The 72,089-nt window shown below is 45.6% G+C and overlaps 1 protein-coding gene and 1 long non-coding RNA gene across 3 annotated transcripts in view; both read left to right on the forward strand.

Moving 5' to 3' along the window:
• The first annotated feature begins 11,948 nt into the window (after positions 1–11,948).
• LOC148506785 (uncharacterized) lies at positions 11,949–34,934 on the forward strand. Of its 2 annotated transcripts, none has more exons than XR_015869744.1 (3): positions 11,949–12,254; positions 23,727–23,809; positions 34,408–34,934. It is a non-coding gene; the product is annotated as an uncharacterized LOC148506785 (long non-coding RNA). The 2 variants fall into 2 exon arrangements; XR_015869743.1 differs by having other exon boundaries at positions 11,949–12,226.
• Positions 34,935–66,935: 32,001 nt separating this feature from the next.
• Positions 66,936–72,089, forward strand: part of LOC148506786 (serine/threonine-protein kinase 38) — a 101,627-nt gene continuing 96,473 nt past the window's right edge. Inside the window, exon 1 of the mRNA XM_088446299.1 lies at positions 66,936–67,146. The gene's annotated coding sequence lies outside the window, so the exon portion shown is untranslated. The remainder of the gene's footprint in view (positions 67,147–72,089) is intronic.

The raw sequence follows: 72,089 nt of genomic DNA on the forward strand, positions 1-72,089 counted from the left end.
GAACAATAAAGCATATTGTGTAACATTGTTTGAAGGGGGTGCTATTATAGACAACAGTAGTAAAAATCAATGATGGGTAGAAAGGGAAAGAGTTGTCTGTAATTGATGCACATAATTAAAATATCTTTAAAATATGTATATCAATGATACAGTCCGTGAAATATTAAAACAAATAAATTAAAGTGTGATATAAGTTAGAAAAAGTGTAATTAAAATAGATTCTCGGTACCAATACAGGTCTGTTTTTAATATTTTTCTGAAAATATATGGTAGTATCTTGGATATTTATATATTATTATTTATTTAAGTTATTGCAATAAATAATTACACAGGTCTGCAAAATTTAAGGTATTGAAAGCTTTTTTAATAATGCCTTTTTTAAGAAAAAATTATTTTTATTGAAGCACAAACATCACAATTAAGTAAGATATCATACAAAACATGTTGAGATAAGTACTGTACAAAAGTCAAGATGAAACAGTGATACAGGTTGAATCTCCCATATCCAAAATGCTTGGGGTATTTTGGATATCGGAATATTCTGTATTTTAGAATATTTTTGTATATCATAATGAAATATCTTGGTAATGGGACCCAAATCTAAACACAGAATGCTTTTATGTTTTATATATACAAACAGCCTGCAGGTCATTTTATACAATATTTTTAATAATTTTGTGCATCAAAAAAAGTTTGTGTACATACATGAAATAATTTAGGTTTCATATACACCTTATACACACAGCCTGAAGGTTATTTTATACTATATTTTTAATAATTTTGTGCTTTAAACCATTTAACCATTAGAAAGCAAAGGTTTCATTATCTCAGTCATGCTTAAATATTCTGTATTTCGGAATATTCCGTATTTCGGAATATTTGGATATGGGAGACTCAACCTGTATTAGAGACAATTTCAAGAAGCAATAAAATACATTGCATATGACATGTAATCGATATGAATTGTAACATGCAAAGCATACAGTATAAAGCGTAATGTGATGCTACAGTATCGAGTAGCAAAAAGAGACATTGCATATGACATAATGGAAATCCACAATAAAATCATAGTAATATGTAAAGCATGCAATATAATGCGCAATGTGATGCTAAGCTTCCTCCACTAACATTTTCTAATTTTCCCTACTAAGAAAAAAAGTGGAAGCCACGGTTTTCACGGCAGACTCCTCCCAAGAGAAATTAAACAATTCACAATATTGTATATTAAAAAGCATTAAGTGATCACAACTCAGAAACAAGAGTCGCAGAGAGTGAAACCAGGAGGTTATGAGAGTATACAAACAAAGAACGGAGATAGACAAATAAACATATAACTCCTTCTTTAACTTATCAGCAAAACCACTTAAGTAACCTAACCTAATAGATGAAATTGGAGTCTACGGATAATTTGAAGAACACTTATGGTGCACAAAAGTGAAGATATGAAAGTGTCGGCTAGCTAATATAAATGGGAGACTATTGGGGTATTGGTCAACTTAACTAGGTGAATGCCCAGGGACAAAGAATATAGTGTAATAATAACATAGGATGCAAATAAACAAAAATGTACTGTGATATATAATATTATGGAAGAAAAGCAATAAGGTACACATTAAGATTACCTCATCTAAATAACTCGGAAAGCATCTTAAAATAAAGAAGATATACACCCAGTAATACTAGCCAATAAAAATAGATGAAATTTCAATGGAAAATAGAGTGTAGGCACATGACACATTAATTAAAGTATTATACTTAGTAAGCTTTGTAAACTAATATAAACAAAGAAATAACTCAGTATTTAAGTAACAGTGTCTCGGTAGTGAGCATATGTCTCGATAGTGAGCATATGTCTAATACTAGCTGGGCAATAGAGTATAACCAAAGAATGGTTTATTCACGTGACAGCATCAGGGGGCCCCTGGAGCATATAAAGTGCTGGTACCTTCAAGGGCAAAAATTGTATAACAGGCCAGTGTCAATGAGCTAATATTGATCAAAATATGAGTTGGCCTAAACCCAGGAGTATCTACAGTTCCCAAGCCATCAAAGCTTATGCGTGTTACGCTTTCAAATCGGGGAGCTTGTCTATCAAATACTGCTTCCAGAGCACTAGCCAAATCCACTACCAACATCTGAGGAAATACTGACTCTACAGGAGAACCTAGGATCTTTATGGGGTGAAAAGAGCTCTGGTTATGTTGGTAGTGGAGATTATCAACCTTACCAATTGTGGGAAATAAAATCTTGGTCTGCTGAGTAGAAATAACCTGGTCTTCCAGCCCATGCGGGTCATCAGCAACTGTAAATGCACAATTTGCCAGTGGCCCTTCTTTAGGAAGAGTGGCATCTAATTTCAGTATGATTTTCTCTATCCATCTGTCAATTTGGGGCAGAAGAATCTGGGCAATGGCTTCCTCCAGCTCAGTAGTAAAAGAAGAGTGTACAATAAACATTTTCATATCTTAGTTAATTAAAGCATATGTTATAATATACTATTACACAGGTATAAATATTAGAGAGAGGAGATCAATTGCAATATGTTAAATACAATAATGAAGTTGCAATTTCAGATCTCACCACAAGGTGGTAGTGTAAGATCACAATTAGTATATCCAAGTTAAAACACCAGAAATACTGCAGCTTATACAAACAAAGTAAGACAGGTGCAGTATATTGTGATACAAACACCTGATTAAAGGAGATGAATGGCACTGAAGTCCTGGAGCAGTAGAACCAGCCTCCCAGTTCACTGTACGATATGATGCAGCCTCAGCTTGTCCCCCTCAGGAGAAAGCAACAGCCAGTCCCAAGCCATCGATGCAAAGTTCATAGAACACCAGGGCAAAGGAGACTATAGCAGGAGAAAGAACCAGCAAGACACAGAATGCAGAAATTTCACTCAAGAACAATGGCAGTGCAGATTCAGCATTTTTCCAGGGTCCACTAGGCTGGATGAGAGGCAGCAGCCAGCACTAATCAAAGGTGCAAGCCCTCCAGAGCAAGGGAAGTGAAGGTAGGCACTTCAGCAGCAGATGAAACTCAGGGAGCACCTCCAGGACACCCAGTCAGTCGGCTAGACAGAAGCAGGGAGCATCCAGTGCAAGGCAGCTCAGCAGACAGCCGAATTCAGCACCTCTACAGCACTATGATAGTCCAGGAGCAGGAGTACACCGGCCACCTCAGCAGGTAAACAGTGTCCCGATTGGTGCAGCATCAGCAGGTTCCTCTCTGCACTGGAGCAGGTCAGACAGGCAAAGGGGAAATAAGTCAGATGACCAGGAAGCCAGGGGTCTGCTTCAACCAGGGTGTTCACTTGGGTAACGTGCTGCAAGGTCAGGCTCAGTCATGTACCCGAGGAAGTAAGTCCCGACGATCCTCTACAATACAGAGCAATAGACTCAAGTAAACTTGCGTCCTATCCCAGGGAAAGGTGCAGGCTGAACCAAGCTAATACCTATACAGATTTGCGCCAAAAGCTTGGTGGTCATGTAGGCCACTATATTAGATGGCCAGACTCCGGGGTGAAAATAGCTGCCCAAAAAGATAATGGCACTAAATTACTCCTCGCACCCAGGGCTTGCAGATAGGGTGTTTGATGGTGTAATAGAGGAGCCCTGCAATGAAGATTAAAGCAGATAGTAACAGCCACCATCAGGAGCTTAACTGAAAAGCGGCCATACTTGATGCCTTGCCCACCGGAAGTCCTTAATACTTTTACATTATTAATTATACTCCTGTGTACATCAAGAAATAGTATATTAAAAAAAATTACCACATCACATTTACCTATAAGGGGGTTACATAAATTTTTAAGAAAAAACAAGAAGTTTAATTGATTTTGACATATTTATTGAAATACGAAGAAGTGTAGATGATATCACTTTGTTTTTTTTCTTAATTACATAATAAAATAACAATAAGATCAAACAATAATAGAAACAAAAACATAATTATTGAAAAAATCATTATCTACTTTTTTTTGTCTCCAAACTTCGTTTTGTCGCTTTTCACTTATAAGCTTTTCTGTGTCATCTCTGTGTATCATCCAGCAGTAGTCAGCCATCATGCTGGTGTCCCAACGACCCTGGTATCTTCTTTCTACATCTTTAACATCTTGGTGGAACCTGAACCCTGTTCTTCACTGTAGTGTAGTGTGTGTGTGTGTGTGTAGTGTGTACTGTGTGTGTATGTGGTGGTAGTCAGGGATTACAATGAGCCGGCACAGGGCAAAACTGTGTTGCATCTGTTGTATTTGGTTCCACTTTCGCCAGCTAACTTTGTAGTTGTAGTTGTAGTGTGCGTGTGTGCAATGTTCTTTTAGACAGTATGGGGATTAGCCTCATTGTAAATTTCAACTCTAGGCCCATGTGTACCTTAATCTGGCACTAGGCGGGGGAAAGTTTTATGACGAGAACTGAATTGCAACATTATATACTACCGACTGAATTTATTTAAGACAATGGGGTCTAGCTACTAAGCAGTGTTAGGAGGCAGAGTGAAAAGTGTTAAGAAAGTGATAAGGTGCCAGCCAATCAGCTCCCAACTGTCATATTTCAAACACAGCCTGTGAGATAACAGTTGGGAGCTGATTGGCTGGCACTTATCACAGACTTATCACTTTTCACTCTGTCTCCTAACACTGCTTAGTAACTAGACCCCAATGTTTTATAATAAATATAGGCAGAATACATTTGTTACTTTAAAGAATATGAAAAAAATGACATTCATAAATACACGTTTTGTCATTATAAAGTAACAGAAATCATGCTCTGCAGGGAGTCTGACAACTCTCCTGCTTGTCATGAGGCTGCTGTTCTTAACTAGTATCAGAACACAACCATCAGTATTTGCCTACAAATCCTAGTATGAATGTATTTCTATATTATATATAGCTACAAAGGCATGCATTGATATTACTTACATGTTAGCAGGATGACATGTCACTTATTTCAAATATAATTCAGTGTGTTTAAGATACTATATCATACATATACATAGGTCTGCCAGTAATATAATGGCCAAATAACATTCTGCATACATCCATGCAGTGGGGATAAAGATTGATCAGCAACAAATGAGGTGTGTTTAGAAACAAAAATGATCCTATACTTCTATCTGACTGTATATTATAAACCCATGAAGGGAGCTGTATAAATACTAAGAGAATTTTAGCAAGTCCATTCGCATTTTATTTTGTCACTTTACTACTGGCAGACCTATATATATATATGTATATATATATATATATATATACATATGTATTAAATAGTATTTTAAACACACTGAACTTATCATTTTTATCATATTATTTTATCCCCACCTGCAAGAATATTTGCTACATTTGCTACATTTAATTAGTAACATAATCCGCCTACCATCTGATTTAACCCATGAAATTGACCGTATACCCATCAGGGGTCATTATGAACTGAGGAATATTCTCCATTTATTATATACTGTATGGAGTGTATTTGGTACTGTAACAATTGATTTGTCTACCAACACTTATACATACACATGATAATATCCGTATATTTGGAATAAGTGACATGTCATCTTGTTAACATTTAGGCAATACCAATTCATGCCTTTGTATCTATATATATTATATGGAAATATATTCATACCATGATTTTCAGGCTAATACTAATGGGTGTATTCTGATATCCATTACAGCAGCTTCATGAGAAGCAGGAGAGTTGTCAGACTCCCTGGAGATCATGTTTTCTGTTCCTTTGTAATTATTTCTTACTATGAGAACTAAATGTACAAATATCTGACCAACCTATCAGACTACATTACTCACGGCCTCTGTACATATCTACTTATGTTATGCTATGTGAACATTTACATACTCCATTCAACGCAGTGCTATAGTCAATGTTTGAAATAATACTAACAGTGGCATTTGGTATAAATAATTATTTATTGCAATATATTAAATAATAATATATACATATCCAGGATACTACCATATATTTCAGAAAAATATTAAAAACACACCTGTATTCAGTACCGAGAATCTATTTTAATTACACTTTTTCTTACTTATATCAAACTTTATTTATTTTCTTTTAATATTTCACAGACTGTATCATTGTTATACATATTTTAAAGACTAATAAAAGTTAAATTTGAATTCTGTGCATCAATTACAGACAACTCTTTCCCTCTGTACCCATCATTAACAATAAGTTTCCCCTGGGAGTGCCTACACCTAACCCTCCCTTCCCTGGGGGAAAGCACATACTTACCCGGCCAAGTAGGTTAGGGACTCCGGTGGTTCGGGATGCCGACGCCGGGATCCCGATCTCTTTCGGGATATCGGCATTGACACTATGCTGGGCAGCGGGATTCCGGCATCTGGCATCCCATCCCCCGGCAATATCACTACATCCCCTGCTGCACATTGTTGCAGCGATTCATCTAATTTACCTGACTTGGACTATCAGCAGCAATAATTACAATTGCATGTCATCTGATTACAAATTGGTGCAGTAGCAATCAGCTATGGATGCTTACCATACTGCCAGATTGTGTACTTTACATTGAGGGGCTGTATCTATTATAGCTTCTTCCTGTCACCATATGTTTTATACCTGCTAAATCAGATCTGGACTGGTGGATTAACCTCTTCCACCTGAGGACCCCTGGAAAATACTTTGGCTCCTATTTAGCAAATATCTGGATTAACTGGCACAGTGTTCCCTTAAAATCTGAATACCATTATATGTAATGTTGGACTCACACTTTCAGCTATTTGAACTCCCTCCGATTTCGGAGGATAATAGGATGTGAGCAAATTGACAGCTTTAATAAGGAGAGACACATTGTTATAAAATTGGAACATTGGTGTTTGTATTATTGGCTGTATCCTTCGCTGGTCTCAGTATATTACTGACTGGCCTTAACATTTTATTCATTGACATCTGTTGTCTTTTATTCTTAATAAAACACTTTTATTGTTTAGACAGACAATTGTGGTACCTGGTTTAACATTAGTATGTGCACCCATTAGGTGAAGAGATTTTTACATTCCATTTTACCCCTCTTTTTCAAATATTTTTTTTAAAACATGCAAAAGTAGGCAGACGCTATCTGTCTACTTCTGTGACATTACAAGTTGGAGAGACGTTGGCTGGTCTTTGGCAGGTTGGATGGTCTGGTGAAATAGTTGGTTAGGTGTGTGGGGCAGCATTTTATTTGGACAGACAAGTTGGTCAGTTGTTTGGTTGGTCTGATGTATGGCCAGCTTTATGCTGCAATTAGGGTTAGGCTGCAATTAAGGTTAGTTTTAGGCAAAAATATTACTGTCGGCATTCTGGCCTTCTTCATTTGACAAACTGAAATGTTGACAGTATTTCAGTGTCGACATGTCATATGTTGACATTCTGAACATGTAGACCTGGTGAATGTCAACATCCTGAACATATATATGAGGGTGGTTCAATAAGTAAAGTAACAAGACCTCTCACCTGTGTAATGTTTTCTATTTCATTCTAATTTCCCGCCAGGCCAGAGCTGGTAGACCATTAGACTGCACATTGTCCATTAGACTGCATATTATACCAGTCATACTGTCCCAACATCAGTTGTAAGATGGCAGGGCTGGCGTAAACATGGTCAAACATTGAGGTGCATAGTGTGATCAGATTTCTGCATCAGCAGCTAAAAGTAATCAAAAACCTTTCAAAGTCATGTAATGGGAACAGGTTTTGGTTTGGGGCACTGCCTTTGATAACGACAGTGTCAGGAACAGTATGGGAAGGAAGTTACTTGGGAGAAGACAAAATCCAGGGGGTTAGGGGGGCTAGGGAACGACCAGGTAAGTGACAGTACTAGGTCTCCCTAAAGCGACCAAACTCAGGTTTTGGCTAGACCTGTCTAGAGGAGCGAAGTCTAACTCACTTGGTGGTCTTCACCAGTGACCCCTCAAGTTGGGATATGGGTTTCGCTGTACCAAGTGAGCATGTCGCAGCACTCTGGACAGGTACCTGGAGAGGCAGGAAGACCGGAACTATATTAGAATGAATTAGTACTGGTAACCCTAGGAATGTAATAACACTAGAGGCCAGCGTAAGAACTAAATAGCTAGGACACAAGGGATTAGCTAGAACTGAATACTTGAACATAGGAGTCCGGCATATGAACTGAATACTTGAACACAGAAGATCAGCGTGTGAGCTGAATATTTGAACACAGGAGATCAGCATGTGAACTGAATACTTGAACACAGGTGATCACCATGTTATCTGTATACTTGAACACAGATGATCAGCATGTGAGCTGAACACTTGAACACAGGTGATCAGCGTGTGAACTGAATACTTGAACACAGGAGATCAGCATATGAACTGAATATTTGAACACAGGAGATCAGTGTATGAACTGAATACTTGAACACAGGAAATTGGCATATGAACTGTATACTTGAACACAGGAGATCAGTGTATGATCTGAATACTTGAACACAGAAGATCAGCATATGAACTGAATATTTGAACACAGAAGGTCAGCGTATGAACTGAGTACGTGAACACAAGAGATCAGCATATGAACTGAATACTTGAGCACAGGAGGTCAGCGTATGAACTGAATACTTGAACACAGGAGACCAGCGTATGAACTGAATACTTGAACACAGGAATGCACTGAGAATTGTAAAGGATCTAGTCGCTGACTTGAACTGAGAACACAGGGAAATGTACTGTGAATTGCTAGAGATCCAGCTGAGAGCTAACTAGTATTTAGCATGAAAGCTGACACCAGTAACACAGGGAGGCAGCTGGGGAACTGAACAGCCCAATAATAACAACAACACAAAAGCTGTTTTGTAAAGAACTGGAGTTCAGTGAGAAAACTGAAATTACATACTGGGAGTCAGCATGGGAGCTGATATAAATAACACTGGAGGACAGCGAGAAGGCTGAAGCAACACACTGAGGACATTACATGAAGAAACACTGGTAAGTATCAAAGTCACTGGAACAGCAAAGTTGAACAGCTTCCTGTTCCTGGAGTCAGACTTACATACCCTTAGGTAGCTGGTCATTGGATGAGAGGATCAGCTGAGTGACCACAGGGCTACCATTGGGAGAGACTAGTCAGGTGATATGGACCAACATGGCTACGCCCATGCCCGGCACCCCGGAAACCAGGATGCACGCCCGGAAGCCATAGCAGACCCTGGTTAGAATACTCAGTCTCCACTCACCTCCACTCCCAGTGACTGAACATCTAAGCCCAAGGATGCAGGCATGGAGGTGAGTAGCGGCTGATCCCTGACAAACAGGACAGATGTTAAAGATGAGCAGCGATCTGACCATCCAGGCACATCCACCACAGATGACAATTTCTGCTGCACTGAAGGTCTGATTCAGGAGGAGAGATGCATTTGAGTTAGTGATAATGCTGACAAACTGAACATCTCAGTGGGTACTGTGCACAACATCATTCATGAGCAACTGGGGTACAGAAAAAAGTGTTAACATTGAGTACCAAAGCAACTCGCAGAAGTTCACAAAACAAATAGGATGGGATTGTCTCTCGTCAACTTGACATGGTACCATGAGAAGGGATCCCTGCAGCATATTATTACAGGCTATGAAACATGGGTGCATCATGTGGCACCGGAGATGAAGCAATCATCCATGACATAGAAATACACAATGTCCCCACCATCAAATAATTTCAAAACAACTCAATCAGAAGAAGAAGATGATCATGGCGATCTTGTCTTGGGGCCACAAGGGCGTGCTTCTTGGTGAATCCTCATCAAGGGAAATACTCTTGAATGCTGTCCACTATTGTGACACATTGAGCCATTTGTGGAGGGCAATTCTTCAAAAACTACCTAGGTTGCTGCGAACAGGTGTCGTATTGCTGCACAATAATGCCAGGCCACACTCTGCCACCTGCATACTTGAGTTATGACACTGCCATTGGGAGGTACTGGACCATCCTCACTACAGCCCTGACCTGGCACCAAGTAATTTCCATCTCTTTGGACCATTGCAGGATGTTCAGAAAGCCATCATGTCCTGGCTACAGGGGATTGGCACTAATTTCTTCTATGCTGGGATAGATGCCTTAATGTACCATTGGAACAAATGCTTAGACAAATATGTGGACTATATGTAAAAATAATTGATTGTTTGATACATTTACGCAATGAGAAGTCTTGTTACCTTATTTATGAACCATCCTCGTACATATATCTGCATAATGAATATTGACATTTTGCCTGTCAACATATCATACACAAACCATTTAAAGAACACTATATAAGGTTGTAGGAAAATGTTGTAGAATATCTTGAATGTGCTAGACAGGTTAAGGACTATGGGGGCCCCTAGGCTGAAAAGCTGTGGGGGCTTTCTAGATTGGGTTCAAAGAGAGTAAACTGGTCCCATAAATAGGAATGTTACTCTTGTATAGGCCATCTCATTACACATTGGGAATATATGTACTTTGGCACTCAGACAAAATTGACAAAAGGTGAAATTATTTCTTTTGATCTTTATGCTTCCTTTTAATTTTCACTAATGTGTTGGAATTGCTCATTTGTGTGATATGTATGTACAATATATTATATATGTGGTGCATGCCAAATTTCAGGGCAGAAAAATAAAAAATAAGGATTTGGAAGTAATCTAATGTTCCAACTGTCAGTTTTTTTGGCCACTTTCAATTAGGACCACTCTTCTGCTGTAGTCTATGGGGGATTTTTGGGAATGCATAAGTCAGGGTAGGGGACGAATTTAGACTTGGGGTTTGTTTTATAAGGTAGGTGTTGTTCTAGGGTAGGGCCTTTTGGGGTTTAGGTAATTGAGAAAGTTACAGTTTTTAAACTATTCACAAATGCCCTATTATAGAGATAGGGAATGTAAACTAGCTGAGCAATGTCAGTTGGTGGCCACCCGCAGGGGCTTCACTTGGGTGCACAAACATGGCTGTTTTTATTAGGTGAACTGGAGGGCAATTACATACATTTTTGTGATACAGTGGGGTAGGGGGCTGTTTTGGGGTTGGTGTGGGCACATTATCACAGTAATAAACCCTTGCACCGGTCACATTAAGAAATTGAATCCTCTGGTTCGAGCGGTGCCAGAGGAGTCTGATACAGCAAATTATCATGACCTCACTATTTTATTCATAGGAGGAAAGTCAGCAGAAAATTCAAAAGTGCTTTATTATAAGGGCATGGTCGTGCCCTTATATTAAGGCTGAATCGAATTAATGGAATTCTCTCATAGGAAATTCCTGAGATGGGGCATGGTGTTTGAGGGGCTACATCTCAAAAGCTATTGGATGTACTGAGCTGAAATTTGGCATGGACAGGTAGAACTGTGAGGTTTGTTTTGTTAGGTAGATCTTGTTCCAGTGTAAGGCCTTTTGTGGTTCAGGTAATTGAGAAAATACAGTTTTTTTAACAATTGGCCTAAATATGCCCCGTTTTAAAGATAGGGAAGTTCAACTTGCAGCGCATGCTCAGTAGGTGGCGTCCTGCAGGGGGTGTACAGTAGCTTTACTTGGGTGAGCAAACATGACTGCCTTTTAGACTGCACCCCATTTTTATTAGGTGTACAGTATATATATTAGATGTATATGGATTATGGAGTATATAAATATACATTGGGTATGTATTGGTGTATACTACAAGATTATATATATATTATATATATATATATTTTGTGACAGGGTCAGCATAATTCCACATGAGGTAAATGTGAAATATCCAGATTTCCCAGGTTTGGCAGAGCAAAGGCATTAGGAAAGTGTAAGTCCAGTGTCCAGTTCAGGTGTTGCCACAATCAGAATCTGAAAGGCAGCTGATTACAGACACCTGTGTGGGGCTGGATTAAGAACTGCAGAGACACTGCAGAAAATGAGTGTGTTAGTGAGATAGTTTTTCTGCTTATAGGCCTGGGGGTGACTAGTGTTAAGGGTCCTGGACCTGCGAGTCCACTGAAGTAATATTGCTGTTTGGAAGACTTTGTGTAACATCTTGCCTGTAAACTACCATATCCTGTATACCTGCCTGTGGTGAACAATAAAATTACTGAAAGATTTTACCCAGTCTATGTGATTCTTGTCACATTTGGCACCCGAACAGGGACTTGCTGGAAATAACTACGCAGCAAGATCCCGGATACAGTGACTGGATCTACCCACAGCGGCAGTGAGACACTTTGCAGGATGCTACCCACTGTGCAGCGGCTTGGTGAGTCGATTTACTAGCAGCTGTGTGGGTGAGTGTGGCAAGCCAGCCATAAAACTGCAATTGTTCACAGTGATAATTTGTCTGTGTATATGCAAATTGTACACCATATAAAAACTGCTTATTACTTATGTATGTGGTTGAGTACACAGGGAATGTAGTGCAGTTTTAAAGCCAGCTGTTCTAGATTGCTGGATCTGGCTTGCAAAAGAGAATTTACAAAGCCTGCTAAATTTGTCCATAAAGGGATAAAACAGTGTAATATGGAGGAATTGATTAAACTGTTTGCTGAATTGGCTAAGGTTGGAAGGAAACTGGCATGAACTGCGGCCAAGACCCGGGTTAGGTAGCGGGCGTCAGCTGTGGCAAGAACCCTGGGAGGTAGCGGGCGTTTGCAAAGGTGGTGCGGGCATTATTGGCAAGGGTAGCCCTTTCAGTGGGTCCCCTGGCCAAAGCATAAACCCTGACCGCTAGTCAGCCCAGGCTAGGATCCCTGGGGAGCTGGGTACCCACCCAATAAAGGGGTCCCCCACTCCAGGGAATCCGAGGTCTGGGCTGAAAGCCCACGGTTATCCCAAACACCCCTGGCCAGTGGGTGCCAGGTTGATTATGTAGTGTGGTGCATTTGATAATAGTAAAAATATTGTCTTTTGCTGTGGACCTACAGGTCCCAGCAAGCATTCCCCGCATGCTGGTACTTGGAAAACCACAAGTACCAGAATGTGGGGCATTAAAAGCCCACTTGTACCTGTAGTTCCACAGCAAAATAAATATTCAACTAAATACAAGACATACAGTACACACCATTGAAAGTAAACATTTATTAAAACATACATGCACATGCACTATCTCACTTAGTATCCCTCAAGCCATCATGTCCCCTTGTCCAGTAGGAATCCATAGGGTACCTGGTATAAAATATCCACACTCACCACCTACTATGCGTGGATCACATCCTCTTCTGTCCATGTAGGAATCCCCGGGCTTGGCATAAAAAAAATGAAGTTAAGTGGACCAGAAAACTTAGTACTGTCCTCTAAGGACAGTACTACCCAAATGTCAGCTCATCCGCAGGATTTCACTATAGAAGTCCCAGTGCTGAGCGCTCATTGGCTGAGAGAGGCGTGCCTTCTCAGCCTTCAATGGTGAGAACCACAAATATAACTTAAGGTTTCTTCTGTGTCAATTTCAAAAATGGCGCCTCAGCGCCATTATTGAAATTTAAAGATGGCTGCCGTGAGCCGATCATGGCTTGCGATGTCATCGCCCCACTCCCACGGCCAGCTTATATAAGCCAGCGCAAGGCAGCAGCATGGCAGTCCGTTGGCAGAAAGGCAGCAGTGAAGAGCTGCCAAAGAAAGAAGATGCTGGGGAAGTCCTGGATCATCGGTGGCCATGTAAAAGAGCTTAAATGCCGCCGCCCTCCAGGTGAAGTTGCCGTGGGGAAGTCCTGGGAGAGGCGGCAGCAGGGCCGGTTCTATGGTTACGCATGATACGCGGCCGCGTAAGGCGCCACATAGTGAAGGGTGCCACGGCCGCGACCATGCAGATTTCAGAGGCTTACAGCGGTGCAGACTGTGTATCTGTGACATAGCTGCACCGCGCGTGTAGCGCTGACCGGACGGAGTTCGGTCAGTGCTACACAGTGCCAAACACACAGCCGCCGGTGCCGGCAGCTGTGTGTTTGTTTCAGAAGCTGATGAGAGTCTGTCAGACTCTCATCGGCTGCTGCTGCTGCTCCCACTGCGGGAGCCATCTTCCGGCTCCCGCAGTGGGTAATGGGAGAGACTTCATGACGTCATGAAGTCTCTCCCATAATGCAAAGCGGCCCTGGAGAATGGTCGGGAGTAGCTGATAGCGGCGGCGGGAGCAGGAACGATGGGGGTTCAGGTAAGTGTTTTTTGTTTTTTTTTATTACGCGTGTCTCTACTGGGGGGGCTGCAAGGGGTGATTACTACTGTGGGCACTTGAAGGGGGGATTACTACTGGGGGCACTTGAAGGGAGGATTACTACTGGGGGCACTAGAATAGGGGATTACTACTGGGGGGAACCTCCACTGGGGGGACTACTACAAGGGGGACTACTAGGGGCACTACAAGAGGGGGGATTACTACTAGGGGCACTACAAGGGGGGACCACTACTGGGGCACTGCACGGGGGGGGACTACTGCTGGGGGCACTATATAAGCTTACTAATGGGGGCACAAGGGGCACTGCACAGGGGTGACCACTACCGCAGGCACTGCATAGGGGGGGTGCCAAAAAACCTACTCGCTTACCAAAGAATTTGGGCTAGGGCCGGCCCTGGGCGGCAGCCATGTAAAATAGCTTAAAGGCTGCCGCACCTCCTGGGTGAAGGTGCAGTAAAATAAAATCTTAAAACAATCGGTGTTCTTGTTTATATTTTAGGCCCTTAATTCCCCACTTGCTGGTACTTGTGGTTCTCCAAGTACCGGCATGTAGGGGAGGCTTGCTGGGACCTGTAGTTCTACTGCAAAATACAATATTTTAACTCTTTCATATGCATCTCATCTATACACAATCAACCCTGCACCCACCACCCAGGGGTGCCGGGGATGACCTCAGGCTATAAGCCCAGGCCTGTGGTGCCCTGGATAGAAGGACCCCATTAGTGGGGGTCCCCAACTCCCCAGGGACTGACTAACGGTCAGTGGTAATGCTTTGGCTGGGGGACCCAGTGAAAGGGTTCCCCTGGCTGTGGGATTGCCCCCCCTGCTAGAAAAGGGTAGGTTCTGGCATTTACAGGGGAACCCTACTCATTTTTTGCCCCTGTATTTCTAGAACCAGGATCGGCTCAGAGCCCAGTCTTGGTTGCACTGAATACGACCCCTAAGTCGTTTATACCCTGTATTTTGGCAACCAGGACTGGTTCTGAATAGCCCGGTGCTGGTTGAGCTGTGGGGTGGGGGGATGCACTATTTTCTTTTTTTTTTTTTTTTTTTAATACTTTTATTCATTTTATTAATTGGTACTTGTGGTTCTCAAAGTACCAGCATGCAGGGGAGGTATGCTGGGACCTGTAGTTCCACAGCAAAAGACTATTTTTACTATTATCAAATGCACCACACTACATAATCAACCCGGCACCCACCTGCCAGGGATTTTGGGGATAACCCTAAGCCTTATTGGGGGTTTCCCCTCTAGTTCCCCTGGGCTGCCTAGTGGTCAGGGGTAATTCTCTGTCTGGGGGACCTTGTGAAAGAGTACCCATGGCTTTGGAATTCCCCCCACCCCCGCTAGAATGGGTCTGGTGCTGGTTATGGTTAATAAAGAGCACAGGTTCTCAAAACTCGGTCCTCAGGACCCCAAACAGTGCATGTTTTCCAGGTCTCCTCACAGAATCACTAGTGAAGTAATTAGCTCCACCTGTGAATCTTTAAAATGTGTCAGTTAGTAATGACTACACCTGTGCAGCTTGCTGGGTGACCTGCAAAACATGACCTGTGTGGGGTCCTGAGGACCGAATTTGAGAACCACTGATATAGAGGATCCCTACACTTTTTGTCCCCTGTATTTCCATAACCAGGACTGGCTCAGCTAAGCTGGTCCTGGTTATGGACTGCATAGACTGCATGTGTGTATTCCAATGAGCACACAATTCTCTGAATTAGCAGCTCCACCATTTTGTGAGTGATAGCAATCTCGCTCTGTGAGAGTGCAGAATCAGCAGTTAACCACAGGGTGTGAGGGCATACCATATCTGTATTACGCAAGGAATGCATCCATTAAGGTGTCAGCCTTAATGATTGGAATTTCATTGCTCTTTAAGTTTGAGTGGCTTTTGTGAAATTTCAGATCATATCTAAGAAGCCTTAATGAGACATGTGAAACCGTAAGGGTTTTATGTCTACGGAATATATAATATATAGATTCTAAAGACGGACACACTTTGAAGGCTAAGAAAAAAATTAGCTTTCTAGTTTTGAAGAGTAACATTTTGGGATGTCTTCTCCCAAAATCAGTTTACAAAATACTAAATTCTTGCATATTTAAGAGACTATTATGGGTATTACAGATATCCCCAAATTGAATGTATATATTTTATGTTTTAAAGGATAATATATACCATCTATTTATAATACTGTAAAGATACCCCTCTTCTTTATTGCCCAAAACTTATTTCAATACATAACCGGGTGTATGGGGAGGGGTTTGTCTTTCTATATATTATTCCTATTAATTACCTTGTAAAGTAATTATAAAACTGGCAAAATACCCTTTACTGTTACTTAAAAGAGGACCATAAAATGTATCTATTAGTACTGGATCTTGCAAACGTGCAAGTAAGGTGCCTTTGCTATGTAATATTCCTCTGCATGTTGTTAATTTCCTCTCCAGACTCCCTCCCTGTCTCACACACTGCTATATATATATATATATATATATATATATATAATATTTAGTGGTGTGCACTAGCCACTTTTCGTGTTTTGGTTTTGGATCTGGATCTGGATTGGTTTTGCCAAAACCATCCTTCAGTGTTTTGGATCTGTATTTTTTTTAAAAAGCATAAAATCAGCTAAAATCACAGAATGTGTTGATTTTTCTGCTCCTATGCTATTATTAACCTTAAAAACCTTAATTTCCAGTCTATTCTGAGCACCTCACAATAGTGTTGCACCGAGGTAGAAGGATGACTATGCTAAGCGACACGAGTGGGCAGCACAAACACGTGGCCAATCTAGGAGTGACACTGCAGTGGCAGACAGGATGACAGTTTGAAAAACTAGGCCGCAAACAGTACATAATGCAAAGAAAAAAAAGAGGTGCAAGATGGAATTGTCCTTGGGCCCTCCCACCCACCCTTATGTTGTATAAACAGGACATGCACACTTTAACAAACCAATCATTTCAGTGCCAGGGTCTGCCACACGACTGTGGCTGAAATGATTGGTTCGTTTGGGCCCCCACAAAACAAGCTGGCAATTAATCTGTCCCTGCACAAACTGGCTCTACGGAGGCAAGATGTCGTCCTCATCCTCCTCATCCACCGATTCCTCACCCTCTTCAGTGTTGTGTACATACTCATCCTCACAGAGTATTAATTCATCCCCGCTGGAATCCACCACCACAGGTCCCTCTGTACGTTCTGGAGGCTGGTCTCCCTGGAAGTTGATAATTCATTTTTATGAACATCATCTTCTCCACTTGTTGTGGAAGCAACCTCCTACGCCTTTCGCTGACAAGGTTCTCGGCTGCACTAAACACTCTTTCGGAGTACACCCTGGAGGGGGGGCAACTCAGGCAAAATAGGGCCAGTTTGTAAAGGGGCCTCCAAATTGCCTCTTGTTCCTGCCAGTACAGGTACGGACTGTCTGACATGCCTACTTGGATGCTGTCACCGATGTAATCCTTTAACAGACAGACGTACGCTTGTCGCTGCTGATTTGAGGATGCAGGTGCGGCTACTGTGCATACATTTCACACACAAAACAGAAAAAAAGATTATTTTATTTTGGTTGGAGCACACTTTGGGGGTTACAGCACCCTTTAATGGACAAGCCAGCCGGCCCTTTACTTATGACACAGGCGCACACAGTTGCTGAATGGCGAAAGTGGGCAGAAATTTTTCGGGCCACCCAAAGCGTCTCCTGCACGCCCTGTCGCTTTTCAGAAAATTCTGCACCACCAAGTTTATTGTGTGAGCAAAACATGGGACGTGCAGGAGGAACAGCATCATTTTCCCACAGGCACATTAGGCATGGTGACAGTCTACTCCATGCATGCAGCACCGAGAGTGGAGGGTCTGCAGGGTTCCCTCCTCTCATATACTGCCCCTGGGTTGGGAACAGAGCAAAATGTCATATGGGGGAAAAAAAAAAAACACACATATTTATTAGGGGTGAGCGGGTTCGGATTTCTGAAATCCGAACCCCCCCGATCCGATGCCGATACGAGTCAGGCTCGACTTTTCCCGCCTGACTCAGATCTGAAATAGAGGCAAAACGCCATCCCGCCTTCCGGGTGTTGCGGGTTTTGGATTCTATATAAGGTACCCGTGTCGGCGCCATTTTCTCACTCGGATGTAGACAGTGAAGAGGGAGGGTGGGAGTTAGGGCTGGCTGGGCTGTGTTGTGTAGTGCAGTGTAGTGTTGTGCGGTTGTTGTCCATAGGGGCTGTGTCCACTCCTCCAAAGTCCATAGGGGCTGGCTGGACTGTGTTGTGCAGTTAGTTGTCCATAGGGGCTGTGTCCACTCCAAAGTCCTGTGCAGTGTCCCAGTCCTAAAGGGGTGCTGTAGTGTTGTCCAGGTGGTGCTCGGTACATCAGGGGTGCTCCCCCCAAGTGCAAAAAAATGTATATTTTTTCTGTGTTTGTGAATTGTGTGCGCAGTAGCCGCACATACATCAACAAAGTAGTGCCAAGCGTGCGCCTGTGTCATAAGTAAAGGGCCGGCTGGCTTGACCGTTAAAGGGTGCTGTAACCCCCAAAGTGCACTCCAAAGCAAATAAAAAAATATTTTCTGTGTTTGTGAATTGTGTGCACTGTGACTGCACGTGCATCAACAAAGGAGCAGCGCCAAGCGTGCGCCTGTGTCCCATAAGTAAAGGGCCAGCTGGCTCATTTCTTAAAGGGTGGTGTAACCCACAAAGTGCACTAGTCTCCAACAAAAATAAAAAAATATTTTCTGTGTTTGTGTGCGCCTTAGCCGCACGTATATATCAATATAAAATAAATGGAGGACCAAACTTTCTCCGATAAAAATAAAATAGGGAAAGATCATGAACCACTTCCTCCTAGTGCTGTTGCTGCTGCTGGGAGTTGTTCATCATCCCAGAGAGGAAGTAGGAACACCACTACTTTTACTAAACAATTGACCCTCCAACAGTCCTTAGCGAGGAGGATGAAGTACGACAGCAGTCATCCTGAAGCAAACTGTATAACTGAGGCCTATGCTATGTTGGTGTTAGACATGCGTCCGTTCTCCGCCATTAGTGCAGTGGGATTTAGACAACTGATGGAGGTAGTGTGTCCCCGGTTCCAAATCCCGTCTAGATTCCACTTAACTAGGCAGGCGATACCGAGACTGTACAGAAACGTCAGAAAAAGTGTCCTCAGTGTCCTGAAATATGCGGTTGTACCCAATGTCCACTTAACAACGGACATGTGGACAAGTGGAACAGGGCAGACTAAGGACTATATGACTGTGACAACTGGGTAGATGTATCACCTTACGCAGCAACAACAGCAGCGTCACCAGTAGCAGCATCTCAGAAACGCCAGCTCGTTCCAAGGCAGGCTACGTTGTGTATCACCGGTTTCAGTAAGAGGCACACCGCCGACAACCTCTTAGAGAAACTGAGGGAAATCATCGCTCAGTGGCTTACCCCACTTAGACTCTCCTGGGGATTTGTGATATCTGACAACGCCACCAATATTGTGCGGCCATTACATCTGGGCAAATTCCAGCACGTCCCATGTTTTGCTCACACAATAAACTTGGTGGTGCAGAATTTTCTGAAAAGCGACAGGGGCGTGCAGGAGACGCTTTGGGTGGGCCGAAAAATTTCTGGCCACTTTCGCCATTCAGCAACTGCGTGCCGAAGACTGTAGCGCCAGCAAACACTCTTGAACCTGCCCTGCCATCACCTGAAGCAAGAGGTTGTGACGTGGTGGAACTCAACCCTCTATATGCTTCAGAGGATGGAGGAGCAGCAAAAGGCCATTCAAGCCTATAAATCCACCTATGACATAGGCAAAGGAGGGGGTATGCACCTGACTCAAGCGCAGTGGAGAATGATTTCCGTGTTGTGCAAGGTTCTCCAGCCCTTCGAACTTGCCACACGTGAAGTCAGTTCAGACACTGCCAGCTTGAGTCAGGTCATTCCCCTCATCAGGCTTTTGCAGAAGCAGATGGAGAAAGTGAAAGAGGAGCTAAGACGACGGAGCGATTCCGCTCGGCATGTGGGACTTGTGGATGAAGCCCTTCATTCGCTTTGCCTGGATTCCAGGATGGTCAATCTGTTGAAATCAGACCACTACATTTTGGCCACCGTGCTCGATCCTAGCTTTAAAGCCTATGTGGTGTCTCTCTTTCCGGCCGACACAAGCCTGCAGAGGTGCAAAGACCTGCTGGTGAAAACACTTTCAGCTGAAGCGGAACGTGACACGTCAACAGCTCCTTCTTCATTTTCTCCCGCAACTGGGGCTGCCAGGTAAAAACTTAGGTATCCTAAGCAACCCGCTGGTGGTGATGCAGGGCAGGCAGGACCAAGTTTGGACATCTGGTCTAGACTGAAGGACCTGGCAACAATTTCTGACATGTCTACTGTCACTGCATATGATACTGTCACCATTGACAGAATGGTGGAGGATTACATCGGTGACAGCATCCAAGTAGGCAGGAAAAAGAGGCAATTTGGAGGCCCCTGTACAAACTGGCTCTATTTTACCTGAGTTGCCCCCCCTCCAGTGTGTACTCCGAAAGAGTGTTTAGTGCAGCCGGGAACCTTGTCAGCGAAAGGCTTAGGAGGTTGCTTCCACAAAATGTGGAGAAGATGATGTTCATAAAAATTAATTACCAACTCTTCCAGGGAGACCAGCCTCCAGAACATACAGAGGGACCTGTGGTGGTGGATTCCAGTGGGGACGAGTTAATAGTCTGTGAGGATGAGGATGTACACTGAAGAGGGTGAGGAATCGGTGGATGAGGACGACATCTTGCCTCCGTAGAGCCAGTTTGTGCAGGGACAGATTAATTGCCAGCTTGTTTTGTGGGGGCCCAAACGAACCAATCATTTCAGCCACAGTCGTGTGGCAGACCCTTGCGCTGAAATGATTGGTTTGTTAAAGTGTGCATGTCCTGTTTATACAACATAAGGGTGGGTGGGAGGGCCCAAGGACAATTCCATCTTGCACCACTTTTTTTTCTTTGCATCATGTACTGTTTGGGGCCTAGTTTTTCAAACTGCCATCCTGTCTGCCACTGCAGTGCCACTCCTAGATGGGCCACGTGTTTGCCTTTTGGACATAAAAACACTATTGTGAGGTGTGAGGTGTTCAGAATAGACTGGAAATGAGTGGAAATTAAGGTTATTGAGGTTAATAATAGCATAGGATTGAAAAACCAACACATTCTGTGATTTTAGCTGTTTTTATTCTTTTTTTAAAAAAAATACAGATCCAAAACACAAAACTCAGAACCCAAAACACGGAAGGGTGGTTTTGGCAAAACCAATCCAGATCCAAAACATGAAGAAAGATCCAGATCCAAAACCAAAACACGAAAAGTGGCCGGTGCACACCCCTAGTAGCAATACAGGAATGCTGGAAGGCATTGTGGGTGGCGGTAATACTGAAGTCTCTCTGGAGCTAAGTGGCAGACTAGTCTCCTACTGTGACACTCAACATAGTGACAAGATGGTGCCATGCATGTGCTGTAGGTGAGCCTGGTGGTCATCTTGGCACAGGGAATGAAACCTCCCTGGAGGAAGAAAATGGGAGTGTGCACAGTAGCGCTTGCCACTTTCAACAATAAGTACATGTTATATGATGTATATAAATAATGTGGGCTTGACTCAGAGTTGGTAGCAAAAAAAAAGGTCCCATTTGCACCTTAGCAAAACCATGTTACTCTGCAGGTGGGACAGATTTAAAATGTGTACAGAGATTTACTGTATATCTGAGACGGGTGTGTCCTATCTAATTTTTACATTTCATTGTAAAACAAAGCTGCTCAGTATTTGTTGTCAACAGGGGCAAACACAGGATTTTTATGGGGGGGTTTCCATACATTGCAGTATATATGTATATATATCTATATATATCTATAGATATATAGATATATATATATATATATGGTCAAAGAAGGAGAAGAACGGTGCGCACCACAGTCAGTATAGTAAAATTCTCCTTAATTACAGCACACATAAAAAACTTGCATCTAAATTTCCAGCAATCAGCATACAAGTAACATCAATAATCGCAGGATTTCCGGGGCCCAGGAGCAGCGCCAGCAGCTTAGATATTAGCAGCAAAGTTTGGCTCACACAGCAGTGTTTAGCTGTGATCGCGTCCCGGCTCCAGCTTCCTAACTCAGACCTCACTCAGATCGCGGCAGCGTCACGCCGTTGTGATGTCACCAAGCCACGCCCCATATATATATTTACACAGGGCTATTTTTATGGTAAGACACACACACTTATTTTGTTTTACTGTAGTAGATTGGATATGCATTGGGCAGGCACTGCCATTAGTGAACCTAGATGGTTACCTATGTGCCAGAGTTTTTAAAACCTTTAGAGCAGCCCTCAGCCACGTGCACCACACACACACCTCTGCATATAAACACTGCTGACACATAATTTTATTAAAGATGCGCCCCTCCACCAAAAAAAAATATCCCCACATAGGGAACAATCACATTTCCCCCCACATTAAATAAAAGATTGCATTGTCCCCACAGATGGCAAAACAATACATTACTCCCACATAAAAAAAAAAAAACATAACCACACTGGCTATAAATTATATTGGCCCTATCTGTCCATGGCAGAGAAAGGTGCTCCCTGCACCTCAGCCGTGGAAGCGGGTACAACGGCAGCCTGTCATGAAGAACCTCTACCTGCGCAGCAGGGAGCACTGTGCGGGCGTGACGGCGACGCGGAGGGCGTGACCTATGATCTCACGCCGCCGCTTTTCCACTGGTCATGCTCCAGGCAGCGGCTGAGCCACCCGGAAGAGCCCAGCGCTGCCCGGACCCAAACTCCAGTGGCACACGCTGGAAACCGCTCGATAGGAGGAGGCAGATGCTGCGTTACTGACACAGCTGCCTCCTCATATCGGTCAGCTGCAGCAATGGATTGGCGAGCAGGGGGGGTTTCTAGGTACTCAGAAACCCCCCCTGCGTGCGCTAGTGGTCAACATTCAAAAGCAGACAGCAGTTTCCCTGCATGCAAAATAAATAGATAAATAAATGTAAATGCATTTGCACCCTCTTTGTAATGAAACATGTTTTTTTCCAGGAGCACCTCCTTTTTGCTCCAATTTTTTTTTTTTTTAGTTTCTTCTCATTCTGAATGATACCCTCTAGACCACAGGTTCTCAAACTCTGTTCTCAGGACCCCAAACAGTGCATGTTTTCCAGGTCTCCTCACAGAATCACAAGTGAAATAATTAGCTCCACCTGTGGATCTTTAAAAATGGGTCAGTGAGTAATGAATACACCTGTGCACATGCTGGGTGGCCTAACAAACGTGACCTGTGTGGGGTCCTGAGGACCGACTTTGAGAACCACTGCTCTAGACTAGACCTGGCCAACCTGTGGCTCTCCAGCTGTTGTGTAACTACAAGTCCCAGCTGGTAAAGCATGCTGGGACTTGTAGTTTCACAACAGCTGGAGAGCCACAGGTTGGCCAGGTCTGGATCTAGACAGTGTATGCTAGGACATGAAAAAATTACTGAATTAATTACCTGATTAATACAGTATTACAGTATATCATGTACAAAGTGATTGCAACATATGTTCTTAAACATTTTTTTAGAAGCCGAAGATGAATCCCAAATTGGTAATACTGGTGACAGCTGTGGCCCTCGTCTGCCTTGTACAACTCGGGAAAGCAGAAAAGTAAGTTGTAATAATTATTCAACAAAATTTCAGATTTGTTTATTTAAACTAATTTCACTTCAGCTTAAATTCAGTACATTTTGTTGAGAACATGGTACCTTTTTGTGATAAGACTGATCACTTTAGTCACATAGGGCTTGATTCAGTGATGTACGCATATCACACAGCCACTGCATCTCTGTACACCCCGGCTGTGTGATATTATGCTAATGATGCATACATGCCGACAATGTGGCTGCCTCCCCCGAGAGGAGACAGCCATATCTGTACAGCAGGGGGCATGAGGCTAATTTGGGGGTGTACTCCCCGGTAGGTGTCTTTCACACATACGCGATACCTGGGAGTTTTGACCAAGACAGGACAAAATCCCGGGAATCTCAGTATGTCTGAACGGGGTATTAGGGGGGAATTCAATTAGCCCGATAATTTACTGGGTGTAAAAAAAGGGTGGAAGACTCGGGCTTTAACGCTCAAGTCTATTCAATTATAGCCCCTTTTACTCGCCAGGTAAATTAACTGTTAACAGGTGTTAACACACAGGTCTGGATTCTATGTGTTAACATGGTCATGGCACCCGAAAACAGGCAATTTTCTGGGTTTTCTTTCCTGCTCAGACTCCATCCTGGGCAGTGCTCGAAGTGTGTTGGTATGAGATGGTATGTCATACTAGCACTTCACTTTGGGACAGTGACAGTCCCAATGCCGGTCACCAGTGTGCAACATGTTCTGCAGTGAGGTAAGAAGAAAGCTAAGTGCTGATGAGAGGAGAGGGGATGTGTGAGGAGAGGTGTTCTGCTGTGAGGGGAGGTGAGGAGAGGTGTGCTGCTGTGAAGGGAGGGGTGGGGAAGTGAGATTTGAGGAGAGGGTTGCTGCTGTGAGGGGAGGGAAGATGAGGCATGAGGAGAGGTGAGTGCTGGAGTGAGGAGAGGTGTGCAGCTGTGAGGGGAGGTGTAAGGAGAGGTGAGTGCTGTAGTGAGGGGATTTGAGGTGCGAGTGCTGTTGTGAGATGTGAGGAGAGGTGTGCTGCTGTAAGGGGAGGAGAGGTGTGTTGCTGTGAGTGGAGGGGAGGTGTGCTGCTGTGAGTGGCGGGGAGGTGTGAGGAGAGGTTTGCTGTTGTGAGGTGTAAAGAGAGGAGTGCGGCAGTGAAGGTGTGAGGAAAGGTCTGCTGCTGTGAGGACAGATGTGTTGCTGTGAGGGGAGGCATGAGGAGAGGTAAATGCTGCTGTGAGGGGAGGTATGCTGCTATGTGGGGAAATGTGAGGAGAGGTGAGTGCTGCTGGGAGGGGTTGTGATGTGTTAGGAGAGGTGAGTGCTGCTGTGAAGGAAGGTGTGAAGAAAGGTGTGCTGCTGTGAAGGGAGGGGAGGTGTGAGGAATGGTGTGCGGAGGGGAGGTGTAAGGAGAGGTGTGTTCTCCGGGAAGGGAGGTGAGGTGTAAAGAGAGATATGCTGCTTTTAAGTGAGGGGATGTGATGTTTTATGAGAGGTGAGTGCTGCTGTGAAGGGAGGTGTTAGTGAGTGCTGTGGTGCTGTGAGAGGATGGAAAGTGTGCTGCTGCGATGGTAGTGGAGCTATGACGTGAAGTGTGCTTCTGTGAAGGGAGGGGAGGTGTGAGGAGAGGTGTGCTGCTGGGAGGGGAGGTGTGAGGAATGGTGTGCAGAGGGGAGGTGTGCTGATGTGAGGTGTAAGGAGAGGTGAGCTGCTGTTAGGTGAGAGGAGGTATGAGGAGAGATGAGTGCTGGTGTGAGAGGAGGTGAGTGCTGCTGGGAGGGTTGTGATGTGATGTTTTATGGGTGGGTGAGTGCTGCTGTAAGGGAAAGTGTGAAGAAAGGTGTGTGTCACAAGCGTGGAATTTAGGAGCTGTGTTCCCGGACTGGGCCTTGGATCTGTATTATTTGGCACAGACGCTCGCTGGAGGAGGCTTGGCTTAATGAAGTTTCTCCGCATGAGAGGGTGCAGCGAACTGACAGGAGTTTGAGGAATGCGGCAGTAACGAGATAGCTAGGAAGCTACGTGGAGCGGCTGGATAGCCTAGGGTAGACGTTGGTAGCTGAGTGGCTACGTGGAGCGGCTGGAGCGCAGTGGGAAGGCTACTTAGCTAAACTAAGAAACTAGTTGCACTGGCAACTTGTGTGAGCATTGGGGATCCTTTTATAGTGGACACTGGGAGCTGACAGGCTGAGAGAGAAGGAGAAGGCTCCTCATTGGTGGTAGTGGGGTCACATGGGCTATCCAAGATGGCCGCGCCCATGGACCGGAGGACAGCGCTTCCTGGAGGTAGTCAGCGGGGACCAGCGGTGAGCAGGAGCCGGTGTGGGAGCAGCACAGCAGCGGGACCCTCCAGAGGACAACAGCGGAGACTGCCTTGGGAGAAGAGGAAGGAGCGTACAGCGCGGGAGCCGGAAGACAGCGCGGGTCAGCGCCCGCACAGGTAAGCGACGGGGTCTGATTCTGGGGTCTCCAGGCCGGCGTGTGACAGTACCCCCTTCTTCAAGAGTGGCCACCGGACACTTCCTTGGTTTATGAGGAAATTTCACATGGAACGCTTTGACCAGACGGGGTGCATGGACATCGGAGGCATTTATCCAGATTCGTTCCTCCGGACCATAATTCTTCCAGTCGATAAGGTATTGAAGACGGTTGTATCGACAACGGGAATCTAAGATTCTGTCAACTTCGAACTCCTCTCCCTGCTGTGTTTGAACACTAGAAGCTTTAGGCAGGACCTTCTGAAATCGGTTTAAGACTAGTGGTTTTAAAAGAGAAATATGGAAGGAACTTGGAATGCGAAGAAATGGAGGAAGCTTTAACTTGTAAGCCACAGGATTCAAGACTTTGATGATTGGGAATGGACCAATGAATCACGGAGCAAATTTCATCGAGGGTACTCGGAGTCTTAGGTTTCGGATAGAGAGCCAGACCATATCCCCAGGTCGGAAATTTGGAACCGCTCGTCTTTGGCGGTCAGCAAATCTCTTGTACCGGGCTGACGTTTTAGTCAGAGAGGAACGAACCTTTTCCCAGATGTTGGAGAATCGTTGAAGGGACATTTTGGCCGCAGGCACATCTAATGTGGGAAGAAGAGGGAAATCTGGCACTCGAGGATGTTGACCAAAAACTGTGAAAAAAAGGAGTTGAGCTGGTGGATGTGTGATAATGATTATTGTGGGCAAATTCGGCCCAAGGAAGAAGTTCAATCCAGTCATCTTGGGAGGAGGAGACAAAAGTGCGCAGGAACTGTTCCAGGTCTTGATTGACCCTTTCGGTCTGACCGTTGGTCTGGGGATGATAAGCGGTAGAAAATTTGAGTTTTACCTGAAGGGCTGAGCAGAGTGACCTCCAGAACTTCGCTACGAACTGTACTTCCCTGTCGGATATGATCTCTTGAGGAAGGCCGTGGAGCTTGAAGATCTCTTTTATAAAGCTCTGGGCGAGTAGAGGTGCAGACGGAAGCCCAGTAAGTGGTACGAAATGAGCCATTTTAGAAAAACGATCCACGATAACCCAAATTGTGTTGTGGCCCCGAGATGGAGGAAGATCAGAGATGAAATCCATAGATAGGTGAGTCCATGGCTTAGATGGAATTGCAAGAGGTTGGAGTTGACCGTGTGGAACCCGCCGAGGTATCTTGTGTTGGGCACATTTGATGCATGAAGACACATAAGACCTGACATCCTTTTTCATCGAAGACCACCAATAGGACCGCTGGATAAATTCTAGGGTTTTATCCATACCCAGGTGACCAGAGAACCGGGAAGCATGAGCCCAATGCAGTAACCTCTTGCGGAGTTCCGGAGTGACTAAAGTCTTCCCAACCGGGGGTATAGAAGATAATTGGGTAGAGGCGAAGGAAGCGGAATTCAAGATTGGTTGGGGCTGTTCCATGGGTAGATCAGGGTTGCTCGTCATGGAACGGGAGAGTGCGTCGGCTTTGAGGTTTTGTGAACCGGGGCGATAGGAGACTTTGAAGTTAAATCTGGAGAAAAACATTGCCCACCGGGCTTGACGAGGGTTCAAGCAATTTGCAGATTTAAGATAAAGGAGGTTCTTATGGTCAGTAAAAATGGTAATGGGGTAATGAGCTCCTTCTAGAAGATATCGCCATTCTTCAAGGGCTAGTTTCATGGCGAGTAACTCTTGATCTCCAATGGTGTAGTTCTTCTCTGCAGGCAAAAACTTCCGGGAAAAGAAACCACAGGGATGAAGTTTTTCATCTTTAAATCGCTGGGAGAGCACTGCACCGACACCTTCAGAGGATGCGTCCACCTCCAGGGTAAAGGGCCGGGTGGAGTCTGGTTGCTTTAAGATGGGAGCAGAGATGAAGGCTTGCTTAAGAAGTTGAAATGCAGAGGTAGCTTAGACGGGCCATATAGTTGGATCTGCTCCCTTGCGGGCGAGGGCTGTAATCGGAGCTACCAGAGTCGAGAAACCTTTTACAAACTTGCGATAGTAATTGGCAAATCCTAGGAATCTTTGTATGGATTTTAAGGAAGAAGGAAGAGACCAATCAAGAATGGCTTGTAGTTTTGACGAATCCATTTGAAGGCCTGTTCCGGAGATAATGTATCCCAGGAATGGTACACTTGAGACCTCAAACAGACACTTCTCTAATTTGCAAAACAGTTGATTGGACCGCAACCTCAGAAGGACTTGTTTGACCTGGTCTCGATGAGTTTGGAGGTCTTGAGAAAAAATCAAAATGTCGTCTAAGTAAACGATCACACACTTGTACAAGAGGTCCCGGAAGATTTCATTGACGAAAAACTGGAAGACGGCCAGAGCATTACAGAGGCCGAAGGGCATAACGAGATACTCGTAGTGCCCATCCCTGGTGTTGAAGGCCGTTTTCCATTCATCGCCTAGACGGATACGAATTAAATTATAGGCTCCTCTTAGGTCGAGTTTGGAAAAAACTGTGGCTCCCTTGACTCTATCAAATAACTCTGTAATGAGAGGAAGAGGGTAGCGATTCTTAATAGTTATTTCATTAAGACCCCGGTAGTCAATACACGGGCGCAAGCCACCATCTTTTTTTTTTACAAAGAAAAATCCAGCCCCTGCTGGAGACGTGGAAGGTCAAATGAAGCCTTTATTTAAGTTTTCCGTAATGTACTCCGACATGGCCTGAGTCTCAGGGAGAGATAGAGATAGGTTCGGCCCCTAGGAGGATTCTTCCCGGGAATCAGATCTATGGGACAGTCCCAATCACGATGGGGAGGTAACAGGTCTGCGCTCTGTTTGCTAAAGACGTCCTGAAACCCATCGTAGGCTTTGGGCAGGTCTGTAGAATCTCGTACAACGGAAGATCTAATAGGTATTACCCGCTGAAGGCAACCTTTGAAGCAATTGGAACCCCAGGAGATTATTTGCATGGTGGTCCAATCGATTTGAGGTGAATGTCTCTGTAGCCAGGGTAATCCGAGGACTAAAGAATGAGAGGCTTTGGGAATCACTAGGAAGGATAGTTGTTCGGAATGGAGCACCCCAATGGTAAGTTTAAGTGGTGTTGTACGATGGGTGATGGTTCCATTAGAAATGCGACTACCATGGATGGCGGTTAAAGTGATGACTCGAGGCAACGCTTCCATGGGGATTTGATGCTTCTGGACAAATTCAGTAGTGACAAAGTTCTCTGCCGCTCCGGAATCCAGGAGAGCTAATACAGCTTTGGAACCTCGAGGACACTTCAAATGAGCCTGGATGGTGGAATCAGACTTCCTTTGTGATTCAATGGCAACTCCTAACTTAACCTCTCTTTCATAAGTTAGGAGGAGGCGTTTCCCGGACGAATGGTACAATTTTTTTGACTAAATGTTGAGGAGAGCCGCAGTACATACAGAGGTTCTGCCTCCGCCTTTTCTGACGCTCCTCAGCCGATAAATGAGAGCGGTTGACCTGCATGAGTTCTTCGCCCAGAGGAGGAGAGGGTAAGCGGGAAACTGGACGTGGCCTTCCACGATCAAATCTGCATCTTTCCAAGGCACGCTCCCTGTGACGGAGATCCACCTTGTTGCAGAGGGAGATTAACCCATCCAAACTGGTTGGAAGGTCACGGGAAGCTAGGTCGTCTTTGAGCCTTTCAGAAAGGCCACTCCAGAAGGCAGCGATGAGGGCATCCTCGTTCCAATTGAGTTCTGAAGCCAGAGTCTGGAACTGGACTACGTATTGGCCGACGGTCCTGCTGCCCTGACGGAGGCGTAGAATATCAGCTGATGCGGAGGTGGTTCTTCCGGGTTCATCAAAGATTTTGCGAAATGTAGCAACAAATTCGGGGTAGTTGGAGAGCAGGGGATCCAACTTCTCCCAAAGGGGCGAGACCCAATCGAGTGCTTGGCCAGAGAGTAGAGAGATGATATATGCCACCCTGGTTCTGGCCGTCGGAAAGTTGGCGGATTGTAGCTCGAATTGGATTTCGCATTGATTTAAAAAACCCCTGCATAATTTGGGGTTGCTATCGAACTTGCTTGGAGGGGAGAGCTGAAGATGAGCAGGAGGTAGAACCGGAGGAGCAGGTGACACCACAGGAGGAGAGGCGGCTTGGGAGCCAGCGGGAGCAGGATGAGCCAGTAAGGACTGAATGTTGTCCAGGCGTGATGACATATCTTGGATAAATTGGATCAGCTGAGCCTGAGAGGTCTCCTGTCTTTCCAGATGGGATAGTACATCCTGCGAGGCTTCTATCCCAGATCCTTGACCACTTGCCGAGTCCATCTGGCCAGTGCAAACTGTCACAAGCGTGGAATTTAGGAGCTGTGTTCCCGGACTGGGCCTTGGATCTGTATTAATTGGCGCAAACGCTCGCTGGAGGAGGCTTGGCTTAATGAAGTTTCTCTGCATGAGAGGGTGCAGCGAACTGACAGGAGTTTGAGGAATGCGGCAGTAACGAGATAGCTAGGAAGCTACATGGAGCGGCTGGATAGCCTAGGGTAGACGTTGGTAGCTGAGTGGCTACGTAGAGCGGCTGGATAGCCGTGGGTAGACATTGGTAGCTGAGTGGCTACGTGGAGCGGCTGGATAGCCATGGGTAGATGTTGGTAGCTGAGTGGCTACGTGGAGCGGCTGGTTAGCCGTGGGTAGACGTTGGTAGCTGAGTGGCTACGTGGAGCGGCTGGATAGCCGTGGGTAGGCGTTGGTAGCTGAGTGGCTACGTGGAGTGGCTGGATAGCCGTGGGTAGACGTTGGTAGCTGAGTAGCTACGTGGAGCGGCGGGATATCCTTGGGTAGACGTTGGTAGCTGAGCGGCTACGTGGAGCGGCTGGATAGCCGTGGGTAGACGTTGGTAGCTGAGCGGCTACGTGGAGCGGCTGGATAGCCATGGGTAGACGTTGGTAGCTGAGCGGCTACGTGGAGCGGCTGGATAGCCGTGGGTAGACGTTGGTAGCTGAGCGGCTTCGTGGAGCGGCTGGATAGCCGTGGGTAGACGTTGGTAGCTGAGCGGCTACGTGGAGCGGCTGGATAGCCGTGGGTAGACGTTGGTAGCTGAGCGGCTACGTGGAGCGGCTGGATAGCCGTGGGTAGACATTGGTAGCTGAGCGGCTTCGTGGAGCGGCTGGATAGCCGTGGGTAGACGTTGGTAGCTGAGTGGCTACGTGGAGCGGCTGGATAGCCGTGGGTAGACGTTGGTAGCTGAGTGGCTACTTGGAGCGGCTGGAGCGCAGTGGGAAGGCTACTTAGCTAAACTAAGAAACTAGTTGCACTGGCAACTTGTGTGAGCATTGGGGATCCTTTTATAGTGGACACTGGGAGCTGACAGGCTGAGAGAGAAGGAGAAGGCTCCTCATTGGTGGTAGTGGGGTCACATGGGCAATCCAAGATGGCCGCGCCCATGGACTGGAGGACAGCGCTTCCTGGAGGTAGTCAGCGGGGACCAGCGGTGAGCAGGAGCCGGCGTGGGAGCAGCACAGCAGCGGGACCCTCCAGAGGACAACAGCGGAGACTGCCTTGGGAGAAGAGGAAGGAGCGTACAGCGCGGGAGCCGGAAGACAGCGCGGGTCAGCGCCCGCACAGGTAAGCAACGGGGTCTGATTCTGGGGTCTCCAGGCCAGCGTGTGACAGTGTGCCACTGTGAAGGGAGAGGATGTGTGAGGAGAAGTGTGCTGCTGGGAGCATAGGTGTTCTGCTGTGAGGGGAGGAGTGGTGTGAGGAGTGGTGTGTTAATTTGAAGGGAGGTGTGAGGAGAGATGTGCTACTGTGAGGGGAGGTGAAAGCTGCTTTGATTGCATGTGATATGTTAGGAGAGGTAAGTGCCACTGTCAGGGGAGAGGTGTGAGGACAGGTGTGCTGCTGGAAGGGGAAGTGTGAGGAGAGATGGGCTGCTGTGAGGAGATGTATATGGAGAAGTGCTGCTGTGAGGGGAAGTATGCTGCTGTTAAGTGAAGGGATGTGATGTGTTAGGAGAGGTGAGTGATGCTGTGAGGGGAAGTGTTAGGAAAGGTGTGCTGTTGTGAGGTGTCTGGCTGTGAGGGAGTGGAGGTGTGACAAGAAATGTTCTGCTGTGAAGGGAGTGGAGGTGTGAGGAGTGGTGCTGCTGTGAGGGGAGGTATGAGGAGAGGTAAGTGCTGCTGGGAGGGGAAGTGTAATGAGAGGTGTGCTGCTGTTAGGTGAGAGGAGGGTATGAGGAGAGGTGAATGCTGCTGTGAGGTTGTGTGAGAAGAGGTGAGTGCTGCTGGGAGAGGTTGTGATGTGTTATGTGGGGGGTGAGTGCTGCTGTAAGGGAAAGTGTGAAGAAAGGTGTGCCACTGTGAAGGGAGAGGATGTGTGAGAAGTGTGCTGTTGTGAAGGTAGAGGTGGTGGGTGGAGATGTGTGCTGGAGGGGAGGTGTGAGGATAGGAGTTCTGCTGTGAGGGGGGAGGGGAGGTGTGAGAAGTGTGCTACTGTGAGGAGAGGTGTGGTGCTGTGAAGGGAGGAGAGGTGTGAGGAGTGGTGTGTTACTTTGAGGGGAGGTGTGAGGAGAGATGTGCTGCTATAAGGGGAGGTATGCTGCTGTGAGGGGAGGGGAAAGCTGCTGGGAGGGCATGTAATATGTTAGGAGAGGTAAGTGCTGCTGTGAGTGGAGGGAGGTGTAAGGACCGTTGTGCCACTGTTAGGGGAGAGGAGGTGTGAGGAGATGTATATGGAGAAGTGCTGCTATGAGGGGAAGTATGCTGTGTTAAGTGAAGGGATGTGATGTGTTAGGAGAGGTGAGTGATGCTGTGAGGGGAAGTGTTAAGAAAGGTGTGCTGTTGTGAGGTGTGTTGCTGTGAGGGAGTGGAGGTGTGACGTAAAATGTTCTGCTGTGAAGGCAGTGGAGGTGTGAGGAGAGGTGTGCTGCTGTGAGGGGAGGTGTGAGGAAAGGTAGGTGCTGCTTTGAGGGGAAGTGAGATGTAAGGAGAGGTGTGCTGCTGTTAGGGGAGAGGAGGTGTGAGGTGCTCTGAGGGGAGTGCCTTGAGGGGGAGGTGTGCGGAATGGTGTGCTGCTGTGAGGGGAGGTGTGAGGAGAGGTGAGTGCTGGTGTGCGGAGAGGGTTACTGCTGCAAGGTGAGTTGTACTGTTGTGAGGTGTGAGGAGATCTGAGTGCTGCTGTGAAGGGAGGGAAGTTGTGAGTAGAGGTGAGTGCTTCTGTGAGGGGAGGTGAGGTGTAGGGAGAGGTGTACTGTTGTGAGGGTAGGGGCAGTGAGGTGTGAGGAAAGAAGAGTGCTGCTGTGAAGGAAGATGAGGTGTAGGGAGAGGTGTACTGTTGTGAGGGTAGGGGCAGTGAGGTGTGAGGAAAGAAGAGTGCTGCTGTGAAGGAAGATGAGGTGTAGGGAGAGGTGTGCTGCTGTGAGGTGTGAGAAGTGTGCTGCTGTGAGTGGTGCTGTGCTGTGATGAGAGAGGAGCAGAGAGGGAGGAAACAAGAATTCTTTAAGAAAAGAAGAAGGAAGAGCCAACCTTGGAAGAAGAGGAGGCACCAGTGCCCAGGATGGGTCAGCAGGTGAAGCAAGAAGCTGAGCACCAGAGAGTGCTGCAGTGGTGAAAAAGAAAAGAGCTAAATGAAGCTCCCCACTGCAGCCTCTCCTTGCACCATGGTAGGCAGCTTTGCCCACCTTCACTTATTTAACCCTCACTACACCCTCCCTTAGGAGGGTGGAGCCACTGCCCCTGATAAGTGACCATGGGCATTAGGCCCAGGTCACTGAGTCATTATTTGAAATAAGGGTATGAAAACATCAGGGGGGTCAGGATTTAGCCCTGCCTAAGTAAAGTACCCCCTGATATTTACATACCCCCACTTCAACCGCTGGTCCTGGGGGATGAAGTAGCCCATGTTTAAATACTGCGGGTAGTTGAATTCCTCCCTTAGAAGTGAAATACTCATTGTCGTATTTTTACTCATGAAATGTCAATTATTGTTACTCTTTCATGTATAAAATGTAACTTTTTCATTCATCAGTTGTCAATTCACTACCATCACACATGATTTGTAATTTTCACTGATCAAATGATTAGTTTAACTTACAAGTACAAAAAGAATAGATTCACTATGACACGCTGCCCTTTATTAGATAGAAATCTTTGGTCATGGTTTACATTGCAATCTGCTACTGATGTATTTGCTGACAATATCTAATTTTCTCTTTGGTGTAGGGAGGACAAAAGCCAGAATGAGATTGAGATTGAAAAAAGGGAGATACAACAGGAACCCCCTGACAGCGATGAAATAAGAGATGAGAGGGCACCATTTCACGATTTCATTATACCTACCTTTCCTGACAAGAATTATTAAATAAAATCTGCAACTTTTAACAGATAAAATACTTATATATCTACATAAATGTTCTATAACATCACTGGATGTCTGTCTTTCATTATGAATGGATCTTTAAAATATGTAATATTACTAAGCTGGTATTGTGTGTGTGCTTCTTTTTATTAATAAGTGATTTTGAGATGTATGTATACAACAGTGGATGCTAATGTTTTCTATATAATTTTCCTTGCATACTTTAATATATTTTATTGTTAAATAGGGGTGCATATTTTTATTTAATTGGCTGTATTTTGTGATTTTTATTCAAAGCATCTACAGAATGAAATAAATGCAGACAATCAGCATAAATGTAAAGTCACTTAAGACTTACCAGGATATGGGACTACAGCACTTGGTTGCTAAAATACAGCTCAGAAACAATAGATAAACTCTGCGCTCACCTCTTGTCTGTCTGTGTATTGACTGATAAAGAGAAAAAAAAAAAGAAAAGTGTGGTTTAAAACTCTCTTGATGTTAGAGTGAATGTAAACTTTCCACTTTTTGGGTTAATCTAGCATGTACAGTATGCTGGTGATCAAATGAAAAGCTAGGATGTTGGTTTACTAAATATTCTAAATAATTTGTAATACAATGTAACATATGTATATAGGGGGTGATTCAGTAGTGAATGGAATTGCAAAGCTGCACGCAAGCAGCTTTGCAATTCCGTCCTTGCAATTATGTTAATGCAGCAGGAGACATCAAGCTTCCTGCATTCACTACTTATCCGAGCTGCAACCACAGACGCAGCATCAAATCATCTGAGTAATCCCTGGCCGGCTGAGGGACCATGGGGTCATGCAGGCCGACCATAGCAGATGAGGGAAAGAGGCCAGAAAAATCCTGGCCCCTCCCCCCCCAATGGCGACCATCAGGAATCTGTGTTCCCTATTCACTATTGTGCACTGCTGAATAAGGCCCATAAACAACTAGTACAAACATGACACACCAGACAAAGGAGGAAGGAAAAGGTGGGGTAAAATGGTGCTATCAGAGTCAGTTTTATGCACCGATATCCAGTTAAAAGTTCTATATCCAGATAAAAGTTAATTGTGCCACATCCCCATTAATCTGATTACTTAATATAGAGAAGTCCCTTTTGAAGATCCATACGTACCTGGGCTGTCTAGTCCACTCTGGTGAAATCTGGGATGGCTCTGAACGGTAGCTCTGCAGTAGTCATGGTAACCCCTTCTGCAGTCATAGCCGTCCTGGTGGGTGCTTTGCAGAATATCTTATTCCAGGATCAGCAGTCTTCAGTGAGAGGCTGACTGGGTCTCCGGGATAGGTTCAGGCACAGTGCTGCCAGGAGGAGCTCAGATGATCCCGCTGTGTCTGTTGTAAGTGGTGACAGGTGTGCCACCTCCTACTTCAGCATTTTTACAGTAGTCATTAGTGTGGAAAAGCCAGCCTTTTGTGTGAGGGTGCTTAGCTGCCCTTTGACTAGACTTTACTTGTGTGGCTGCTGAGGTTTGTAGGTTGCTGGTCTCAGTGCACAACCAGGAGTCTGTATAGAGCTGCAGCAGTTTACACTCAGTTCAGGTTTAACACAAGCAGGTGCAATGTTTAGGCAGTCTGTAAGCAAGAACCAGTCCAGATGCAGTGTATTGTGTTGGTCCAACACATTTCGGCCTACTCGGTGGCCTTTTACAAGGTCCGGTCACCACTTACAGCATACACAGATGAGTTCTGGTGGGATCTCTTGACCTTTCCCTGGTAGCACTGTGCCTGGACCCACCCTGGAGACCCAATCACACTGAAGACTGCTGATCCCGGAATAAGGCATTTGGTGCAGCACCCACCAGGAGTGCTATGACTGCAGAAGGGGTTCCCACAACTACAGCAGAGCTGCGTGTCAGACCCATCCCAAATTTCACCAAAGTGTACTAGACATCCCAAGTACATACAGATCTCTAATTCGGCTTTTCTACACCAAGGAGCCCGATGAACAGGAACCAATTAACTGGATATATAACTCTTAGCTGGATAACGGATCGTAAGACTTTGATTGTAACACCTTTTTACCCCCACCCCCTGCTTGTGTCACATTTGTATTGTTTATTGTCTATATACATGTTACATTGTATTACAAATTATTTAGAATCCACTTTTATAAGACCAACATCCTGGTTTTTATTTGATCTCCATCATACATGTTGGATTAGCCCCATAGGTCTAAAATCACTGTAACATCAAGTGAGTATTAAACCACACTCTTTTCTATTCTTTTTTTTTTTTTTCTTTACTTTTTATCAGTCAACACACACATACAGATGGTGAGGTGAGCGCAAAGGTTATCTATGGAATTGCTGGGAAAATACTCCTTAAAAAATGTTTAGCTTTTATGAACATCAGTTTTCCAACATTTTCAGGATGTAGCCTCCTATGCCGATCGCTTACAAGGTTCCCGGCTGTGCTAAACACTCTTTCTGAGTATACACTTTAGGGTGGGCAGCTTAAGTAAAGCAAAGCTAATTGTACAAGGGGCTTCAAATTGCCTTTTTTCCCTCCCAGTATACAAAGGTGCTGTGAGACATGCTAATTGTACATTGTTATTAAAATAATCATCCACCATTCTGTTGATGCTTACTTATCATATTGAGTCACAGTAGAGGTGTCAATAATTGTTAGGTAAGTGAAAAATAGCTGCTTAGTATTGGAAGTGTTAGAAAAGTGAAAAATAAATTTGTGAAAATGTTACATAAATACAAAACAAACATAAGGCCTAATTCAGCATAGATCGCAACTGCGAGAGCGCACGCAGTCGCCGATTGCTGCGAACTGCACACACGTATGTATCGCAGTGCACATGGGAAACGGCAGCATTGCGGTCTCACAGACTACGGAAAGCCATTGCAGAGTGATTGACTGGTAGTGAGCGTTTGGGGGTGGTGACGGGGGGATGGTCAGAGAAACGCAGTTGTGCCTGTCTGTTTGAAAGCCATTGCATTGGCGTGCATAAATTAGCCACTGCGACAGCATACGCAGAGTACTCACTGCATGCGACGAGGTTAGCAATTCCTAAGTAAGGTCAGACTTTTAATTGTGTTACTCGATGTTCTCGATGTAAATGCAGGATTGCTAGGTATTATGGTTGTGAGATAGCGGTAGTGGGCATCTCTATGCTGGCTGTGCAAAGACATTGCGATTGCATTCATTAGCATATTTTTGCAGCAAAACTGTGTGCATAATCGCAGCCTGCGATCACAATAGCGATCCATACTGAATCAGGACCATAGTGATATAAAGTGTTAAATATAAGTGTTAAATGGTGATGCCCCGTGGGCGGCCCAGCCAGAGCAATTCAAGGGGCCCCATACCTCAAAGTTCACCCCACTACTGACTAGCTATGTAGTTATGAATGCATAAAGGTCTTACCTCTGGCTTTGCTATACAGACTGTGCAGTCAGCAAATGGAAGAGTATAAATCCCCTTCACTAGCCGTACCTGGAAGTGACATGAGTGAGGGCAGAAGTGCAGGTTTCTGCCCACACTTTCCACGAAAAAGTTGGCCCCTTGTAGGCTCGCTTCGCTTGCCACACTGCGGGCTCGGAATATATACCCTCTATGCCCACTTGGATGGTAGGGAATGACGTTGGACACTGGCTGATGACATCAGCGTACAGAAACGGAAGGGGATCTATTTACTTCCGTCAACAAATGCTGGGTTCCTATTTCAAAACATCAGAGGCAGGTGGGAGGGGCGCTAATCCAGATTGAAGGAGTCTCTGCCTTCAGGTGTATACAAAATTACAAATACACATAATATTGAATATATTAAGGGGAGGGGCCTGGACTGCACGCCCTATCTACTTGTAATGGGATGTGCTACCTAGCTGAGATTTAGTACTACAACATAGACAAAAAGAGAGCAGGTGCACCATACAACTATTAGAGTTATAATAAATGTAATAATTATACATCATATATGAGTTTTTTTGCATAAATTTGCCCAAAGTTATGGGCATACTCACCAACATCAAGGTAACCTCATTGGGTAAGTCCCTAACATTATAGGGGTTTATGTCTAGGGCATGGGGCACCCCCAAACCAGTCCAACCAAATCATTGTATTTATGTAACATTTTCACATTTATTTTTCACTTTTCTAACACTAGGCAGTTACTTTCATTTACTTAAAGGTGGGTACACACTGAACAGATATATCTGCAGATCGAGTGATCTGCAGATATTTGCAGAAGGTAGTTCATACACACTGAACAACCATCATCTGTCTCCGGCCATGGGTCCCGCTGGCCAGAGGCGTCCCGCCCCCCTCCCAACAGCCCCTGCTGCAAGTGTACAGGGACGGTAGACAAGCCATACACACTGCCTGATGGACAGATATATCTGCAGAGCTGATGCTACATGTCTGTGAACTATGTTGTTCACAGACATATCGCTGGTACACACTGGCCAACGGGCACCTGATGTAGTGGCCAATCAATTGATTGGCCAATATATCTGCCGTTGTGTACCCAGCACTTCACTGCTTTCATTTGTGTGGTGTACTGGGCTAATTTGGCTTGGCTGGTTTTGGGGTTCACCATGCCCCAGGGATGCAGTGACATTACCAATGGCAGGGATGTCAGCCGTTGGAATCCTGACAGTGGAATCCTGACACAGGACTAAAGATAGGCATTGAAATCCTGACGCCTATCTTTAGCCCCACGCCAAAATCCCAACAGCCGGCATCCCGAACGAAGGTAAGCAGGGACATGGTAGCATTAGCGGCGTGGGTGAGGGTTAGGTTTAGCCACCCCCGGGGGAGATTTAGGATTAAGCACCCACCCGGGAGTGTTAGGGTTAGGCTATGGGGAGGTGGGTTAGGGTTAGGCACCCCCGGAGGGGGGTTCGGATTAGGCAGGGTTAGGAACCACCCGGGAGTTTTAGGGTTTGGCACCAAGGGAGGGTTAGGGTGGGACAGGAGAGGGTTACTCTACTTACCACCTCCGGTCGGGATCTTGGACCTTCGGGCTCCCAGTGTCGACATGAGAACCAACAGCTATTTAGCCATCGGTATTTCATACCGTTTCCGAACCCCCATAATGTTAGGGACTTACCTGATGAGGTTATCTTGACGTTGGGGGGTAAGCTCATAACATTGGCCAAACTTTGCAAAAAACCTTGTATATGATGTATAATCATATTTATTATAACTCTAATGGTTGTTTTGTGCACCTGCTCTCTTTTTGTCTATGTTGTAGTACTAAATATCAGCTAGGTAGCACATACCATTAAAAGTAGCTAGGGTGTGCAGTCCAGACCCCCTAAAATATTTAGGGGATATTATAAAGTCATCTGTGTATTGCGCAATTTTATGTTCAGAGGAACCAGCTTTTATATGGACAATGTCTGCCGCCAGGAACTCCATGACTAGAGTGAAGATCAAGGGAGAAAGTGTGACACCCTTTTCTGGTACCATTGGCAATTCCAAAAGAAGGGATGGTGCAATTGACAGAGACCATAGCAGTGGGGGATCAGTATAGGGCTAAAGTAACATCTAAAAATTTTCCAGAAAAGCCCATTTTCAGAAGTACCCCAAAAGCAAAGGAGTAAGAAATACAGCTGAATGCCTTCTCAGCGTCCAGTGCCATAATTAGCTAAGGTAATTTTTAGCTACGTATAGAATGAATCAGATCTATGGCTCTCCTAGTATTGTCAGATGCTTGACGGACTGGAATAGAACCCACCTGATCTGGATGTACTGTATCAGATGGGAAAGGAGGGGGCTAAACAATTAGCCACATTTTTTGCATAAATTTTAAGGTCTGCATTTAGCAGTGAAATCCTCCTATAATTAGAGCATTGTGTGGGATCTCGGTCAGGTTTTAGAATTACCACAATATCAACTAGTGTGGAAGCTTATTAAAAGATGCACTATACAAAATGGGAGGTGAGGGGCGAGCTTCTTCACAAATGATTTATAGTATTGAGCTGTGAAGACATCAGGGCCTGGGGCTGCCGAGTACCGCATGGACTTAATAGCAGCCATCGACTCATCTACCAAAATCTCCTTATTAAGCAAAGAGAGCTGGGATTCCATCACACATGGTAAAGGAATATGCGATAAATATAAACATACTCCCTTAGGTCTAGTGGAGGAAGAAAGGTGGGTTTCTGTTAGATTGTAGATAGAGTGTCTAAACTCCTCTACCATCACTGCTGTGTCATATGTAAGTGCTCCTAATTTACGGGAATACAGCTTGTCTATCATGCTCGGAGCTTGCTTACACCTTAGCTAGTTCGCTAAAGAGTATCAATTTTATCAGCTTTGATATAAAACCATTGGCGTAGTCTTTGTAAAATAGCAGCAGCCCAGCAGGACAAAAGGGCATTCAGTTGCCATTTCAGGCATTCTATATGGGAAAGAAGAGAAGCCTTTGGAGAGCATTTATGTAAGGCTAATAGAGTGGAGATTTGGGACTCTAAGGAAAGTATACCTAGAGCCGTCTTTTTTCGGACTGCGGAAGCCTTAGCCATCAGATGGCTTTGGATGGTGGCCGTATGGGACTCCCAGATAAGTCCAGGAGAGATATCACGGGAAGCATCTTCCTCAAAGTAGTGCAACAGGGTTCTTTTAGTTTCTTAAACATTAGAGGGATACATCTAAATGCCATCTACAAGTCTAAAGTTAATGGTGCAGTGCGGGAGATGACGTTACCTAGTCCTAAAACTTGAAGAAAGGTGTGTGAGGACTGCTTGTATGGAAAATTTTACTTATTTACTTAGTAGCATGTAATCTGGTCTTTCTGCAGTGTTGCTCACAACGACGTTGATGTTGAGTTTTGCAAAGTCAGACAAATGAAACAAAAGAATGACATGTGTAATAGGTTGTTAACCGAAGTTGGTGTTCAATAAATACAATCAAACTTCAACATCATTTAGAGCTCTCAGGATTATATAAAGGAGGATATTGTTGCTCTTTGGATTATATAGAAAGAGTTAGGAAAGAAATCCAATGGCGGTATTGTTGCTTATTCCCATATTTCACACTGACTCAGATATAACAAGAAGTATGTCTTGGATAGATGTGGCATACCTCAGTTACACGTCAAGTGCTGTTAAGCTTAGCACGGTTTCTTTCAATAATCTGTGTTGGTGAAAACCTCATGCAAGGTTATGTGGAGGTGGCATACTTCACTTGCACCTTTCAAAGGTATTGTGAAGCTCATAAAGGTTTCTTTAACCAGACAGGTTTGGGTAATGCGTACTGGTACTCACGTTGTATAAGATGTCAAACTCATTAAGGTTTCTTGCATCATGGAAACAGTCTATTTGATTATTTTAAAATATCAATATTTATTGATAGCAAAAACATGGATGAAATGAAGGCCTTGATAAAGAGTGCTCTTACTCAAAATGTGTTGGCTATGAGGAGGTATTCCTTGGTGGGATTTGGGGGTTCACACCTGATGAAAAGTATACTTTAACTTATTTATTTCATGTATGTCACACTCTGCTCAAATTGTGTGACTTACATTAGCATTTGCTGCAGGTCAGGATTTGTGCCTGACCTTGTTCAAGAACCATGCACTGACATCACCATCATGCACTATGGGCCTGATTCAGACCCGCTCGCAAGAGCATAGTGCTCGCAAGCGGGTCGATGGCTGGGAAGTGCGCACACGCGGCGTGCGCGACCCCCGGAGCGAGTGAGAAATTAATTCGCTCTCTGGTTCGCTACAAACGGGGCCGCTGTCGATGTTGATCGACAGCTCACCCCGTTTTGTAGGCCGGTTGGGGGGGTGGCTTGCCAAACGGAGGCATTCCTGAAGGAATGCCTGCCATTTGGGGACGGCCCTACTGACATCACTCTTATCACACCTTATGAATGTGGTGAAGAGATTTGAGATGACACAAGCAGGTATACTACAATATTTGGCTGATTGTTTTACCATGGCTTCTCAGTCTCAGAGAATTTTTTCAGGCACAGTTAACCCCTGCATACCTCCACTCACAGCTGAAGACTTTGCTGGTAACCTGCAACTACTTAATTCAGTTAAAGGGACCACTTATCACAATCGCTCACAGATCTCCCAGTCATCAAGTACATTGAAGCCTGCATGACTTGCAGTATTTCAGCAAATGTTAGAGCAGCTGCAAAAGCTTTTAACCAATATTATACAGGTTCTACCGGAATTCATTGAAAATGCTTCTGATCCTGACAAAACCCCAACTCAGTATATTAAAACTAAGGAGTTTGCTGATTTAGGAGCCTTAAAGTCTGTGGTCTCCTCCTCTGTATTGAAAAGGGAGAAATATCAGAGTTTTCCACGGACCAAGCTGTCAGAAGCTGAACGTCAGCGGTGTTTCAACTTTGTCTTTACTTTGGGGATCCTGATCATTTTATAAAAGACTGTTCTCTCTGCAAATCAAGGAAGGGTGACAAGTCTCATTGTCACAGCATTAATACCAATGAACTATCAAGATTGTCATCTACAGTTCCAGTTTCCACTACTAGGAGTGCTAAGGAAGTTGCCCAAAAAGGAACTCCAGTGCAAGATTGGGGTCCTGTGACAAGAGCACCCTATTCCAGGTTTGGAAATCAAAAGAGAGTGTTCAGATCTCCCAAAATCAGTGAGAAGTCTGTTCTTGCAGTCTCAGGAGGTGTATCCGATATTCAAACTCCAGAACGAGTATCCGATGTTTCAGACCAAGCAGTGATATTTGATGTTCCAGCGCTAGCAGGGGTATCCGATACTTCAACTCCAACAAGGATATACGATGCTCAGACTCTGGAAGGAGTATCCGATGTTCAGACACCAGCAGGGGTGTCCGATGTTCTACCTGTAAGCAAGGTGTCCGATATTCCAACCCCAATGGGGGTATCCAATGTTCCAGGTGCAAGAGAGGGAATCGATGTTCCATCCTCAGTAGGAGTATCCGATGTTACAACTCCAACAAGTGTATCCGATGTTCCAGTACAAGCAGGGTTATCCGATGGCTCAGTTCAGCAGGAGTATCCGTTGTTTCACTTTCAAGAGAGGTGTTTGACTGTTCAAGCCCAGGAGGGGTATCCGATGTTCTAGTCTCAGCAGTGGTATCCAATGTGTTAACCCCAGCAGGGGCAGCCAATGTTTCGGACTCAAGAGCAGTGACCGACGTGCCAGCCTCAGAAGGGGTATCTGACTTCCCAGTCCCAGTGGGGACATCAGACTTTCCAGCCCCAGTGTGGTTCATCCAATTCTCTAGCCCCAGAAAGGGCATCTGACTTTGTAGCCCCAGAACTGGCATCTGAATCTGTAGCCCTAGTAAGGGCATCTGACTTCATAGCCCATAGAGGGCATCTGACTGTAACCCCAGGAGGGTTGTCTGATTTTACAGCTCCAGGAAGGGCATGTGAGCCTCCAGCTCCAGGAAAAATGTCTGAGTTGCCAACCCCAGAGAAGGTGTCTGAGTTGCCAACCCCAGAGAAGGAGTCTGAGTTGTCAACCCCAGAGAAGGTGTCTGAGTTGCCAACCCCAGAGAAGGTGTCTGAGTTGCCAACCCCAGAGAATGTGCCTGAGTTGCCAACCCCAGAGAAGGTGTCTGGGTTGCCAACCCCAGAGGAGGTGTCTGAGTTGCCAACCCCAGAGAATGTGCCTGAGTTGCCAACCCCAGAGAAGGTGTCTGGGTTGCCAACCCCAGAGGAGGTGCCTGAGTTGTCAGCCCCAGGAGGGGTCTCCGGTGCCTCAGCCCCAGGAGGGGTCTCCGGTGCCTCAGCCCCAAGAGAGGGTCTCCGGTTCCTCAGCCACAGTAGGGGTGTCCCGGTGCCTCAGCCCCAGGGGAGATTTCCAGTGCCAAGATCCCAGGAGCGATTCACAGTGCCATGGATACAGACATGGATTCCTGTTTGCCATTTCATGAGAGCATCACCATGTGGACTTCTAGTATGTTCCAGACCCAGAAAGGGTCATCTAAACTTCCTGTTCTTAATCCAGTTTTGACCTGTACAATTTCTGCCAGTTTAAGTGTCTCCAATCCCAATCCGGTTCTACCTATTCAGCCAAGTGAGAGCCCTCCGTCTCCTGGTTCCAAAAAAGGGCTTAGAGTTCTCACAGATCAATTTAATTCCTACTGCAGTGGACTCTTCAACTGATTCTCTGCTAAGAAGTTCGGTGGATGATCGACCATCCATTTACTTTGATGGAGATTTAGATCAGTTTTACGCCTTGGCATGTCAATATCTTTCCAATGTGGATTCCGGATTCTTGCCTGGTAAAATATTTCCTTTTGGCCTTTAGGGGTAAAGCTTTGGACTGGGCTAATCCACTCATAGAGACCAAGGATCCCATTTTAGAAGATCTCTCAGCTTTCACTGAAGCGGTACTGCAATGGTTTGCTTCAAAAGCATCGAGATCAGCACAAGGTCCACAGCCTGCGGTATTGAGACTTGGGGTCACTTCCTTGGCACCTCTCCATGAAGGCTCCTCTGGGTATCCTGGTCCTTTGGATCCATCATCCACTTCTGGTACTTTTTCCAAGAAAAAAAAATTGATTCTGACTCTAGACTTGGATTCTGATTCTGATCCTCTAGCAGATGAAGTACCTTTCCCTGGAGGTCCCATGTTTAGAAAGGAAGTTTTTGTTGAACCAGAGATTCAGGCCCTATTTCAGAGCCGCTCGTAAGCGGCCGCTCGTTCGAAGTCAGTCGATGTTGTCCAACCACGCATGCGTCGGTGTAACAGTGCGCATGTGCATAGGTCTGATTGCAGTCATTTTTCAGTCGATCGTAGACACAGCGAACAGGAAGTGACATGTCAAATGTGATTGACAGAATTGTCCGTTTTGGGGTGGAGATGGAAAAACGCAGGCGTGTCGAGGCGTTTTTTGGGCGTACATAAATTTTCTTATGCGAACGCCAAATGTGAACGGAACAAGTGATACGTCACTGTCTCATCCAATTTCCATTAAGACTGCTCGCTCAGCTTGTGGTCTGGTATAGTCTACCACAATGACGATGGTCTCTTCGTACTTCCCTGGGCTCATCGATGGTGTAGCAATTTATCAATTGAGGCCACAAAAACAATCATCTTTTAATTGCAAAACTGCTTGTAAGGTGTTTAGCAAATAGACCTTTCTTAGTAGCTAAAAACCGAACGCAGGTGAACTACTCAGCTGCTAATTTCTGGGTCATACAATCAATTAGCTAACATTTTTTTTGGGGGGGGCTTTTAAAATATTTGTAAGTGTTTCTTTTTTAGGGAAACAATATTGTACGCATGGTTTTTTTTTCTTAATTTTTTGCGGGACAAGGAACCAATCGTCCTTTTGTTTTTTGCTAAGTGTTAATTAAAATTCATAAATTGTTTTTAACCCTTGATTTTTTCCAAAAAATTAAATGTTTCTATTTCCGTTGTATTGTTTCTAAGTTTGTTTGAGGGATTACCTTTTATCCCGTTTTTGAATAAATCAATAATAGAATTTTGCAGATTTTTATCATAATTTTATTAAATGATTGTGTCCATTTTTTTTTATTTTTTTTCCATAAACATATTTTTTATAAGGTAAAACATTTTCAAAATGATTTGGGCCACACACACACAAAATAAGTGGCATTTGAACTTAAAAAAAAAAAAATTCACAAGAAAGGAGAGGGAGGTTGTTGTCATGAAGGAATATGGGGCAAACACAGAGATGGATTGTGGGGTAATTAGCCAGTGCTGTCATCGCCTTTTAGGCCGTTTGGCCGGGGGTTGGAGGGAGCCGTAACGGGCCCGGGAGCACCTTCGGCTGGCCTGGCCAGAGGCAGATGTTGTGGCCTCTGGACTAGGCATAGGGCTAGGCACATTTGGAGGGATGGCTGTTGTTGTGCCAGAGGTGGAGGGCCCTGATGTTCCGGCAGGAAGGGAGGCCGGCTCCAACATGTGCTGGCGAACGAGCTGCTCCAGGGCATTTGCAATTCTCACGTTTTCCCCAGTATTTTCCGCCAGGGCATTTGCAATTCTAACGTTGGCCACAGTATTTTCCTCCAGGGCGTCCGCCACCCGTAGCAGATTGGCATCCATCTTCAGCAGAATCTCGGTGTGCTGATCCGTTTTAACATTGAGATCAGTGAGGAGGGCCACTGCCTGCGAGGGGGAATGCCCTGGACTGTCTTCCACAGGGTCCCCAGCCGGATCTACTGTTTCCTCCCCTGCAGAGCCAGAAGAAATTCTGCGGCCAAAGCTCACCTCTGGAGCAGACTCATCCGCCTGTGTCTCTGTGAGAAAAAAGAGAAAAGAGTGAAATTAAAATCGAGATATTTTACAAAACACATTTCTGAGTTGTTAACATTATAACATTTACCTGGGGCAACATGAGGAGCCGCAAAGTCTGGCATGTCGGTATCCATGTTCGACACGCCAAACACCTTCTCATCCTGCACACACCCCTGGGCCAGCTCCTCCAAATCCGTGCGCTCAAGTGACACAGGGGTGGGACCCCCACCTGTTCCCCCTGCATGCCTAGCCCTATCAGCCAGTTTTTGTTTTAGCCGATATTTGAAGTCGCTCCATCTGTTGTTTAAAAAGTTGGCATTATTACTGCAGTATTTGGACCTGTAAACACTTTTTAGTCAAATGTAGTTTTTACGTACCAGCGTTTGACCTCCCGGGTTGAACGTTCAAACTCACCCACGCCATTCACAGCACTGGCTATTTCGTCCCACAGTTTCCATCTCTGGGTTGCACCCATATTCCTTGGTGCCTGTGCCAGGTTGTCGTTGCACATTTGCACCAAAACCTCCATCTCCTTCCTTGTGAATTGTGGCTGCCTTTTTTTGGGCCCTAGTTTGCCTACTAGGCCCAGCAGCCACTTCCATGGCATCCTCCACTCCTTTTTGAAAAATGGTATAAAAATTTTCAAAGTTAAATGTTTCAAAATGTAATGTTAAATATAAGCATTTTCACATAATTAAAAAAATACTTACATGGCGCCTCTTGGCTAGTACTGTGCTGCTCTGTACTCATTGTCTTTTCTCAATGTAGCAGACCGATATTGGCCTTCAGTGACGTTTTTATACATGCGTCAGCATTATTTGGCCGCATCATTCCTTGTGCGCTCCTATTGTCCGTCCTTAATTTGAGCGGGAAAATAAAGACTATTTATGGCTTGGCGTGACTCCATTCAAGGTGGCATTTTTGGATTGTTGGAGGTTTTTCGGTGTTGTGGTTGGTTCTTTGTTTGTTGGTTCGTGAAGGAGTAGTTGGTATTTTTTTGAAGGAGCGTTTTTTTATTACTTTCTTTGTTTACATTAGCATTTTTGCATTTCATTTTGCTATTTTTATTTATATTTTTGAGTAAGTATTTCAATAATTGCCATAAATATTTATTATTAAATTGTTTTCAAATTTTTACATTTTTTTTTTATTTTTTTTAACAGTTATTTTGGCTGTGACCAAGTGACCTTTTCTAACTTTGGGATATTTGTCTGTTTTTGGTAAGTGTTTTTGGTTTAATTAATTAACAAATTAGATATATTGGTCTTAGCATATGTTTCGCTAAGTAATGTGTGCTTTTTCTGTGTAAAATCATGTCTTAGCTCTAAATGTAGCGTACTATTTTGCGAACTATTGTATTGTATTGTATTGTATTTATTGTTGTCATCAGCAAAACAAGTTTGACAGACGAAATTACATTGCACTTTTTTAAAACAGTGAATAGCAATCCATGGTAAAGGTTATCACAAACAATTTCACAAAAATAATAAAATTAAAATTAACTAAAGAGATACAATCATAGCATTCAACATGCGCACAGCAGATGGAAGAAAACTAACCCTCAAGCGACTCGTACGTGCCCGAAGTACTCTAAACCGCTTTAAAGATGGGAGCTTATCAAAAAATTCATGAAATGGATGGCTTGGATCCGATATGATACCTTTGGTTCTCTTTAGAACCCTAAGCCCATAAACATCATGAATAGTTGGCAACTGCACGCCAATGATTTTGCTGGCGGTCCTAACAACCCGTTCCAGTGCACTTCTTTCACTCGCTGTGCAGTTGCCATACCAGATAATGATACCAAACGTCAGAATGCTCTCAATTGAGCATCTGTAAAAGTTTAGCATAGTTACTTTGCTAACTCCCGAGGCCCTCAAACGTCTTAGGAAAAACAAACGCTGTTGCGCCTTTTTAATTAGGGACAGTGTATTTAAAGACCATGTCAAATCTGCCGCAACCTGGATACCCAGAAATTTAAAAGACTCAACTATATCAACATCCTGGTTGTTAATAGACACTGGCAATTTCTGCTCTAAACATCTCCTACGAAAATCAATTACCAGTTCTTTTGTCTTGTCACCATTTAGGAGCAAGTGATTATCACCACTCCAAGAAACCAAATTTTTGATCTCTTTCTTATAATGGGACTCATCATTCCTGCTAATTAACCCAACGACTGCAATATCATCAGCAAATTTGATGATTTTCACAGAATCAGAAGTCGACACGCAGTCGTGGGTAAATAGCGAGTATAATAGGGGGCTGAGAACACAACCCTGGGGAACACCAGTCTTAATCAACACTTCCCCCGACACAGCACCTCCAATTCTAACTACTTGTGGTCTATCAGTTAAAAAGTTTAAAACCCAGTTACAAATAGACCCACTTAACCCCAAGTCAAACAACTTAGATGTTAGTGAGATGGGAATAACCGTATTAAAAGCAGAACTAAAATCAACAAAGAGTATCCGAACATAAGAATCCCTCACTTCCAAATGAGCTAAAATAGAGTGAAGTGCTGTAAGTACCGCATCATCAGTGCAACGATTTTTCCTATATGCAAACTGAAAAGGATCAAAATCTACTGGGAAAAAAGATTGAATATGTCCTAATACCAGCCTTTCAAAGCATTTCATTATCAATGAAGTTAGTGCAATTGGGCGATAATCATTAAGGCATTTTACTACCCCCTTTTTTGGAACTGGAACAATATTTGCCTTCTTAAAACATCTCGGCACTACACAATTAAAAAGGGACAAATTAAATAAGACCGTTAATATCCAACTTAACTGGTCTGCACACCCCTTGAGGACTTTACCGCTAATCCCATCCGGGCCGGCTGATTTACACAAATCAACCCGACGTAGACATTTAATCACATCATACTCCTCCAACATAAGAGGAGACTCCCCCACCCGGGGAATTTGGGGCGTAACAGAAAAACTATTCTCTTGATCAAACCTAGAGTAGAACAGGTTCAAATCTTCAGCTAATAGATTATTGTCATTGCTAATCACCTCCTTTTTTATTTTACAACCAGTAATATCCTGGATTATCTGCCACAGGCTTCTCGGATTCCTGTTATCATGACTTCTAGCTTCAATCTTTGCGGAGTAACTAATTTTAGCCCTCCTAATACCTTTCTGCAATTCACACCTGGAAGATTTCAACATTTCTAAATCACCAGATTTAAACGCTCTATCACGAGCCTTGAGTAGAGATCGAACTTCCCCGTTCAACCAAGGCTTCACGTTGGGAAATATTTTAATACTCTTTGTTACTGTAACACTATCCGTACAGCAACCGATGTAACCTAATATCAATGATGCTAGAGAGTCAATATCTATATCGCCATTTACCCTACTCTCATCAATAAACAAATCCCAGTTTGTGAATTCCAACATATCCTGTAATCTAGTCAGTGCGTCCTCCGGCCATATAGTTACCAGGCGTCTGACCAGTCGTACTCTCCTAACTAATGACCTGTAAACAGGTATGAGAAACAGGGACATATGATGTGTGCTTCTTCTGTGTAAAATCATGTCTTAACTCTAAATGTAGTGTACTAGTTTGCGAACTAATGTGTGCTTCTTCTGTGTAAAATCATGTCTTAACTCTAAACGTAGCGTACTATTTTGCAAACTAATGTGTGCAAAATTCTGTGTAAAATCATGTCTTAACTCTAAATGTAGAGTACTATTTTGCGAACTAATGTGTGCTTCTTCTGGGTAAAATCATGTCTTAACTCTAAATGTAGCGTACTATTTTGCAAACTAATGTGTGCTTCTTCTGTGTAAAATCATGACTTAACTCTAAATGTAGCGTACTATTTTGCGAACTAATGTGTGCTTCTTCTGTGTAAAATCATGTCTTAACTCTAAATGTAGTGTACTATTTTGCGAACTAATGTGTGCTTCTGTGTAAAATCATGTCTTAACTCTAAATGTAGCGTACTATTTTGCGAACTAATGTGTGCTTCTTCTGTGTAAAATCATGTCTTAACTCTAAATGTAGCGTACTATTTTGCAACTAATGTGTGCTCCCTTCTCTAAATTTTCGACAACTATATTTGGCTTAATTCCTAGTTTATTAAATTAATCATAAAAATATTTTCTACTTTTGAAATGTAGGTGGATTTTCACATGACACGACCCAGGCCTGTAAGAATCTTTGCTTTACTTTGAAAAGATAAGTATATTTTTCTTAACACATTTGTCTAAAACAATAACTACCTGGCTTAACATTTCAGGTTGATGTTGGTCGTATTGTATTGGTCATGGTTCCAGTACCCGACCAACCTCAACTTCGTCCCAGGCATAGGCCTCATAGGCGTGCAAGGCCCCAGATATATAGAACAAGTGTCACCCTTTTTGGAATGCCAGATGATGAGGTGTTAAGGCGCTACCGTCTTCCGCCACAAATCATCATAGACACTCTCTCATTAATAGAGAGTGATCTTGAACAGCAAATTGACAGTCCTACAGCAATACCACCACTTACGCAATTAATGTCGGTGTTACATTTTTGTGCCTCAGGATCCTTTCAAACCACCATGGGAATAGTGGCAGGAATCTCCCAATCCTCCTTTTCAAGGATCCAGAGAGCAGTGATGGATGCACTTTTTAAACACCTCCATAATTTTATTAAAATGCCATTGGATATGGGTTCCCTTAATGTGGTGAAGGCTAATTTTTACCAAATTGCTGGCTTCCCACACATCATAGGGGTTGTGGATGGCACTCGCATACCACTTCAGCCTCCAGCAAGTCTGGAGGCAATATTTAGGAACCGCAAGCACTTTCTTTCGATGAATGTAATGGTGGTATGTGATGCCTCCCTCCAGATCCTGTCCCTGAATGCCAAATTCCCAGGCAGTGCACATGATTCCTTCATCATCCGGCAATCAGGGATTTGGCACAAATTAAACAACCTACAAGCTGGTGATGCATGGCTTCTGGGTAAGTTGACACCTTCTGTTGAAACCAATGCAAAGCTTGGTACACAATGGTCCTGATGTTGTTTTTTATATTTTCACAGGAGACAGTGGTTACCCTTGCACGCCCTGGCTGCTCACTCCTTATTTGGTTCCCACACCAGGGCCACAAAGACAGTTTAATTCCGCACTTACAGCCACCAGGCATGTGGTGGAGCACTGTATCGGCCTTTTAAAAGGCCGATTCAGATGCCTCACCGCTCTGGTGGCGACCTCATGTATTTGCCAGCTATGGTTTTGAAAATTGTGGTCCTGTGTGGGATATTTCACAACATTGCCATAAGGAGTGGTTTCCCAATGCAGCCAGAGGATGCCTTGCCTGAGGACGCCCCCCCCGAGGTTGGTCGGATGTCAGTATGTTGGGGGGGCCATATGCGATGAAGTTGTTGCAAGATTTTTTAGGTAATTATTTCCACAAATTAATTTAATTGACACAATGTAGACATGTAATATTTTAATGTACACTTTTAACTTGATTTTTTTTTTTTTTTTATTTTATTCCCTAAAATGACCATAAAAATCCATGCATACTACCTGATCAACACAAATCACTTTATGTGGACACATTGGATATAACTTCGGGAACAATGATTTCTTCTCCTCATTTGTGGATTCATGTTGGCATTCTACTTCTTCAAACAGTTCCTTTTGTTTTTTTTTGGGTGGATTTTGGTGTTGTTTGGACTTTTGTGTGTGTTTTCAAAGTGTGAATTTATTGTGTCAATTCACTTGGTGTTTATTATTTGTGTGCATTAAATGTATTTTTTACGTTAACCAACCATTTCCTTCGTAAATTACAACCAAGTGTAAGCTGTTCAAAAAAATGCAAACTTGCTTAATGCCTAATACTGTAAAATGACACCTTCATTTAGATTTTAAAAACCAACAAAAAATTCAGACTATACAACAAAAAAACATCAGTTACGAAAACATGTCCAAAACAAAAGGAATGCAAAACGAAAAGATTTAAAACAAATAAGGGCCCAAAATGAAGAAATAAAAACGAAAGAAAAAAAAAAAAAACTAAGCAAAACTACGACATTTGTTGGTACCGTAAACAAGAAAGACACAAGTGTGAGTGTTTGGACATGTGTCATATGTGTAAGGGGAAAACATCCTTGACATTGTTTCCCAAAGATATATATAAAAAACATTTGAACTACTTTACTATTTTGAACTGCACAGGCAAAAGGACAACATCAACCAAAATAAAAAAAATTTAAATAAAAGCATAGTTTAAAATGTAAACATACCGGGCACACTGCTGACTGGGCCTGGAGCCCTGAAATCCTCCTCATCTGAGGTGGGCCAGTGGCTCATGGAAGGAGGAGGGGTAATGTGGGATGAAGTGGAGGGTGAGGAAAAGAGAGGGGGGGGTGTTTGAGGGGAGGGGGAAGTTGGAGGGATGGTAATGTGAGGAGAGGGAGGGGACTGACGGTCAGCAAGGTCTGGGGTGGAGGGGGAATTTGGGGAAGAGTGGGCAGAGGATATTTGGGTGGGAGTGGGGGATAGGGGCTGAGCTACACATCGGCGACGTCTGAGTCTCCGCTCTGCCCCTAAATGATAGTGAAAATCATTTTTAATTGCAAATTTCCTTTTTTTTATCCAAAACTAAAAAAAAATAAAACAGGGCTATACTGTAAACATGCACATGCAGGTATGTCCAAAATAAACCAACAGGGCTATACTGTAAACATGCACATGCAGGTATGTCCAAAATAAACCAACAGGGCTATACTGTAAACATGCACACGCAGGTATGTCCAAAATAAACCAATAGGGCTATACTGTAAACATGCACATGCAGGTATGTCCAAAATAAACCAACAGGGCTATACTGTAAACATGCACACGCAGGTATGTCCAAAATAAACCAACAGGGCTATACTGTAAAAATGCACACGCAGGTATGTCCAAAATAAACCAACAGGGCTATACTGTAAACATGCACACGCAGGTATGTCCAAAATAAACCAACAGGGCAATACTGTAAACATGCACACGCAGGTATGAGAATAAAAAAAAAAAACTTAAAAACATACACAGAAAGACTTACTTTGGGCAATCCGGAGACACAAAAGGGCCAGCAGGCGTGGTGATCTGCGCCGCAGATCCGACCACCTGCGTTCCAACTGCCCTATATTTCGGCGATAGCCGAGGGAACGCAGGCGGCGGCGCACCTCCGCGTAGGCCCTACGCTTGCAGAGGTTGGTGATGGGGGGCGGATGGTCCGTTATCTGATGGTCCAGCACCTCAGTGAGGACCAGTAGCACACGCCTACAAAAAGCAGTGGCTCTCATGATGGCAATGATTTATTTTACACAAAACAGTTTTAATAAAGGTCCTAGAAAAAATTTGATTGGCTAATGTACTTTGTAAATTAACAGGAACAATTCTATTGGTTATTGTATGAGTCATGTGACCTACACCCTCACAAATATAATGTGAGTTATGATAGGCTTGATGCAGTGACATGCGTAAGCTAATTTAAATATAAAAATTAAAGTAGTAAAATCTGCCTAGAAAAAAAAACGCAAAACAATACCAGCATTCAAACAAACTTTTAATTTAGAAAAACCATCCCCTTGGTCAAACCGTTCGTATTCAGCGGAACAAATGACACACACTAACAAGAATAAAGTTTATTGACATTGAAAAAAAAAACAGGATTGCAAACATGTGAATAACAATTAAGGTAATTAATATAGTGATTGCCAGTAATCGATTCAAGTATATTTGCAGAATGAAATAGCAGGCAATCGAAAACTGACAGGGCCACTTCCGGAATTGACTTGTGCGAGCGCTCCATGCAAACAAAGAGGACGCTCGCTATTTTGAACGTTCGCTAGCTAGAGGAGGGGTTGGGAGAATATGGGGCGGAAGGTTAGCTACAAGCGAACATGCGAGCGAGCGCTTGAATTTAAATTTTTCTGCTCGTACGGCGGACGAGCGAACGGCCACTTGCGTCCGGGTCTGAATCAGGCCCTCAGTCTCTTCCAGTTGGATCAAGACGTTCCCAAAAGGGCAAGAAGAATTGTCAAAATCATTAATTGCTACCATGGTTTCTGCTGCTCCAATGAAGAGGGCTGTTGATCTTCAGAGATCTACGGTATTCATGAATTTTTTTTTCTCAAGTCATAGGGGTGTCTGGAGGCCACCCGTTAGGAGGGGGGATAATGTCACACTCTGGGCCTGATTCAGAGCCGCTCGTAAGCGGGCACTCGTTCGCTCTGAGCGATGTTCGCACAACTGCGCATGCGTATGGGTCGTAATTATGGGAGTGCATAATTAGTAAAGGAGCGTCATCGACCACATCACTTGGTTGTCTTTTAGCCTGAACTGCTCGCAGTGATAGCGGTAGGAAAAAGCTACCACAAGCACTGCGAGCAGTTCAGATGCCTTTCGATGTACCTGATTAATGTAATAAATACCGGAGATGACGTGTGATGCGAATGGCAAAGGGGCATCTTTACAAAGTAGCGAGCGCATTTTTCATATGCTCGCTCAGACAGAGAGGCGTCAACAAACCGCAAAGAGCGAGCGCTCAATTTAAATAACCGGCCCCTTTTTTGGAACGACCGTCCGTAAATAGCGTCCGGGTCTGCTCAAATTGTGTTACTTACATTACCATTTGATGCAGGTAAGGATTTCTGCCTGACCTTGTTCGAGAACCATGCACTGACATCACCATCATGCACTATGTCAACTGCTAGCATTCTTCCAGTGGGAGTGTTCCTGCCTCAGCTGACCTCAGCAGCCTATCAGGGACTGATAGTAGATTCATATGCCCTGCGAGAACTCCCACTGGTGCCAGAGCAAAGAGTTACTTCCTAGTGTTAAGTTCTATCCAATGGCTCCTTTGTACAGAAAACCATTACTGCTACCTGGCTCTATATTTACAGTTTCTGTGTCCTGATTTGTGTGCTGTTGTATTCCAGTTTAGGAATCACAAGCTGTTCCAATGAACTTAGGGCCTAATTCAGACCCGCTCACGAGCGCTGAGCGCTCGCAAGCGGGTCGATGGTACCCTAATGCGCATGTGCACGACGGAGGGAGCTTCGTCGTGCGCATGCGCGAGACCCGGGTCTCGCACCAAGGGGGCGTGCTGTCGATGGTGAGTGACAGCACGCCCCCTTTGGTGGGCGTGCCGGGGGCGTTGCTGCCCAGACGGAGGCGTTCCCATGCGAACGCCTACCATCTGGGTCCGGCCCCACTGACATCACTAGTGATGTCAGTGGGTGTGCTTTTGGCTCTGATAGAGCCAAAAGCACTCCTCGGCTTGCGGCAGACGAGACCCTACCGCAGGGTCTCGTCGCAAGCCCGATGGTCGCGATGGTCATGACCATCGCGACCATCTTTTTGGCCGCTCGCATAAGCTGTGGGTGGTCACCCACAGCTATGCGAGCGGCCAGGAGGCCGCTCCATTTTTAGGTGGGAGGACCCTGATTCAGAGCGAGCGCTCTGGTCAGAGCGTCCGGCTCTGAATCAGGTCCTTAGGGCTTGATTCAGAGACGGACGCTCTGAACGAGTGCTCGCTCTGAATCAGGGCGTCTTTGTTTTTTTTTGTTCGGCCTCCTGGCCGCTCGCATAGCTGTGGGTAACCACCCACAGCTATTGTGAGCGGCCAGGTTGATGGTCGCGATGGTCAAGACCATCGGGCTTGCGACGAGATTCTTGTGGTAGGGTCTCGTGGCCGCAAGCCCCAGAGAGCTTCTGGCTCTAATAGAGCCGGAAGCTCTCCCACTGACATCACTGGTGATGTCAGTGGGGCTGCCCCCAAACGGCAGGCGTTCCTTTGGGAACGCCTCCGTTTGGCCAGCCACCCCCCCTGCCTGCCTAATATACAGGGCGAGCTGTCAATCACCATTGACAGCTCGCCCCCTTTGGTGCGAGACCCGGAGCGACGGAGCACCCATTGCTAGCCGGGTCTCGTGCATGCGCACGACGGAGCCGGCTCCATCGTGCGCATGCCCAGTGGGCAAACATCGACCCGGTTGAGAGTGCTCAGCGCTTGCGACCAGGTCTGAATCAGGCCCTTACTCAGCAAACATCAGTTTCAGCCTGTTATCCAGCTCAGGCCCTGATTCAGAGCAGGACGCTCTGACAGAGCGCTCGCTCTGATTCAGGGCTGTCCCTCTGAATTTTTAGAGCAGGCTCTTGGCCGCTCGCATAGCTGTGGGTGACCACCCACAGCTATAGCGAGTGGCCAAAAAGATGGTCGCTATGGTCAAGACCATCGCGACCATCGGGCTTGCGACGAGACCCTTGTGGTAGGGTCTCGTCTGCCGCAAACCCTGGAGTGCTTTTGGCTCTATCAGAGCCAAAAGCACTCCCACTGACATCACTTGTGATGTCAGTGGGGCCGGCCCCAGACGGTAGGCATTCCCATGGGAACGCCTCCGTCTGGCCAGCCACGTCCCCGGCACGCCCACCGAAGGGGGCGTGCTGTCACTCACCATTGACAGCACGCCCCCTTTGTAGCGAGACACATAGCGACGGCTTGCCCGTCGCTATCCGGGTCTCGAACGACGGAGCCGGGTCCTTCATGCGCATGCGCACTGGCCGAACATCGACCCGCTTGCGAGCGCTCAGGCCCTCAGTGCAATCACCAGCTGCACTGATTACAGGATTCCTGCAATCAGCTTCTGCAAGTCTGTTCCTGACCCTGGCTTTGTTTCTGACCTGCTTCTGTCTAATCCCTGGTACTGCGTTTGGTTATCTGGTTCTGACCTTGGCTATCCTCTGTGACCTGCATACGTCTGCTCCCTGGTACCTTGTTGTAAGTTTGGTTCTGACCCGGCCTGTTCACTACGTTGAAAGTCATCTCTACTCGATCCAGAGTTCACCAGCTCCTGTATAGGGAAACCTATTCTGAGGGACACAGCCAAGCCCATAGCCTCTTGCAAGGGTCCCTGGTGAACAACGCCAGCACATTAGACTCCGCGCCTCAGAAATAGGTCATGCCAATCCCCAAATACGGGTTGCGTCCATTTGCCATTCGAGAGTTGTGACAATGTTTGGAGAGAAGGACCTGCCTTTCTTAACTAGGGCCTTACTTGCCTTCATGTCACTGTCAGCCCTACTTAGCAGGGAATATCATTGCCTTTGATCCAAGAGGCTGCTCTATTTTCATAGAGGAGGGCCCTGATTCAGAGCGAGCGCTCTGGTCAGAGCGTTCGGCTCTGAATCAGGCCCAGAATAAACACACAATTTGTGCATGCAAGTCTCTGGCTGCTCATTCCAGATGACATCTCCTGATACATTAATCATCTCTGCAGATCATATTGTAGGCGTGAGTGGGTCCCCATCATCACAATACCTTTGCTAAGTGTAAGGAATGTATGTACTAAGACTTGGAGAGAGATAAAGTGGAGACAGATAAAGTACCAACCAAACAGCTCCTGTCACTTTACAGGCTGTTTGAAAAATGACAGTTAGGTGCTGATTGGTTGGTACTTTATCTCCATCCACTTTATCTCTCTCCAAGGCTTAGTACATAGACCCCTAAGTGAGGTACACCAAATCCACATAACCTTGCATGATTGTTTCACCAATATAGATGATTGAAACCGTGATAAGTTTAACAGCACTTCCCCATTAATATGGAGCGTCCTCCTGGACGCTCGTATAGCTGTGGGTCACCACCCACAGCATATACGAGCGTGCAGGATGATGGTCGCGATGGTCATGACCATCGCGACCTTCGAAACTGCGAGCAAAAGCCTGCGGTTGGGTTTTTCAACCGCAAGGCCAGGAGTGATTTTGGCTCTATCAGAGCCAAAATCACTCCCACTGACATCACGAGTGATGTCAGTGGGGCCGGCTTCAGACGGTAGGCGTTCCCTTGGGAACGCCTACGTCTGGCAGGCATGCCCCCGGCACGCCCACCAAAGGGGGCGTGCTGTCAGTCACCATCGACAGCACGCCCCCTTTGATGAGACACTCCGAGCGAAGGAAAGTCCTTCGCTCGTCGGGTCTCGCGCATGCGCACGACGGAGCTCCCTCCGTCGTGTGCATGCGCAGTGGGGACCATCGACCCACTTGCGAGCGGACAGCCGCTCGCGAGTGGGTCTGAATGAGGGCCAATGTTTGGAGAGAAGGACCTGCCTTTCTTAACTAGGGCCTTACTTGCCTTCATCTCACTGTCAGCCCTACTCCAGTCAATTCTTTTTATTAATTCTGTATTAATTTTTTTATTCATCTCATCTATGTTTCTGCCATCAATAATCAAATATCAAATAGCCGTTTTCCATAATGCAAAAATCCTTGATGAGTTTGACATCATCTTATACCCCGTTAGTACCGGTACGCATTACCACACCTGTCTTATTAAAGAAACCTTTATGAGCTTCACAATACCTGTCACTATCTCATCCACACTCAGGGCCTGATTCAGCAAGGAAAGCAGTTGCTAATACGCACGCTGTCGGATTGTTGCGTTATACGCATGACTATGCATTGCAGTGCGCAAACCGGCCATGTAGACAGATCGCATAGTAATTGACAGGAAGTGCCATTTGGAGGTGGTGACTGGGGGGGGGGGGGTTGTTGGCGAAACACAGGCATGTGAGTGCGTTCGGACGCTGTTGCAGGGGCGTGCATAAATTATCCACTGCGTCGGCCTGCGCAGCTTGAGCTGTCATAGCGTGCACTGAGGTTAGCAATTTCTGAGTCTGGTCAGACCTAGGCCCTCATTCAGAGCCGTACGCTCTGCGTAGAGCGCACGCTCTGAATGAGGGCCGGGCTCCATGAAAATGGAGCGTCCTCCTGGACGCTCGTATAGCTGTGGGTCACCACCCACAGGCTATACGAGCGTGCATTGTGATGGCCGCGATGGTCGTGACCATCGCGACCATCGAAATTGCGAGCCGGAGCCTGCGGTTGAGGTTTTCAACCGCAAGCTCCGGAGTGATTTTGGCTCTATCAGAGCCAAAATCACTCCCACTGACATCACTAGTGATGTCAGTGGGCCGGCTTCTGACGGGAGGCGTTCCCGTGGGAACGCCCCCGTCAGGGAGGCACGCCCCCGGCACGCCCACCAAAGGGGGCGTGCTGTAAATCAACATTGACAACACGCCCCCTTTGATCGGACACAACGAGCGAAGGACTTTCCTTCGCTCGTCGCGTCTGGCGCATGCGCACGACGGAGCTCCCTCCGTCGTGCGCATGCTCAGTCCATAACATCGACCCACTTGCGAGCGGACAGCCGCTCGCGAGTGGGTCTGAATCAGGCCCCTACTGCATATGTGCGTGAGGCGCCGATGGTACTTGATGTGTCCGATGGTTTCACTATTCTGCTAAACATTACGGATGTGTGTAAGGTAAAGTAGGCGTCCTTATGTAGTGCTGCGACGGCATAGCGATCGCAATGCAATAGCATATTTTCGCAGTTGAACTGCGTGCGTATAAGCAATATCATTAGCAGTTGCGTTCCTTGCTGAATCAGGCCCTCAGATCGCTAGCTAAGACGGATGGCAGTGACGGTTGATGTTTGCGGGTTATCTTATTACCCTCCCACTGCGGCTCTTCCTTTCCGCTTCACAAGAAAAAATAGGGCCTGATTCAGAGTCGGACGCTATTTGCGCTCGCTCGTCCAGAAAAAGGGGCTGGCTATTTAAATTAACCGTTCGCTATTTGCGGTCTGTTCACGCCTCTATGTCTGAACGAGCGAACGAAACATGTGAACGTAATTTTGAAAAAAACGCCCCCTGGCCGCTCGCATCATACGTCATGACCGCTATTTATTAGATTAATCGAGTACATCGGACGGCGTATGAACTGCTCACTATTCTTGTGGTTGGTTTTTCCTACCACAATCATGCGAGCAGTTCTAAGTATAAAACAACCAAGTGACGTGGGCAATGACGCTGCTTTGTTAATTATGCACACCCTTAAAACGCCCGTTTTGACCTTTTGGCACGCCTTCGGATCTCCACTCCCCATTTTCAAGCACCTTCCCCTGTTACCACCCACAAACGCCTCATTCTGTCACTCAAAATAGCAGGTATTCGCTATTTAGCGAGCACACGATTTTCGGCCGCACTGACTGGTTCGCGCATGCGTATTAAAATCTGTATGCATGCGCGGTTGTGCGTGCATCGGTCGGAACGAACAAGCGGCCGCTTACGAGCGGCTCTGAATCAGGCCCATAGACCTTTATTTCAGTAGCATGTGGCCATAGGAGGCCGTGAGTTTAAGAATCACAGAATATAAGAACTAAAAATTAGGTTTTCATTTTAAGAAATCACTTCAAAGCTTATGGTTACAAAAGGTTACAAAGATTATAATAATTTTTAAAAGTTCACAGACGTTACTAGCAATTTTAAGAAAAAAATAAAGGGGAAAACAAAGATCAGGTCATCTGTGCAGGGTTGAACAATGGCAGAAGTGCGGTCTCTTCTTGGGCATATTGTGTATTCCAACCCTATGGCCTCCTCACTAAAATGAAAAATGCCTGATCACGGGACTCAGCTAATATATTTGTTGAACCTGTCCCCTTTTCGTAGGGAAAGCTCCCCCCCCCCTCTGGTTTGAGAGTATAGGGGTGGGGGGGTGGGGGGCAGGAGATCTAGGGTGTTTGGCATCCTGGCTAAACCAGTACAGCTGATCATTCACACCTTGCAACTATGAAATGCCCCTGACCCCCATAGAGTGTATTCACAGATTTCTGGGCTTCTCTAAGGTATAACTTAGGGCGTACATCCACTAGCAGATATTAATGGATGACTGAACGATAACGATAACATCGTTATCGTTCAGTCACCCATTAATCGTGCACAATAATGTCGGAAACGACCAGCGATGAATGCTTCTGCTGGTCGTTTCCCGCATCAATCAACTGAACATGCCGGTCAATGTGCCGATAAAGACAGAGGGCCTAATGTCAATGTGCTGAGCTCCGTCGTGCGCATGACCGAGACCCGCATAGCGACAGCCAAGCTGTCGCTCGGGGTCTCGCACCAAAGGGGGCGTACTGTCGATGGTGACTGACAGCACGCCCCCTTTGGTGGGCGTGCCGGGGGTGTGGCTGCCAGACGGAGGCGTTCCCATGGGAACGCCTACCATCTCAAGCCGGCCCCACTGACATCACTAGTGATAGAGCCAAAATCACTTCAGGGCTTGCGGCAGCGAGACCCTACCGCAGGGTCTCGTCGCAAGCCCGATGGTCGCGAAGGTCTTGACCATCGCGACCATCATCATGGACGCTCGCATAAGCTGTGGGTGGTAACCCACAGCTATGCGAGCGTCCAAGAGGCCGCTCCAAGTTGAGGTAGGAGGGCCCTGATTCAGAGCGAGCGCTCTGGTCAGAGCGTCCGGCTCTGAATCAGGCCCAGATTTCCCTAGTAGCGTAGTGGATACGCCGCTTTAGACTGGCTTTCTCCCAGCCTTTTGGGCTAGCAGCTTAAGTGGGGCCTCTCAGCAGGGAATATCATTGCCTTTGATCAGCATCTCAAACAGAGGGGGTCATTCAGACCCGCTTGCGAGCGCAAGACGCTCGCAAGCAGGTCGATGGTGCGCTACTGTGCATGCGCATGACGGAGGGAGCTCCGTCGTGCGCATGCGCGAGACCCGGTTAGCGACGGGATAGCCATCGCTCCGGGTCTCGCACCAAAGGGGGCATGCTGTCGATGTTGAGTGACAGCACGCCCCCTTTGGTGGGCGTGCCGGGGGCGTGGCTGCCAGACGGAGGCGTTCTCATGGGAACACCTACCATCTGAAGCCAGCCCCACTGACATCACTAGTGATGTCAGTGGGAGTGATTTTGGCTCTGATAGAGCCAAAATCACTCCAGGGCTTGCGGCAGCGAGACCCTACCGCAGGGTCTCGTCGCAAGCCCGATGGTCGCGAAGGTCTTGACCATCGCGACCATCATCATGGACGCTCGCATAAGCTGTGGGTGGTAACCCACAGCTATGCGAGCGTCCAAGAGGCCGCTCCAAGTTGAGGTAGGAGGGCCCTGATGCAGAGCGAGCGCTCTGTTCAGAGCGTCCGGCTCTGAATCAGGCCCAGATTTCCCTAGTAGCGTAGTGGATACGCCGCTTTAGACTGGCTTTCTCCCAGCCTTTTGGGCTAGCAGCTTAAGTGGGGCCTCTCAGCAGGGAATATCATTGCCTTTGATCCAAGAGGCTGCTCTATTTTCATAGAGGAGGGCCCTGATTCAGAGCGAGCGCTCTGGTCAGAGCGTTCGGCTCTGAATCAGGCCCAGAATAAACACACAATTTGTGCATGCAAGTCTCTGGCTGCTCATTCCAGATGACACATCTCCTGATACATTAATCATCTCTGCAGATCATATTGTAGGCGTGAGTGGGTCCCCATCATCACAATACCTTTGCTAAGTGTAAGGAATGTATGTACTAAGACTTGGAGAGAGATAAAGTGGAGACAGATAAAGTACCAACCAAACAGCTCCTGTCACTTTACAGGCTGTTTGAAAAATGACAGTTAGGTGCTGATTGGTTGGTACTTTATCTCCATCCACTTTATCTCTCTCCAAGGCTTAGTACAAAGACCCCTAAGTGAGGTACATCAAATCCACATAACCTTGCTTGATTGTTTCACCAATATAGATGATTGAAACCGTGATAAGTTTAACAGCACTTCTTTATACACAATGCCCACAGTAGTAGTGCCCCTTACACATATAGGCCCTCATTCAGAGGCGGTCGCAAGAAGCGAGCGCTCGCTCTGAATGAGGGAGGCCGCTTGACTTGGTCAAGACCATCGCGACCATCAGCACTTGCGACGAGACCCTAAGCAGGAAGCTCCCCACTGACATCAATGCTGATGTCAGTGCGGTCGCCCACAAAACAGCAGGCGTTCCTTAAGGAACACCTCCGTTTGTGAAACAACCCCCCCCACCTCGCCTACAAAACGGGTCGACAGCCGCCCCTTTTGTAGTGAGCTCCGGAGCGAGAGAATATCTCTCTCGCTACGGGGCTTGCGCACGCACAGCGCCTAAACATCGACCCGGTTGCGAGCGCTCAGCGCTTGCGACCGGGTCTGAATGAGGTCCATAATCTCCACAGTAATAGTGCCCCTTACACATAATGCCCTCAGTAGTAGTGCCCCTTACACAAAATGCCCAAAGTAGTAGTGTCCCTTATACTATGCCCACAGCGGTAGTGCCCCTTACACTATGCCCTCAGTAGTAGTGACCCATACACAGTGCCCACAGTAGTAGTGACCCTTACACAATGCCCCGAGCAGTAGTGCCCCCTATACAATGCTAACAGTAGTAGTGCCCCTTGCACATGCCTACAGTAGTAAAGCCCCTTACACATTATGCCACACAGACACACTGTACTTACCTGAAGCCCCACTCCTGGCCCAAAGCCATTCAGAAGCTCCTCACGTTTGGCACTATGGGAGAGACGTAATGTGACATGAGCCAGAAGGCGGAGCTCAAGAGTGAGCTCCAGCCTCGGGCTGCAGGTAAGGAGCTGTCGGAAGCCCACTGTAACAAAATCTCAGTGGGCCGGTTTACCGCATTATGCTACCTGTGGCCCTAAGGGCTTCATTCTGAGTTGGACGCAGCCTTGTCCTTGTGTGCGTCTTTTGATGGTTGCACATCTGCGATCAAATGCCGCTTCTGAAGTCATTCCATTGTGTACATCCGTGCGTCCGAATGGAGCATGGACTTTCAGCGTCTTTATACACTGAAATGCCACTTGTTGCGTCTTTAGACACACCATTGGTAGCACCATGAAAACTTACACCAGCCCTATGGCAGGTGCAGACTCTCTGGCCTGTTATGTGAATGATTCTGCGCCTCTGTGTACAAACACTATCACAATACACCTGTTACACTTCCACTACATCCATAAGACAGACTATCTCCATGCAACCTCTTAGCCACCTCCCTGTCACCACCCAGGAATGCCCAATGCATTTTCATAACAATTCTGAGACCATGCATCTCCCATTTGCCTCAATTACAACTGCGACTCTGGGAGCACACAATCTAGGCATGCGCAGTGTGATGCAATAAGTAACAAATCGCTCCACTGTGTCCAACATCGCTGCTGCATCCAACTCAGAACTAGCCTTAACTGTGTGATTAAGGGAGAGGAAGTAAGATTTTATTATTTTTATTTCACTTTTTTTTTACAGAAAACTAAAGTTTTAGCTATTCGGTATATGTTATTCAGTATATGTACATTTCAACACTGAGATAAGGGTTAGATGCCAACAATTTGGAACCAAACTGTGTGTTGCAGAATATTATTTAAGGGTATGGTGAAACATGCTAGTAAGCAACATAGCATCAAAGCTTACAATGGCCAGCAAGCTATTACCCCAAATATTATAGACCAATTTGTACAAATAACCACTGTATAACCAACCTGTGGACCCGTTGGACCTTTTAATGGATTGTGCCCCTATTAAATCTTTTGCTGGGCTCCTTCTGCCAACTTGTGCCCCAGTCACACCTTTTACATATCTTCAAAATGTCCAATTACAGGGCACTTTTCTGCCAGTCAGCAGCTTTGTTCTGACTGTTGAGAAGTTGGGGGGGTATGTGCCAGTGATGTGCGGTGAGGTTAATGGCTGGGTGGGCACACATGGAGATGGGTCTGAGTGCTGGGAGCATGTCTTACCCCTACTCACTGTAACTCTCCCCTCACTATACTAAGCTTCAGTGTCCATTGATTCTCCTATCTGCATCACTGTGTCTTCACTTGCTTCTGCTGACTGAGCTCTGATACTGATCTCGAAACACTGTTTATGAGTTATGGTGCATACACAAGGTCAGATTTGTCAGATGAACGATTGAACGATTTTACCAAAGATTTGAACGATTGTTGACTGCATTAAAATGAATGGAATCGTCCAAGTATGACTGCAAACACATCAGATGTCAGATATCGTTCGTTACCTGACCATTGGGAACGCGCATCGTTCAAATCGTTCATCTGACAGATATGTCAGATTTTCCTTCAGATATGAACAATTTTTTAAATCGTTATCGTTCAGATCTGAAGAAAAATCTGACCGTGTGTATGCACCATTAGAAATATCTTCTTTGTATTATTCTAATCATTTTTATATTAAATCTCAGGAGTATGACAGGGGAGGTGCACGTCCCTGGTATGTTCCCATTCAGGATGATTCAATTCAAATGTGTTTTTAGAGAATAGGTGCCTTCTTTTAAAAATAATTACAGGAAAATACTGCAGTAAAATGAATAAGGATGTGGGGTCTGCTCCAACCAAGGTGTACAAATGGGTTGTCTGAGGACTGCCAACACATTTTGTCTAGGCAGACTTCTTAAAACCAATCCTACCACGTCATCAGACTCACAAATGAGCAGTCCAGCGGTTCATCAGCTCCACACAAATCCGGGATTTTTGTCTAGACATGTATTTTTCTTAATAAAGGGTAGTGGAGTTGGCTGTAGCCTAGTGCTTTGGGAGTGCGAGGCAAGACCTCGTGGAACATGGCATGCCTCACATGGGTGCGGACGTGCCCCCATTTTGTATGCAAGCTATGACTTGGCGCACATACACTTTGTGAAATTCAGGGATCCATCATATTAGGTCATCCTCCAAATCCTATTTCACCACTGAATTGCGTTGTTGCTAAGTGGAAGAGAGTGGGGATGGGGGCGTGATGATGTAAATCAATCCTAAAGGGAGCTACAAAATACATTTCATTTTTGGCTTATGGAGCATACACATGGTCAGATTTGTCAGATATTCCTTCACATATGAACGATTTTTTAAATCGTTATCATTCAGATCTGAAGAAAAATCTGACCGTGCGTATGCTCCATTATAGTTACAAAGTCCACCAATATGGAAGTGCAAATAATCGTCCAACTTCAGTGAGGCAATTACATTAGTCTTCTGTCCCTGGTGACCTGCTTGTAGCTACCTACTGTATGTCTGTCCTGCAGGGAGAAAGCTAAGTCACCTCCTATCCATCTATTCATGGCTCGGAAACATTGAGAGGTATGGTAAATATAAGTGGCACTGTGCCACCAACAGAACGAAGTGAAAAAAGAAAATAATGTGATTAATATTACTATTTTTACGGTTTCTACAGCTTAATCAAAAAGGTAACCCTTTGCACATTGCATTCGGAAACTGGCCAGAGTGACTATTAAGGCACTGCAAATAAACTTGATGACGCTTCCTTTTGCCCTTAGTCAGCATGGCAGCACAGAGCTTTAACCTCCTAGCGCCAAGTGTCACGTCGCGGCGTCATAGCGTAGCAGTTGCAAACTCCAGTGGCAAAGCTGTGGTGGAGACAGTAAACTTCTCTGAGGTTTCGGCCGATGATCGCAGAGCGGACACTAGTCCTGGTTTTATTTTATTATTATTTTCTCTATTAGTTTGTTGCGAGGGGACTGGCGGGTTCCTCCTGCCGCGCACAGACGGAGGACACGGAGGGAAGGTGAGACAAGCTTTCCTGCCTCAGAGTACACGCTTGGAACGTTTCTTTCTTTTTGTGTTAAATAGGTACCCTCTTCCGTGTTATGGTTTATTCTGCGACTGCATTAACCTGCAGCGTGGGATGATCTATAACACGCCGTCCGGGAGGGGAGACTTGGGAGTTTGCTGTTGTACACTATCGTGTGAGGCCCTATCATTTCAAATCGCTGATTACTTACTGACGAGATGGTTATTTATGTAAAAAACCCACAAATGTTATATTCATTTTCTTGGGGCCACAAATGCCATTTGCCTCTTGGGTTTTGTGCACTAGGTCAGTTGTGAGAGGTCTAAAAGTAGCTGAGGCAGAACAAGGGGTACACTAAATGGGGGAGATGTATGAAGCCCAGAAGCATTATCAGCGCACGTTAGGTGATCTGATACCGCTTCTCCCCGATTGTATGATCGGGGGTCTGGGCGGTAAATGACAGGGGCGCTATGTGCCCCTGTCATTATCGGCGCTGCTATCTACAAGATAGCAGCGCCGATAGCCTGGGCCATGTACTGGGTCAGGCGATAGCCTGGGTCATCGCCTGATCATTATCGACAGCTACAGCCTGGCACTTGCCCTACCTCCACAGCAGGGACAGCGCTGTCTCTGCTGCGGCGGCTGCCGGCTCCAGGCTGCATGTGGGGATCTCGCGATACTTGCGAGATCCTGCGCATGCTCATTGGAGCCGGCCGGGACAGAGACACAGGGCATCAGCACTAGGCTGATGTGCTGTGGTCTCTAACGGGTAGCGCCGGAGGGGGAAGTTAACGCTCCCCCTCTCCGGCCGCTGAGATGTAATTACATCTCATCGGTAGTGCTTCCTGCTTCGCCTCGGTAAAGAGGCGAAGCGGGAAGCGTTAAAACGTGCCACTATCATGCATCTTCCCAATATGTCTTATGCCGGGGACACACGACACATTGGCCAGTGTGTACCCGCTATGCTACTGATGATGCGCTCTCCCGTGCGTCTTTGGCGACATTGCCAATCGGACCTTCATGCAGGTCTGATGGGCAATACCGTCATCGGGTGCCATGCTGCTGAATGAAGCATGGCCCCTGCCGTTGCTCCATCACTGCTGGCATCAGCAAATGTGTATGCACTTGCCGATGCCGGCACCCCTGTCGGATCCTGCTGCTTGCGATATCGCACTGGGTACACATTGTTTAGTGTGTAGCCAGCTTAAATTTTACATGAAGATCCTCTGTATAGGCAGACATATGCAAAAGTGCGCAAATTTGCGCCTGCACATGAGCTGTATGCAAAAACTCGCCTTTTGAGACCGTGCACAGAAATCCATCTGGATCATAATTGGCCTCCTAATGTTTTGACTATATATGTTATGGTCAGGATGGCTGTCCTACTTACTCCTTTATGTAAAGAGTGTAGATTAAATGAACAGATAAGGTCCCCATCATAGCATATCCCCATACAATAAGTTTGAGTATGGGATGCAGGCAGTCAGAATCCCGACGCCGGCACCCCGATAGGGTTAGGATATCGACACCTGTTGGACAGTTACCTAATCCTCCCCCTCTCCCTGCCCCTAACCCTCCATCCCCGCTGCCTGAACCTAACCTCCCTCCCCCCTGCATCCTAACCCTCCCCACCCCCAGTGTCTTTGCCTAACCCTCCCCCTAATCCCAGTACTTCCCGTCAGGATGCCACTGGGATTCCGGCGCGGGCATTCTCAGCATCCCGACTGTCAGGATTTTGACCGCATCCCCCTATATCAGAGGTTCCCAAACGCGGTCCTCAAGTCTCCCCAACAGTTCAGGTTTTAGAGCTATCCATGTTTGAGCACAGGTGACAATTAGTACCTTAGTCAATTTGATTTAGCCACTGGTGCTCAACCATGGATAGCTCTAAAACCTGAACTGTTGGGGAGCATTGAGGACCGCGTTTGGGAACCTCTGCCCTATATAATAAAGGTGGTTTTGGTGACTGATCAGATCTCAGTAATTTGTATAAAGAACCAACAAGGCCTAAAACACATTTTGGTTTTATTGACTTCTCTGTCTTCACACATGCATGCATACAACATGTTTATATGTAAATGTGTGTGCGAGCTGCATGGGCCCTATACCCCAATGGTTCCAATCTGAGCAAAGAAGACTTAACAGAACAAGAGAGTAGAAGTGCCGTCATGTGGTAAGTATAGTGGGGTTGGGGTAACATAGCATCTCCATATTACTGTGTTTCTTTCTATATCAGACAGTGTACACAGGAATACAAATAAATCGAGCACTTCTGATAAACAAATTGTAATTGAATGTATTCAAGTGCTGCTAACCTATTGAAATGAGGACTGGATCCCCAAAAATCACCAAAGGGAAATTAAGAAAGTGGGCAGGAGTGCAGCACGATACAATTAAAAATAATTTATATAATATAGAGACTTATTATTTCAATAGAAATGAAACGTCATTCATAAATGGAAAACATATGCGCATATGTTAAAAAATAAAACTACCAGCTGGTAATGTTTTCACTTTAAGAACAACCGTAATGAGTGGCTCCAGAAAGTCAATTCAGTATCGCCAAGAGTAACAAGTATAAAACTAAACTAAAATGAAGCAGATTGTTTCTGCCTCCTTAAACAATGTTGCCATTGTAATTTCAAGTGCCACTTCATAGATATGAGGGGCCCTTCCATTAGCAGATAAATTTGAACGATGAATGATTTATGGTCGGCGCCATTCACACCTGACCCGGGTCAGCACTGACCCAGCTGTCCGGCGAAGGTGACCAGCGCTTTTTCCCCTCCGCGACCTACTTACCTTATCCTGCAGCGGTCCGGAGGCAGCGAGAGCAGGTGGGGTGCGCTGCTTCGTGCCGCTCGGGCAGGCGCTGCTTGCAGTGGCCGCTTGGAGATGTCATCTCCAAGCGCCACTGAAGCCGGCCAATCAGGCGGCATGTGGCGCGACCCGGTCATCGTGAGCCGGGCCGCGCCGTTTACATTGCAGCGTGACACGGTAACAACCCGTGCTCATCCCTGCAATCAAGCAGGGTCAGATCCCCGGGTCACTGGACCCATGTTGTGCCGTTTACACTGACTAAAATCCCGGGGTTATGCACGTTCACGTGCATCAACCCGGGATATTTCAGTCGGTGTAAAAGGGGTATAAAATAGTACATAGTCTGGGAATGAGTGACTTATTAAGCACTCACCTTATTTAATGTATGATGATGGATGGAATATCTGTAATCACAATCTATAAACCGCAAAGTATGAGATTTACAGTTCTTGCATTCATGGTACCAAAGACAAATGTCTGGAGACATGTGAAACAGCCTGTTTGCAGGATAGTATGCCGGCTGCGGTAGCTGAACGTCGGTCTTCTAGAGACTCAGACAGTTGATTTGCAGCTGTCCTGGTAATGTTCACTAGCCGCTGTGTAAATATGCCTGGCGCTGGGGATAGCTGTAGTCACGGTGATTTATCCAACTTAGCTGCCGGCTCCAGCAGCTGACCACCGACCACTCCACTGACAAAAGGTCAGATAAATGGTGGTGAAGGTGAGCCGCTCAGGCATTACAATTGCAATACCTCTGAAGAAGTTATTAGCTCCTCTAGAGGAGAAGAAGACAATGGAGCTGAAGTGACATGGATAGTGCTAGGTGGAGAACAAGAGCCCAGAAATTCAGATCTTCTATAATAAGGGGAAAGGGGTAAACTGTGAAGGATACATTGTGGATGTGTATCGGAGATGAATGGCAAGTTATAATTAAGGCTAAGAGATAATCTGATTAGTCAAAGGAGTGAGTTTCAAAGAGGCCGCATGGAGAAAAATCTTGAAGGCAAGCGTTAGAGAAAGTGACCAGGGTGGAGATGAGGCGATGGTTGAGGGAAAAGCAGAGAGGGTGGTGTTGACATAGGTGGTGGGAGGCAGCAGTCTTTTACGTTTTATATGCATGGTTTAGGAGTATGAACTTAATTCTGAGGGGGCTTTGGAGCCAGTGAAGTAGAATTAGGGCGGCAGATGATGTACTGTAGGGGAAAACCATGAAATGAGCAGCATTGTTAAGAAAAAAAATTAACTGGGGAGAGACATTTTAGAGGTAAACCAGAGAGGTTACAGAAGTGTAGGCAGGAGATGATGGTTTTGGTGGCGTTAGGAAGGGCTGGATAATGCAGTTTTTTTGGACTTGAAAGCAACAATGTCAAGAGAAGGCTTGAATTTGAGGATTGAAGGAGAGCGCAGAATTAAGGATGACACTGAAGCAGCCTTTTTGGAGGGGGGGGGGGGTACCAGCTGAAAAGATAATGTTAGAGAGTTGGTGGGAGCCTAGAATGGGGGAAATAGCGAGCTTGGTCTTAGTCATGTTGAGTTTCAGTAGGTGCTGTAGCATCCAGGAGTAAATGGCAAAAAGACAGTTAGAAATGAGAACGTAGACAAGACCGGAGATGAGAGTTTATCACTGTGTAGATGGTACTGGAGGTTGAAGGAGCTGGTAATATTTCCAAGGGAGGTCATGTAGAGGTAAAAGAGAAGAGGGCCAAGAGCGGATGGACGTTTTGGTGAAACCTGCAAGGAGTGTAAAAGAGGGATAGGTGTAGTCTTAAAAGTAGCTGTTGGTGAGGCAGGAGGTGAACTATGATCTGGAGGGCAATAGAATGAAGGGTGTAAAGTAGGAGATGGTGGTTGACAGTGTAGGTTGCAGACAGATCAAGGAGGGTAAGAGGAGAGAAGTGACACTTGGATTTGGCACTGAGAAGGTCATTGGTGGCTGTATTAATACAGTACATTGGTCAGACTTAGGGCCTGATTCAGCACGGATCGCGGCTGCATAATCGCACGCAGGTCTGCTGAGAAAATATGCTGTTAGCAATCGCACAGCCAGCATAGAGATGCCTACTACTGCTAACTTGCATCCGTAGTACTTTGCAGTCCTGCGTACACATCAGTAACAT

The sequence above is a fragment of the Taudactylus pleione genome, unplaced genomic scaffold, assembly GCF_031769625.1.
Source record: "Taudactylus pleione unplaced genomic scaffold, aTauple2 ptg000396l, whole genome shotgun sequence".
In the NCBI taxonomy this organism is placed as follows: domain Eukaryota; kingdom Metazoa; phylum Chordata; class Amphibia; order Anura; family Myobatrachidae; genus Taudactylus; species Taudactylus pleione.